This window comes from Desmodus rotundus, chromosome 2 (assembly GCF_022682495.2).
Source record: "Desmodus rotundus isolate HL8 chromosome 2, HLdesRot8A.1, whole genome shotgun sequence".
In the NCBI taxonomy this organism is placed as follows: domain Eukaryota; kingdom Metazoa; phylum Chordata; class Mammalia; order Chiroptera; family Phyllostomidae; genus Desmodus; species Desmodus rotundus.
Window position 1 is genome coordinate 180,569,265 of NC_071388.1, and position 72,089 is coordinate 180,641,353.

At 39.5% G+C, this 72,089-nt stretch overlaps 3 protein-coding genes across 5 annotated transcripts; 2 read left to right on the top strand and 1 right to left on the bottom strand.

The window, feature by feature from the left end:
* Positions 1-2,569: 2,569 nt before the first annotated feature.
* Positions 2,570-13,927, top strand: C2H2orf69 (chromosome 2 C2orf69 homolog). The gene is made up of 2 exons (XM_024563830.3): positions 2,570-3,025; positions 10,996-13,927. Exons 1-2 carry the CDS (start codon positions 2,699-2,701, stop codon positions 11,821-11,823), a joined length of 1,155 nt encoding a protein of 384 aa, XP_024419598.1. The 5' UTR covers positions 2,570-2,698; the 3' UTR covers positions 11,824-13,927.
* A 2,553-nt stretch (positions 13,928-16,480) lies between these two features.
* On the bottom strand, positions 16,481-35,614 carry TYW5 (tRNA-yW synthesizing protein 5). Its single transcript, XM_024563831.4, has 8 exons — positions 35,450-35,614; positions 29,268-29,422; positions 25,892-25,961; positions 24,216-24,260; positions 23,293-23,430; positions 21,474-21,561; positions 20,963-21,079; positions 16,481-18,608 (listed from the first exon to the last, which is right to left on the bottom strand). The coding sequence occupies exons 1-8, from the start codon at positions 35,525-35,527 to the stop codon at positions 18,352-18,354; spliced, it is 948 nt and encodes a 315-aa protein (XP_024419599.2). The 5' UTR covers positions 35,528-35,614; the 3' UTR covers positions 16,481-18,351.
* Positions 35,615-35,677: 63 nt separating this feature from the next.
* MAIP1 (matrix AAA peptidase interacting protein 1) lies at positions 35,678-44,389 on the top strand. 3 transcript variants are annotated; one of them, XR_006655988.2, is made up of 5 exons: positions 35,678-36,307; positions 40,789-40,860; positions 41,268-41,394; positions 42,598-42,741; positions 44,095-44,389. XR_006655988.2 is itself a non-coding variant. In XM_024563958.3 (5 exons), the coding sequence occupies exons 1-5, from the start codon at positions 35,855-35,857 to the stop codon at positions 44,171-44,173; spliced, it is 879 nt and encodes a 292-aa protein (XP_024419726.2). In that variant the 5' UTR covers positions 35,678-35,854; the 3' UTR covers positions 44,174-44,389. The 3 variants fall into 3 exon arrangements, 1 of the variants encoding a protein (XP_024419726.2); XR_006655989.2 differs by lacking the exon at positions 42,598-42,741 and adding an exon at positions 42,779-42,920; XM_024563958.3 differs by having other exon boundaries at positions 42,594-42,741.
* Positions 44,390-72,089: the final 27,700 nt, after the last annotated feature.

Below are 72,089 nucleotides of genomic sequence, written 5' to 3' on the forward strand. Positions count from 1 at the left end.
CTATCGATTACATATGGCCCATTTTACTTTTTATTATATAGGCCGAGCCTCTATAGATATTGGAGTCTGTGATCTTTTTTAGGTTGCCCTTTCCAATGTAAATTAGCCTTTCTTAGAATCTTTCTAATTTTGCCACTTTTTCTATTTAGTATACTGAGTAGTATAACAAGAGTTCTGAGAGCCCCACGGGATCCCTTGAGAATGGTAGAGTCCAGAGTTGAGCGGTAGCTTTTGGGTCCTATAAGCTTAATAAAATCTCCGTGGAGATCTCTGTCTGTTAGAAAAGAAGAGTGAACTTAAACAACTGGCTGCAGTAACTTTGTATATGTGAGACGTCTTGAGCGGAAAGCCCAGCTGTAAGAGAGAATAATGAGGGAAAGTGCTGGGCTGTCTGTGCCCTGCCTATAGATATTAGGAAAGTACTGATTTACAAAACTGGTCTTCCTGGAAAAAGGAAGAGGAGATGGAAAGAGAAAAACTGATATTATAGTAGTATCAACAGGGCTTATGAGAAGAAATGACAATTTCTGTGACTGAGCATAAATCAACTGATGAATTGGAACTGTTAATTTCTCTGCAAGTGGCTCTTGTAGGGTTGTGTAAATCATTGCCTGCAGGGGAAAAAACTTGTGCTTACTTCAGTCTGCTTCTTTACTCTGTCCTTTAAATCTTTATTTGTATTCCTCAAGGACCTTAGTATTATTAGAGATACTGAGACCTTTGTAGTATTTATCTTTACTACAATTAATTTTCTTTCTAAAACCTAAGAACTCCCCATTTGCTTCAATAGTGATAGATTCACTTAAAAGGTCAACCTAAAAAAAAGGCCACAAAAATCAAAAGCTGCATTTGAAGTACATGTACAAGTTTGGGCTTTAGGATTACATTTTTAGTTATCATCTACCTAATGAAAGAAAGTAACAACATATATGTTATTTGCAAAGCAGAGTGAAGGCTGGTTGCCTGAATATGGTTATATATTATCATATAACTAGCTTCTGCTTCTTTGTAACCAGTTAGTTTAGAAAGCAGATTTACTTAGTAATATCAATTAAAGGATTTTTGATTGATTACACTATTATGATGTCAGCTAGAATTCAATAATTTAGACCAGATTAGATGGCATGTTATACCTCTATGCCACTAAGTATCATTTGCTCATTTGTGTTCTTAAAGCTGTCAATACTTGATATGTGGAGCCAAGAACACAGTATGTGTGCTTAAACACACACATATATAGATTCAGGGCAGTTAACATACGAAGTGCTTAGTTTGATTCCTGGCCTATAGTACGGCCTCAATAAATATTGGCTGTAATTTTTATAATTCTCACTAATATTCTCCCCTACAAGGTTCTTTACAGTTCCTTGCCTCATGGGCCCTTGAGTTTAGAGTACTGGGTCTCCCCCCACTCCCTTCCCTGTCTTTAGCATGTACTTGGTCAAATCTTACTCCTACCCAACTGGCCATCTATGATGTCCCCACTGTTCATACTGTTTTTTGAAAACCCTAAAATAGCGAACAACAGCAAATGTATCATAAGTAATGTCTTGCCCCCATTCTTCCTGTCCCAATCAATCTATATGCTCTGCTCCCCCTACCAACCATAATAGGACAAAATCCACTTTTTCAGGCCCTCTTACCCAGAGCTAGCTGGACCCCATAAAGCATGACTGACCCTAATTGTTTTATGAACCTTTATCCTCAGGACTCGAAAATTACTGGAAGCGCCCTGAAGGTGCAGAGGCTCCAGGAACTTAGAAAACAGGCCATAGCAGACGACAGGGACAGGACCCTGCACCCCTGGAGACAAGCTGCAGCCTGTACAAGACCAACTGAAACATCCTGCTCTACAGCCACCCCAATCATGTATGAAAAGCTCAAAGTTCCCACCCTCAGGCTGGTGCTTTTCTCTAAACCTAGCCCTTTTCTCGCCCTTGGGAAAGTAAAACTAAAAATAAAAACTTTCACTCTGCACTTTCTTCTCTTTGTGAATTCTTTCACAGCCCGCGTCACCGACCACCCTAACAAATCATAGATGCATTAAAATTCATGTCTAACCATAAATTCTTGTGAACCTAGGCATCTTCATGTGCCTACAAAGAAAATTCCAGGGTATAAGAGGGAGATTCCCTTTATCCAGGATGTAGAAGACCTCCCACAGATTTCTCTCCCGGGCAGAATTATGCCACTTGTAACTTTAGCTCTACGTCCCTTTTAAGTCTCGAAAGACTAGAAAACCCTCATTGAAAGGTAAGCCTACCAAAACTGGCACAGGTATACTCAAATCCCCGTTCGCTTTTACTGGAGACCTTCAGGCCGTTCCTGCTGCTGCGCATGCGCCACAAATGCCCACTTTCTAGCAGGGTGTCTTTAGTTCATTCTTTCTTTGCTGTCCTCCGGCTTTTTCCCAGACTTCGGTTGGAACTTCCCGGCTATGGTAGAACTCACCAATCACAAACGCCCTTCCTCAGGCCACGCCCCTCCATCGTCCCCCTCCGGAAACCCGAGTCCGACTTCGCGCACACCCCTCCTTCCTTACGCACGCTGCGCGCAGACGTCTGCCTGTGACGCCGTTGCCGCCCCCGCGCTGACTCCCGCCGGGGGCGCTCCCACTGACCGTTGAGCGGCCTGTGAAATCCATCCCTAAGGACCTTCCCCTCCACCCCTCTGCCAACCGTTCTTGCGGCGGCGACTCATGTGGGGGTTCGGGCTCCTGCGGTCGCCGCCGCTGCTGCTTTTGCTGCCGCATCTCGGAATCGCCGCCTCACGCTCTCAGGCCGGAACCATGAACTTGGAAGGCAGCAGCTCTGCGAGATGCTCCCCCTCCGCCGAGGGGCGTCGGCACCAGTGCCTGCAGCTGTCCACGGTGCCGGGAGCCGATCCGCAGCGCAGCAACGAGCTGCTCCTGCTGGCGGCGGCGGCGGTGGAGGGACCAGAACGGCGGGATCTCTCTGGAGACCGGGCAGAGGAGCTGCAACCGCCGCCCCAGCATCACGTTCTCTATTTCCCCGGGGATGTGCAGGTAACCTGGGGCCTGCCTGGGCACCTGTTCCTTCCTCTTGTGCGTGTGTGCGAATTTCCGAGAGTCTGTCCTCGTAGCTGGCGCCCGGCACCTTGCGTCGCCTGAACACAACCACACGTGGTGGCTCCTCCGTTACTCCATGAAATCCCAAACCGCCCCTTTCACACCCCTGTTCCCCCTTTTTGTAGCCCCAGGGTGCAGGTGTCCTTGGAGAGTTAAGACCTCAAAGAGTTTAGGCTTCAAGGGAGTCGAATTTAAAACAGAAGGAATGAGACACATAATATCGAATATATGCTCATTCTATGACGGTTTCTCAGAGGAGCGTGTGTGTATGTGTGTGTGTTGGGCAGGAGACAGCTGGCTTTTAAATTAACTTAGCGCCTAGCGTTTCACTGGCGGTAATTAAAAAGCAAAGAAACAAACAAAACACCACGTCAAGGGAATGACACTCAGTAACCCTAAGAAAGGGAGGGTGGGTGGAGAAAAGGGACAGTACTTCCTAAGCATGTCAATATTCTGATGCCCACCTAAATTCTGTACTAACATTTTTTGTGTGATTTTTATCGTTATTATTAATTTTATAGCTGCAGACAAATAACCGTGGCTATGTTGTCCAGGAAAGCTGGGTGTCAGTCTAGATCTTAGTCCAGAACCGTTTTGTCTGATACTGCAACCATTAGTTATATGTAGCAACTTAAGTTAATTAAACATAGTTAAAAATCTAGTTCCTCAGTTTCATTAGCTGCATTTCAGGTGCTCAGCAGCAGCCAAGGTTTGCCTGTGTTGTAGTGAGTAAGACAAATACAGAGGAATGCTTCCATCGTCACAGAAAGTTCTGTTGGATAGTGTTGCTGTAAAGCTAGAGTATGGCCATTAAACAATATTAACTTACTGGTTTTGAAATTGATGCTTTCAAATGATACACTTACAGACTTTGTGCCTTGAGTCAACTGAGGATTAAGATATCTGTAGTTTTTTCTCTTGTCCTCAAAATAATTGACTGATCTAGTTTACTGAATAAACACTATGGAAAAAAAAGATTTAAGAGAAGCTTGATGTGATCAATGCCCTATTGCTCAGTTTGGGAAAATAGCGTAACATTGCTGACAGACTTCCAGTTTGTGGACCAGTTGTGTGCATCTTTAATAATGATGGTGATAGTATGACAACTAACCTTTATTGAGCACCTACTAAGTGTTTTGTTTTTTATTTAACTGTGCCAGCCAAAGTACAGTACAATTCTTCAGGTGAAATCTAAAAAATGCTAATTACACTTAGAGTAATACCTCCTTTTGTTTTGACATCATCTATTTCTTTAGGTAGCCTGGAGTTCTGTTAGCCTTTTGGACAGTGATATGCAGTTGATTTATGCATAGTATGAAGTGCTCTAAAATTCCAGGTCGGTTAGAGAAGAAATAGAGGGGAAGGCATCAAGAGGCTTTTAGGCCAAATTGCTCAGGTTTGAACCCTGAGTCAGTGCTTTTTAGCTATTACATCTCTGATCAATTGCAGCTACCTCAACTATAAAATAGGAATAATAATTTATAGGGTATCAGTGAGGGTTAAATATGTGAATACCCAATGAATTACAGTCCCTCCCATCTTTCTGATGACCTTTTTAATTATGAGGGTACCCTTGTTCTCAGTTCTTGAGCTTATTCTCTGTCTACTGTTCCTTAGTGATCTCTTTCAGTCCTGCAGCCTTACATACTACCTGTACTTATACATACAACCTTCAACATTTGTGTATCTAGCATGCACATATACTGCAGACTTTAGACTTACCATTTGTATGTGCAGTATTTTATTTTGGATAATTTAATGGATATCTCGAACCTACAATCTCTGGATCTTTGCCTCTAAACCTGTTTTTCCTGCAGTCTTCCTCATCTCAGTTAATGGAAACTTCCTTTTTAGTTGCTCAGGTTAGATATCTTGAAGTTATCTTTAAGTTTCTTTAACCTCATCTCTTAATCCACCAACAAAGTAGCTTCACTTTCTTAATGTATCTAAAAGTGATCACAATAATCATTTTAAAATGTAAGTCAAGTCATGCCACACCTCTGCTCAAAGCTCCAGTAGCTTCCCGTATCACTCAGAGTAAAAGCCAGAGACCTCTTGATGGCCTACAAGGCCTTTCACTATCTTCACCTTTTTCCCCCTTGTTGATTTTCTGATTATCTCCTTTTTTTCTTTTACTCTGGTCCAGCCACGCCAGTCTTCTCCAAATTGTTCAGGATAGGCACACTTCACCTCAAAGCTTTGAAGATACTGCCTGGAGGACCAGTCTTCATGCAGATACACGCAGGATTCGTTACCTCACCTGTTTGAAGTCTTTGCTCAAAAGTTGCCTTTACACTGAAGCATTTTCTGATCATCCTGTTTAATAATCAAACATACTAGTTATTTATTTTGTTTTTTGTCTGTCTTCTACTACTGCCATGTAAGCTTCATGTCTGTTTTCTTCACTGATGAAAGCATCACCACAGTGAAGTTTGTCTGTGATACTTAGTGATTGGCGTGTAGCAGGAGTTCAGTAGGTAACTTGTTGAATGAATGAATGAATGGAGTGTTGCCTTGAACAATGCATGAAGTGTTTGGTAAGTCTTGGCTATTATATGAAATGCTTTTATGCCAAGATTTCTTTATCCATATCTTGTACTTGATTCTTTTGAGCTTAATGTTAATCCATATGAAATTTGCCCTGTTACATAAAGGTCATCTTTCTAGTGTATTGATCCTTTTAGAACTATTATTTTGGATTGTATCACATACACATTAAGTAAGCATTCTTTTTGTATCTTTATTTATAACTTAGATAAGTATTGAGCAGAATAGAGCCAAACGGAAGTTTGCAGGGTATCATTGGAAGCTTTCCCTCAGATTCATTGTTTGGTGTTAATTGGATCTGGTTGTCCATGTGATGATTTTTTTTTTTGTCCATGTAATTTTAAACCCTAATTACATTACTTTCCTGATGTTCCTTTTGAAATCATCTTTTATTGTACAATGTATCCTCTTTATTTTATACTTTTTTATCATTTGAATTATAGGAAGGCTGCAGCCATAGTAATTCATATTTTTTTAGGTATCTCTTGATGTTTTTCTTGTCCATCAGTAATGATTTTGGAGACAGATCAGGATTCTTTTAAGTAGGCACTTTCTAATTTTCTTATCTTGCTTTTTAAAGCCTCAGGGTATAGACGTACATATCTCTTTTTTTTTTTTTAAGAGTAAGCTTACAATTTGAGGAATTTTGACAGACATTACAATTAGGTCATCAATACCACAGTCATGTTATACAACATCTCCATCACCCTAAAAAAGCATCTTGTGTCTCCTTTCCGTCAGTCTCTTTTTCCCTCAGCCCAGGCAGTCACCGATCTGCTTTCTGTCAGCTGGAAGAGCTGCAGAGGGTAAGGCATATGGGAAGGGGTACAGAGCTTCCTTGGTCTCTCTGAGAACATCACATTCCTACACTTCCACATGTTCACCCACCCAGAAGCTACCCAAATCTTTATTTTGGGGATTTTTATGGTGCCTTCATCTCATAGTCATGTTCTGTCATTAACTTCATTTCCAGCCTCTCGCTGGAGAATGGGTAGTGGGGCTGAAAGTTCCAAACTTCTGATCTTGCCTTGAGCTCATATCCAGGAGCCCACCAAGGGTTACCTCATTAAAACAAAAGACATTCCTATCACCCAGGAAATCCCACGGGTTTTAAGAGCTCTGTGCCAGGAACCAGAAGCAGAAACCTAGGGGAGGGGGGGCAAAAATAGGTTTACAGTTATTTATATGGAAATATAATACAATAATTAATAAATAATAATACAAGAATAATCTGTGTTTCACATACTCGCAATCGTAAACCTGCTTTTGTCCCACCATGTATATATTTTCTATTATTTCACACCTGGTCGTGTGCCCCTAGGGCTATGTCAGGCAGCCCTCCTCTTAGACTGGATCCTGTTATGGTCCTTCTATTTTGCTTACTGCCCCGTTTTTGATGAAAATACAGCTTGTATCCAATCTAGTTCTCTTCACTCTGCTGTAAGACTAGTCCACCTAGCTTAAATCTTTATCATGAGTGTCTACAAATTCTTGGAGACACGTGTCATGCTTTCTAAAAATTCTTTGTACCTTCACTTCACTAGCAATATGAAGTGGCCCTATAAGTTTTTACAGGTTAGCAAGCATCTGCCTGTGGAGTTTGGCACTCCTTAATCTCTCCAAGAGATTCTCTTGCCACCTGCCTCACTGGGGATGAGCAGCACAGGGGTTATTTACCGCTACAGGGAGAATAAGTGCATTACATTCCCAACTGGGATGAAAACTCAAAAGAAAACCCTCTCTTTCCAGTCTTTAGCTTTTTCTGTATATTGACACAGTCATCTGGGTTGCAGAACCAGTTTTGGCTACTTATTAGCAAGTTCTTTGAGAATGTGTGGTGTCTTTTTTCCAATAGGGGAGTACTTAGCCATTGTTCTCCAATCTGGGCTTTAACGTAACAGTAAGAATCCCATTTTTACATTTTATACTCACAGTTCCTTAGTATAAGGTTTTCCTCCCTCTGATCATGGGGGGAAATAAAACAAATAAGTTTTTAGATTTACCACCTCCTATATGGTAGAGACTCAACAGAGAATCATAAAATGATAAATAACTATACAAATAACTATAGTTTCTAGTTCAGTTTCCTTAGCTGTAGAAAGAATTTAGATAAACCCTTTCAGATATAAGCTCCTATGATACTTTTATCATACTTGTATCACAAATCTTGTGTGTAGAAGGCAATAGCATAATCCATAAAAAATTAAATGATAGGCTTTTAACATATATGACTATTAATGAGATGCAAACTATTAATGAAGGACTTTGAGCATCCTATTAAGAAAATGATCAAAGGACACGAAAAGAGAATTAACAAAGGAAAAGAATGAAAATTGTCATAAACATAGAAAATTAAATCAAAAGTAAGACATTTTATCATAGTAGGAAAGATTTTTTAAATATCAATGTCAATAGCCAGCGTGGGCCAGGATGTGGGGAAATAAGCACTCATTTATACTTCCAATGGGAGTGTAAATTGATACTAATCTTTCTGATGGGAAGTCTAAAAGATATGATGCAAATCTATATTTATTGATATGGAATCATACCTATATTTTTAAGTGAAAACTGTGGCTATAAGCTTGCTGAGGGAGAATTAAAGAATACCCTGTTATATACATACTTGTATATATGTATGTATACTAAAGAAAACGAATGCCAAACACCAAAATTTTAATAATGATTATTTTTAATTGGTGATTTCACAGAGGAGTTTTCTATTTTATGCCTTTCTATATAGACTGAATTTTTTAAGTATGACTTTTATTAGTTTTAATTTTTAATGGAAAAAATGTTCATTTTGGTACAAATGTAGTCCACTTAAGGTTGTATATTGTAAAGTTAAGTCTCCTTTCATCCCATTCCCTCTAGTCTCCCATTTCCTTTCCCCAAGGCTGTCACTGTTACCAGTTCATGTGTCCCTCCAGGAATATTCTGTGCTGATGCAAACTTGTTTTAAAAAACACAAATGGTAGCATAGCATACATGGGTTTTTTAGTCAAATATTTTACAAACCATGAGTGTTAATAGAGCTGCCCCATTCTTTTGAAGCAGAAATGTATATCATACATATTTTTATACATATACAGAACTATATCATTGAGATAAATTCCTAGAAGCACAATCACTAAACCAAAAGGGAGTTACATTTAACTGATATTTATAGTACATGACTTAAAAATAAAGAAAAATTCTATATCCAATTCATCAGCAAGTGCTGCTGATTCTATCTTTAAAATATATTCAGACTCTAACTACTACTACTTACTACCTTCAGTTCTACTACATATAGTTCAGTTCTTACTACACAGAGGTGGTTCGAGCCACGTTCTCTCATCAGGACTATACTTCAATAGCCTCTGCAACTGTTGCCCCCTCACACATACTAATCCTTTCAAAATACAGATATCATCCCTCTACTCCAAACCCTGTAAGAGCAAAAGCAAAAGTCATAATGTCTTACAAGTCATGATCAGCAAGCCTGTCCTCCCCAGCAGCTCTCTGGTTTTTGGCAATGACTCTTGCTCTTGTTCACTCCGCTGGTGCTCCTCTGGCCTCTTGGTTATGCCAAGCATGCTTCCACTTTTGCAGTCACAGTTTCCTGTGCCTGAAATACCATGATTCACTCCCTCAGTGCCTTCAGGTCTTTCTCAGTTACCACCTTGTTGGAAATCACCCTGTTTTTCCAATAATAATCTTCCACCCTCTCCAAAACTTTGTACTCCCTTTTCCCTGCTTTGTTACTCCATTGCACTCAACCACCATCTAATGCTTTGTGCTGTCCAGCCACTTGTGGCTGTTGACCACTTGAAATGTTAGCCTGATCAAGGAAATAAATTTGTAATTACATTTAACTTTAAATCTTAAACACTAATAAGTCAGGTCCTGGAAAATTGTTAAGTATATTTGAACAACTTGGTACGTGAATCTAGTTTTTCACCTGTAAGTTTTATGAAATCTAAGTTCAGATTAAGTATTTCCAATGAAAATTTAGCACCCAAATTGAGATGTGCTATAAGTGTAATGTAGACACTGGATTGCAAAGACTTAGTAAGCAAAAGAAATGTAATAATCTCTCAGTAGTACTTTTTTATATGGGTCATATGTTGAACCAGTAATACTTTGGATATATTGGACTCAAAGTATATTATTATTAAGTAATTTTTACCTGTTAACTTTTTAATTGTAGTTACTAGAAGATTTTATATGTAGCTCATGTTGCATTTCTGTTGGACAGTGTTGCTCTATTTACTAATGGAGTTGTTTATTGTGTGTCTGTGTACCTAGAATGTGAGCTGCGTGTGGACAGGAGTTTAGTCTGTTCTGATCCATACCCAGTCAGTAGGTATCCAATAAGTTTTATAGAATAAGTGAATACATTTGAATGAATTTCCCTTTTTTAAAAATTATGAAAAGAGAACAATTTACATACATGTCCTAGAATCTAAAGTTATTAATACATATAGAATACTTACAAATAAATAAGATCCAGTTTTAAAAGGGCAAAAGGTATGAACTTGCACAAGTAGAAATTCAGATGGCTAATAAATATAACAACAGAATTTCATCTTCATTCAGATTTTGAATAAATCCAAACTAGAATATCATTCTGTGCCTATGAAATTTAACAAAGATAAAAGGAAAGTTAAACATACCTCTCTGGAAGACACTATTATAGTCTATATAAACAACCTTACGTTCTAAATATTCTTTGACCTAGACTTTCCATATCTAGAAATTTAAGGATATATTCACAGATGAATAAAAAGATTTTTCTATAATGTTTATTGCAGCTTTATTTGTAAAACAAAAACTAAAATCAAACATACAGCATTAAGGTTGCTAGAGTAATCCAAATAGGAAGGGGTTCAGGATTGCAGGTTTAATTGGAAAATATTTTAAAATACTGTGTTGGTCAGAAACTCTGTCTAATAAACCAAATTTTTATTTTCAGTTAATGTGTTACAAATAATAGATTGTATACTTACTAAATAAAATTTATTAAAAATATCCATAATCCTTCAAAGTGTTTTATTATTTAAATCCGTTATTTAGCTATTATGTCTTTTTTTAATTGAATATTTTTAACATTACCATTTATCCCCCTTATCCCCTCTTCCACCTAGCTATTATTTCTTAGAATCTTGTCTTAATGGATTTGAGGCTTAAACTGAAAATATGATGTGTTCAAAATTTTATAACCAGAAAGTAATTACAGATTTATAGTTTTCATTTATGGCATATTAACCATAGGTCATAACATCTCAACTTCCTCCACAGTAAAAATAGGAAACTATTTTGTGGAAATAATTTTACATAAATGTGTATTTAATTCTTGTTTCATCTTTCTTACCTTTCAGAATTATCATGAAATTATGATTCATCATCCTGAGAATTATCAGTGGGAAAACTGGAGTCTAGAAAATGTTGCCACCATTTTAGCTCACCGGTTCCCCAATAGTTATATTTGGGTGATAAAATGTTCCCGAATGCATTTGCACAAATTCAGCTGCTATGACAATTTTGTGAAAAGTAATATGTTTGGTGCTCCAGAACACAATACTGACTTTGGAGCTTTTAAGCACCTTTATACATTATTAGTTAATGCTTTTAACTTAAGTCAGAACAGTTTGCTATCAAAGAAGAATGTGAAAGATTTGAATGAGGACTCCAAAGCATCTAATTGTAGATCTAGTTCTTCTCATACTACTAATGGTTGCCAGGGAGAAAAAGAGAGCCCCTGTGAAAACTTTGATGAGTCTGCCATGAGTTTTTATCCACCATCACTAAATGGTGCTTCTTTTACTTTGATTGGATTCAGTAAAGGTTGTGTTGTTTTGAATCAGTTACTTTTTGAATTGAAAGAAGCTAAAAAAGACAAGAACATACATGCTTTTATCGACAGCATAAGAACAATGTACTGGCTGGATGGCGGTCATTCTGGAGGAAGCAATACTTGGATTACTTATCCAGAGGTCTTGAAAGAATTTGCGCAAACAGGCATTATTGTTCACACCCATGTAACACCTTACCAAGTACGTGATCCAATGAGATCTTGGATTGGAAAGGAGCACAAGAAATTTGTTCAGATACTTGGAGACTTTGGTATGCAGGTGTCTAGCCAAATACATTTTGCAAAGGAAGCTCCTTCCATAGAGAATCATTTCAGGGTTCATGAAGTATTTTGAGACTACAGAAATATTAATGTACTTTTTCAGTGGAAGGAGCACTTTGAGTTTTATAAATTCAGATGACAACATGTAACTCACAGATAATGCATCCATTTTGGGTGGGAGGGAACACACATTCCTAAAATGTAAATGTAATGTGCAATAGTACTTCTTGCTTCTGAATGTGAACCGTGTTTAATTTAGACAGGGTTAGAGTTAGTTCATTTGGAATCTAAAAGGTGGTTTGTGATAATCCTATGAGGAGATACAAGACCCTTAATAATGAAAGTTACAATACAGTCCTTATAAAAGGTAATTAAAGTTGTTATTGTTGGAAATAGTTTATGAGTGATGTTTAAAACTAATTTTGGTGGCACAGTAATTACCAATTAAACCAATTTTGGCACTGAAAGCTTTTGAGTAGAAACACCCTATTTCTCTTCAAACAGAGCAAAGGCACACAGATACTTTACATCGTTTTGGAGTAATTGTATCTTGCCTTGATGTTCTGTACTCATGGAATCATTCTTTAGTGTGCCACCAAGTGTTTTTTCTCAGGAGTCAAAAGATATTTGTTTCCAAATATCCAAGAACATGCAGTAGTGTAAAGTTGGTTTTTAAAAACATTGCACTTAAGCACTGTGGCTAAATTTTTAATTGACAACTTTTGGCTAAGACATTTTGGAGTTTCTTAAATCTTGGCCAAAAACCAGTTCTTTTGAGAAAATTGTTTTAAAATGAACATAATTATGTAAATTGCGTAAAAATATATTACAGATTGAAAATGTTTTCATATCAGTCTCTTGAGATCAGTTTAGGTAAAATAAATATATAATATTCTATTTGTTACTGCTCTGCTGACAAGGGGACAGATTCTATAGATCTAAGTCAGCGTTTCCCCAGAAGCATGATTTTGTCTGCCAAAGCAAGCAGCTCCCTTTGGCCAGGATGCAAAAATTATATTGCTATAAGAAAAGTTATAAGGGAAAGTTTAAAGACATGATTTAATTTTGGCTCAAAAACTGAATTTGCTTAACACTGCTACATAATTTGGGTGAGGTTTCCTTCTGCCTGTTTTTCTTGACCTAGATAAATACTTTTTGAGAAACTGAGATCTAGTTAATGTCAACCAACATTGAAACATAGCTGTGTGATTAAAGTAAAAGGTGAGTGGTCACTTTTTAATTGTTTATTTATAACTAGCTTTTGCAGGACATGGAATAAAGCAGGGAAGAAGTAACATGCTGCTTTCAGACTGAAAAAAAAAAAAGGTTGAAGCTTAGTATCTTAATAACCCAGAGGACCTAAATTTATAAAACAATATAGAAAGAAAATGTTAGTTTCTTGTTTTTTCCCCAGAATTATATTTTAATGTCTATAAATGTATTCCAAATATTCAGTCTTAAGATCAAGGATTCTTAGCAAATGCTTAAAAATAACATCTTTTAATTCTATAAATCAGTAGTATCTCTTAATTTTTTTTTTTAGGACAAAGTAGTTTTATCTTTCTTCACCTTAAATACATTTCTTTTGACACCAAAAATTTGCAACAAGTCAGCCTGATTCCAGCATTTTATTACCTTAAAGCACCATAATTGGCTTCTTTCAATGTTTTATAATCCTTGGTTAAGTTCATGTGTATCTGATGTAAAATAGCTAAGTTACTGAATGTTCCCAAGGGGGGAAGGAAAAGCATTTATTTTTATATGATTAACTAAAATGGAAAAAGTAGGACTTTCAGCAGGATTCATTAAAAAAATACCTGAGATACTTAAAAATCTGGGTCCTTTAGCTATCCAGTCATGTGAATGCTTGCTTGTTATATGTTGGATAGATATTGAAAATAAGTCACTGGACACGAACTACCATAGCATCTAAATGAGACAGTGTTGGAGACTATTTCTTGAATTAAAAATATTCAAGTTTATCCATATTCAAATATTTTAATACTTCAAATTTGTTATTTCTTCATGTTTAAAACTATTGTAAATGTTAGTGTATTCTTTTGAATTGTGCCTTTGTGTTTGTGTCATGAGTCAACTGAGAGAAGTAGTCATACAAATAATGTGAAAGTTACTGCCACAGCATGAATGTACGATTGTATTAAATTTAATCCACAGAAGTCTGTTTGGATGTGCTTTATGTGATTTGTTAAAACTTCAGATCCTTTGGAAGCAAGCTATTTTCTCTCCACTTGCTAGTTTGGGTTTATATGTTCTTTTATTAACCCCTTTTTTTTTCAAATGAGTGACTTTAAACCTTTCTTATAACAATACATCTCTGTCTTATATTGCTCCACAAAAATTTGCATTATTTTCATTTTTTCAGTTGGATTCCCTAGAGAACAAAATCTCTCAAAAATAAGTTCTTGCTTTTCTGTGCTAATTATCTCAGGTATCTGTATTCCTTCAGCTCTCCTTAAAGAGACTTAGTCAGAATATAGTGTGACTTTTGCTTCCCATTTCATTTGTGTAGTATCTATGCACCCACCAAGGACAAGGAAAGGCTAATAAGCACTAAGGACATAGTACCGACAAACCAGCTCCAGCATGTGAGTATAGGAATGTGTAAGGCTTAAGAGAGAAAATATTCTTCTTAAAAGAGCTATTGTATTCCACTTTAAGAACCTTTAAGAAAAACACGCTTTAGAAGATACACATGTAGGTAGACCTTATCTGTAAATTCATGGCTTTTTACAGAGACAGAGAAGCTAGTTGCTTTAAGATGGTCATTTTAGTATCTCATTTTAAAGAACTTTAAAAAGTAGAATACAGCTTAAGTGTATTTAAGGCATTCAAACACTTCATAGCCAGTATGCTTGAAATGAGACTTTAAGGTAACACCAGAGATAAGTGGCTGGCTGCCAATCTACATTAGTTCCTCCTGACTACTGTCTTTCAGCACTGGGAGGAGTCGTCAAAGCAGTACAGTTCCAACTCCACCCAGACCTGTGTTCCAGCTCCCAGCTGCCCCCCCCCCCCCCTTCAGCTTATTAACTTCAGCTTAGATATCTGTTGGCAACTTTAGATAGGTGAGAGAAAAGCCTTGTTATTAAAAGTTCTTTCCAAATGTTCACATAGCTAGCTGCAATTCAAAAGAACAGAAAGAAACAAAATAAGCCTGGTTGACTTTGTTTCCCTTGTTTTGATCCATGGAAGTAACAAGTTAATTACTGAATAAATACATAGAATTCCAGTGTAATTATGTACCAAGACAAATACTGTTAATGTTCATGAAAAGGTAGGAATTACAACCTACACACATATTTTTAAAGTCTATTTATAATAAAGGGCAAAAACATTCAAATACACAACTGCCGATTTGCATTCCCAGCTACTTGTCTAACCTCAGAAGCAGTCACTGTTACTGGTTTCTTGAGTCTCTTTGCAGAGATAATTCTGTATATATACAAATATATGGGGGTGAGCAAAAGGTTTATAGTTGTAAATGCATGAAAGTTTATTGTTTTATTATTGTATTATAACTGTACACCTACTTTTGCTCATCCCTGCATGTTTACTGACAGCATAAATGGCAGCATACCACACCCAGTTTTGGTCCTGTTTCTTAATTACCTTGGAAAAATTCCTTGCCAGTACACGTATGTGTGTGTGTGCACACACACACACCTGCCTCATTCTTTGGCTGCATAGTATTCCATTTTTCTATTACACCGTTGTCTACCTGTCCATCATCATTTGTCTTAGTTTATATCCCTTGTCTATGTAGCAAGCAATACAATGAAAAGTTTCTGGCAGGGGAAACCATTCCTTTGTGGGTTAGGTCAAGCCCCCAAACTGTAGCCAAAGAGTAACTATGTGATATATTCGTAAGTGTCTGAGATGAGCTGCACTTACAGGAGAAAGAATGGAGAATTACTGATCTGGTCACCACAACTGTAATTCCAGTTTCTATCACCCAACTGTGTGAGTCTGGACAGTCATTTAAGCAATCTGGATTGATTAGGTGATTTCTAAAATCCCTTTCAGCAGTAAAATTCTAAGATTTGGAATTCCTGAGAAGTTAGAGCTCACAAATACCATGGGATATTCTGTACATTAAAACATCTCATTTGGTCTCAACCAGGTAGGCAAAAAAGATTAAAATAAACATCAACATTAAAAATTATAACCAGGGAGATAATTTTAAAACTTCCCGAAGTGTTCATCTCAAGGTTTCTAGATCAATTTACCTCAAATTTCTCAGCAAAGGAATATAACGGAAGCTTGCACCAATTATATGTCTACCCTTAAACTATCCCCTTGTATTTTTGTAGCAACCCTACAAAGTATAAGTTCAATTTTAAAGATGAAGAAAGTAAGTTTCATAGATTAACCTATTGAAGGTCATTCATTTTGCTTCCTAAATAAAATTGAATTGGAATATTCACTGAACAAATTATAATCTGTTTTACTTCCACACTTTCTTTGTGGCTCTGGGTATATACTTTGCACTGCTTCTCTTCTTACTGGTGAAGGAGGATTTATTAAAAAGCTGACTATAAATACTGTTCAGATTAACAGGGATTTTATCTTTTTTTCCTTCCAAAGGAAAAAGAGTCTTCTTAAAAGTTCTTTGCTTAACGTAAGTAACCACATACCAAAAATCTAGTAATTAGATCTAGCTAATAGAACAATTCCTTTTCGGATGGACTCTTCACTTTTGTTGACCTGAGTAACTTAAATATCTCTTCTCAAAGACTTCTAGGAAGTTCAGAGCAATTTTTATATATTTCTCCTTTACTATTGTAATTTTCTTTTCATACCTGAAATTAATCCAGCTATAAACACAGGATATGAGCCAGAAGGGACTGGCATGAAATATTCAAAGGGATGAAAAGCAAGGACCTACAAGACTACTGTATTTTTCAAACTATAAGATGCACATTTCCCCTCCAAATTTGGGAGGAAAATGGGGGTGTGTCTTATAGTCTGAATGTAGCTTACCTGGCTCATGGGGGGGAGCAACGGTAGAGTGGGTGCCCCCCTCCCCAAAACTTGGGTGCGTCTTATAGTCCGAAAAATACGGTACTTTACCGAGCAAGGCTATTATTTAAAATTGAAGGAGAAATAGCGAGCTTCTCAGACAAGAAAAAGCTAGGGGAGTTTGTTACCACTAAACCGGTATTACAAGCCCATTCCTCCCACCTCCAGTTCTGGCAACCACCAATCTGTTCTCTGTACAAAGAGTGAACCCTAATGTGAACTATTGACCTTTAATTAATAAAACAACAAAAAAATCAACACAGGATATGACTACATGAATTGTTTTCAATAGAGGAAATTACTTTCTCTAATTAAAATGCACCAAATACATATATTCAGATTGCTTTAGATGGGCACATTTGTCTTTAATGACAGTGCAAATAATTACTAGGTCCAAACAAAGAATGACACAGATCTACATATAATGGCTCATTGTCTGCAATGACAACATTGTTGGGATATGTCATGTATTATTAACAGTCCTTTTTAAAATATGAGAAAGGTGGAAAAGCATTTAGTGAGGAAAACTTTAATTAGGTGAAAGCTTAGCCTTAGGTATAAATTAAAACTGATTTGAATATTTTTCTGACATTTGAAAACTGCAGAAGGGGGCAGGCTTGACTTAAACGGGATGCCAAGAAAAACCAGGATCAGATTAAACATTTGTTTTGGGGGAATCTCAAAACTAGTAATCCACATTAGCATCATGTAATCCAATTGTTCTCAACCCTAATTATGGATTGAAACAACCTACAAGGTCGATCAAATACAGACACCTACCGAAGTTTATAACGTTTGGACCTAGGCATCTATTTTTAGAAACGCAAAGGTTAATGTAGTAGACATTGTTGGCTGCCCACCTTCTTTCCTTTCTTACCAAAACCCTGATGTGAACCACCACCCATTCTGCCCACATGTGCCTCAGAGGGAGAAAATTCTACTTCCAGCCCCAGTAGACCAGAGTGGGCTAAGGGTTAGTTCATACCATTTGCTACTGACTAGCTCAGGGATGGACAGGTCTAAGCCACTTCACATCAATGAGACCCAATGATTTGGTAGCAAATTTTGGGAAATCTTATATTAAAAGAGGGCCCATAGGAAGCCAGCCTGACTCCTCCACAGCATATAAATGAAGATGCACGTGGCCTGACCTGCTACTGGCAATCATTCCATGAAGGCAGCCTGCCTTAGGATGCTGCCAATGCTGCAGCTAAAAACAGGAGGAAAAAAACCCAGAGGTTCTTAACAACACAACTGATCACTAGATGAGAAACACTGAAGCCCAATTTGTCAGTAGATTTCATGTATTATAATTCAATACCTTCTCTTGTCATTTTAAGTTAAATTTTTAGGTTTTTTGCATCTGAAAGCCAAAGAATGGTCCCAGTACAGCATTCTTTGAACCATAATGATCTCTATTAAGTAGATACCACGAGAACACCCCTTTGTACTTAAACTGTAAATCTGAAATTGATTTTCCTCTTTTAACAAAGAACTCTATTTTTCTAATATTTGAGCTTAACTGTATTTAAGTTTGTATGTATTGCATTCACTTCATTATTTACTCAAAGTTTTTGCTATAGGCTTTGTCTTGAATGTGCAAGACCATTCGCCGTGCATAGAAGTCCCTGTATTCCTCTGGTAATTCAGCCAGTGTTTTCAAGGCTCTGTCCAAAATTTGTGCAGCTCTTGATGCTGCAGTAGGATCTTTGTTTCCATAGGTATCTGTTTTATCATAGCACTCAGATGGAAGGTGCTTCCAAAAGACATTCACTCCCACTCCAAACTCTTCAGAAATTACATTATGGAACCATAAAGCTGAGGAAAAAAATGTAGTAAGTTAAAAATAAAACTTACAGTTAAAGAAAAACCAAAATGTCACTGAAATATCACGAATTGCACATACCCAATGTAAGAAATAATTCTTTTAACTAGATCCCTTCGTTAGCACACTCAGCAGCTTTTAACATAATCATTTTAACTTTTATGAATTGCCAACCAATTTCAAGTGTCAATAGCACAACCCTACATTTCAAATTTTTGTAAATAGCAATCTTTCCTTTTTAACTTGAAAGACATAATAAAGTTATATTTGTTTTTTGTAGTTCTCTGATTTGGGGCTGTTTTGTTTACACTTCTGAGTCACCCAACGACATCAACAGTATTTACTTTTTGCCCTGGCTGGTATGGCTCACTGGATTGAGTGCCGGCCTACAAACCAAAGGATCGTCGGTTCGATTCCCAGTTGGCACACGCCTGGGTTACAGGCCAGGTCCCCAGTTGGGGGCACATGAGAGGCAACTGATCTATTGATGTTTCTCTCCCTCCCTTCCCCTCTCTCTAAAAATAAGTAAATAAAATCTCTTTTAAAAAGTATTTATTTTTTGTACACAGAATATTTCAATTATTTGAGGAGTACATATGACCTTTTCTGACTCAGGAGAATACTTTCATTCTCAAAGACTTCCAGTTCAAGCTGCATCTGCTTTTCTAACTTACTTAAATTTGCATTCGTTGTAGCCTCCTCAGTTTGATATTTCTAATGCAATTATAATTGTACTTCAGCTCCTTTAAAATAAGTATGTTAAACAAAAGCAAATACAGGGTGGGAAAAAGTAGGTTGATAGTTGTGAGTTTGCGAAACAATTTATTCTCATATTTTCATTTATTAATTATTGTATTATTTATTTGTATTATAATTGTAAATCTACTTTTGCTCAGCCCTGTATTTTGGTGAAGGAGAGGATTAGTAATCTTTATCCTATTATATAAATGGCTAATTAATTTTTTACTTCCACTACAAAGTGTACTTCTCTGCTTTCAATTGAGTCTCAACATTTTCAAAATATAGGTGCTACAAGAATACTAAGGCAATACCACAATATAACAAAGGGGAAATACTATCACATCAAAAAATGTTTTAAGTTTGGGAACATACTCAAAGAGTACCATAGGAAAAACAAAAGCTTAAAATATTTTGATTTGTAAAACTAGTTTTTAAACATGGTTTCAATCTTAACCACTCTTTCAGAATCTTTTTTTTTTTACATCAATGTAACAGGAAAAATGCTAACCATTTTGTTCAATTTAAATCCAAAGATGGAGCTTTGAATTTTATTTCAAAATATATGGGAAATATAATTTATATATTTATAAATATTTATAAATATATAATGTGAAATATATGTGAAATATAATTTATATATTTATAAATAAATATTTTGAAATAAAATTAAAAGCGTTTCTGGCTTTAAAAAATTTTTTTTAAATGCTGTAGACAGAATAATGGAAAACTATATAGCCCTTGACCATGCTCTAAACATGAAAATGATTTAAATAATGGCATAGATTTAAAGATTAGTGTGCTGGTTGTTTTCAGTGAATATAAGAAGACAACAATATCAAATTTTTATAGGCAATCAATTACATGAAGGACATTGTATCAGGCCCCTTGGGGCACGCAAAGATTAACAAAGCATGGTTCCTTGTCCTCAAGGAATTTATAATCTGTCCTCAAATGAGATCAACATATTTTTATTAATACTTTTTACTTAATTCTATCACCAAAAAGAGGTATTAGTGTTTGTGAATATATTAACTTAGATATGGGAAAATAACTATATATATAGAATTCGTTAATGCAACCATTTAATCTTAATTACGATTTTTATGATTTTCAGGTATTTACTTTAGAATAATTACAGATGTTTATTGTAAGAAGATGCCTATTAATTGTATAAGAAATTTACACTAATTCAGACTGTAGAAAAAATAATACAAAAGACAAGTGTTAGAGATTATAACATTTTGATATTTTATAAAATCTCTCTGTTTTGGCTTTGAAATATATTTACCACTTCTTGGAAAAAATGACATAGTCCTGAAAATACATAAATATTTTTAAATGAGTAAAAAGAACAACCTGGTATAATGTCTTCCCTGATATAAAGAATTTTGCTTTATGCCAATAAAATAACAAGAGTATAATAATATATTTATAGGTTGCCTTTGAAAAACAAGACTCCCATTTTATAAGAATTTGTCTACGCATACTTTAAACACACAAACACACAGCTATGTATAAAAGTCATCTTGTATAGGACAGGATACATATAACAAATATACTTTTTTATATTTATAAATATCAAGTCACAGAGGTCCAGAATTCTTACCAGGAATGAATAATACATCTCCAGCTTTAAGGGAACATTCATACCTTCTAGCCTTTGAAAACAGTGGATATTTCACTAAGTCTGGGTTATCTATATTCAGTACTTCTGATTTAGTACCTGAAAAGTTCCAAAAGAGGGTAATATATATTGAGCAAACTTAGCATTTTGAAAAACATAGTTACAAATATAAATTTGAAAATTTGTTTTTTTCTGTACAATCACTTACTGTACCCACACTGTGAGGACAACTACTATTCTCCTGAACCCTACATTTTTCAATGACCCACCCTTTATCTATGACCACTGACATCCATGTAATGCAATTTAAAAAATCTATAAATCTCATTCTTCCTACAGCCTATCGTTATGTGTACACACGTACACAATGGAGAACACAATACTTTTTAATTAGGAGGAAGCCATAAAATGTTTTTCTATGAGAATAGAGATTTCTCAAAAACAAGTACTGAATAAGTCAGACTTTAAAAATGAAAACTTAAAAAAAAAGTACCTGATAAATACAAATACTGGGCATCTCGAGGACTGAACAGTACAACACGCTTTTTTCCTGTCACTTGTATTAAGAAGTTATCCATTACCTAAAGACCAGAAAGAACTTAAGAATGAACAGTACCTAAAATTTACATAAATAGAACCAATGGTATTCCAAACAGTTAACTGTAAATCCTATCCTTTAATAAAACTTGACTCAGATTATCTAAAACTCTGATAGTAATGAAAACATTTGTATTCCAAACACAAATGTTCCTTTATTAGAGATATTTCTATAGCACTGCCTTAAAATGGAAAGGGTTGGCAAGCCCTTAAGGAAACTTGAAGTCAGAACTATTTGCCCTTGGACCACCATTATGACAGAGAGGGCTGTTACACCTATTTGAGGCTCACCTTGTTCGTACACTCGTGTATTACTTACCTGCCAAGGAATGCTACAGGGTCAACATTCAACGACAGATTACAAGCACTTAGAAAATTAGGTGTTGGGAAAATACAATGCAGTGTGGCAACCACTGCTCTTGTAATAACTTCTGATACATGGCCAACATAATTTGATGATAGGCATCTTGATTTCTAAATTATTTCTATAGGACTATAACCTTGCAAATTTCCTTGACATAGTTATAAATGGAGCAACCTTGACTCTTCCTGCGTATGCAAGGGTGCACTTTATAAGTGGAAAATGTGAAAAATGTTGGAAGGCAGAGCTACATTAATTCTCAACTAAGGAATTAAATACTAAAGAAAATATATTCATGATTATTTACATACCACCTCTACCTAAGGATTTCTCATTTTACCACGAACCCTTTACTTACATAAATCTTAACTATATAATAACTATATAACTAGCATTCCTTTGACTTATTTTTAATTTAAGAAAAGCTTTATAATATTCCATTATAAGTCAACATAAAAGACATACTACTTAAAAATATAGTCATAGAAATCAGTTAAAAATATTCAAGTTATCACATCATTTTCTCACCATATATACCATTTATGTAAAACTTTAAAAAAACCAGTAAGCTATGATTTTATGTCTATTTCACTTAATTATAGAGTTGCTATGTTAAAATCCTCCCAAGAGGTCCTCAGCTGGAATTTAAAACACTCGTATAAAAATATTGTTGGATTTAGAACTTTTTAAAAAATACCTTTAGAAACCCATTAGGTATTGCTTTAACTTCTTAAATTTCTCTATCCAACACCAAACCATACACAATGCTAGCTTTTTCTAAGTTTTTAAAATATATGCATATATTTAAGCAAATAAAATTATTAACACCATAGAATAAATGATCAAGATGAGTAATCTACACATCTTGCTAGTCAACAAATACAGTAGACATCTAACATCCTAAGACCTTCAGATTCCCCAAATCCTTACAATTTGAAATGGCTCTCCACAAGCTTCTGCCGCCTTTCTCCTGAATTACAGTTCCAATTAGTCATGTGTATCGTTTCAACACCCTCACACTACAACCTTCCCACCTTTTCCACTTTCTCCACTTTGCCCCTTATCTGCTGGCCATTTTCACATGTACAAAAAAACCCACTTCATAAAACTGTGTGTATGTGTGTGTAGTGATGAATCAAGAACAAAACCACAGAGAAATGCAAATCTGATAAACTAGGCTTTGGCATTAGCTAGTAATTCACTCCCACATCACTACCTTGCAAAGCACCTATTTTCAAATGTCCTGTTTCAACAAATTACATGTTGAAGATCTTCAGGGTACCCTACAGAGAGCGTTAACTCTATAAACGCTAAGATCTACAGCAGCTTTAGATTTCTCATTTATGTAGCATACGTCATAGTGGGTCCAAAGTTGTAATCCTGGGGAACTAATTCGAAAAACACTGGAAAAGAACTGCTCCTCTTTGAAGAATTTTGGAAACTTAATATCTCCTTCCAGTAAAGGAAACTGCTTTCTGATATCTGCAACATCCTGCATTGAGAGAAACACAATAAGAATTTTAATAAACACAACACTGGTGTAATACTTATTTTATCTAAGGCTGCCATCAGAGCCTATGCTATAAAGGAGGAATGGAATAAAACTGTTCACTGCTTTAGAATACTAGGATATGACCAAGGCCAACAAGTGAAGGAACACACACTGTGTTACAAGAATGCAGATTCAACAAGATCACTACTGTTAAGTTTAACGTGCTTCACTATAGTTCTTTCTACTTTAAGCAAGATTCATAGAGTTGTCATCTAATATTCAGTATTTTAAGTTTAGGAGTCAACAACTTGAATGTTACCAGCTATGTAAAGCCTGTGGTCCTATTGAGGGAGGAGAATTTAAAAAGGTAAACAACTAAATGGTGACATAAATGGAGAAAATATTATCTTAATCATTTTAGGGACCACTCCTTAACATTGCAGCCATATTAATTAGATTCCAAATGCATATCAAAGCTTATATAATGAATTATTCAGAATTTTAAAAATTATTTAAGATTCTGTTAGCTAAATTGCAATGTGTAAAATATACAGTAGGAAGAATTTAATTGTGTAGAGAGATTACACACTAAGATTCTATGGTCCTACTTAAAAATTAAGTTATCAACTTTTAATAATCATACTTATTCAAGGACATGAATCATTGAGAAAAGTATGAAAAAGGATAAAACAGGTTACATGTCAGGCAGAAGGCACAAAAATTGTAGTGCCAGTTAAAACGTATACATCCATTTAGGCTTATGTTTTCACATTCGGAATTCTTACCTTTCTAGGGTCTTCCCCAAGTGAGCGTAAGTAGTACTTCTCATCCTTAAACATCCCAAAGAAAAATAACATCAATATTCACTTAAAAATATTAGAAAGTAAAAATGAAAGGAAATGAGTTTTAAAACCTAACCCAGTTAAGTTGTTTTCGAAAAAGTTGTTTTCTTACTCTTTCTACTAATGCTCTCTGGTGGCCGTATGAAGAAATGTCTTTATATACCGTTTGAAATAATGACTGGATCCACAAAACGTAAGTAAAATAAATTCTAAAAGCAATATACACATACCATATCTGAAACCACAATGCTCAATTTAGGCTTTATACTTCAAATTATTCAGACTCTTAAAAGAATTCCCATGTGTCACATGGTCTCAAGGTACTGTTGAGTGCCAACAACAAACTTCTGTATATAATACAAATGTCCAACAGGGGATAAATAAAACATACTTTAATTATTTTTTTAAATCCAGAACATTGTATTTTATCAAGCTAAGCCTATCTCTGATTATATAAATTCTCAAGCCAAATCCTCACGTGTAAGCTCCTGTATGAATTAGAAATGTCGTTTTATAGTAGTAAATTTGATGTTTCAAACAATTATCAATTGTACTGCACCGAGTAGCTATGATAGGGAACCGTTTGAATGGTAAAACATTACTGCTGCGGGCCTCTCTGAGAAGAGAACTGAGAGAGACTGGGTGGAGCACAGGGCAAGCCAACACCGGAGTTCTGCTGCTTTTACACCCACACTGACCACTACAGCACAAACTTCAAAATACATCTTACTTACCTTAACAACATATTATAAGTCTATGGTCATAAATGTGCCATATCAGGTAAATTCTATACATTTACTGCTCGCTGAAAAGGTTTCAAAATATGTCCTTCAAAATTCGAAGTTTTCTACCAGGACTTAATAATATTTCTGGATTTAAGAAATAAGCTCATGGGGCAAATAGAGATGCACTTCTCAGACCTCTCTTTAAGAAAGAACCCACTGCTGGAGTGTGACTAACTTACAGCTGCCAGCTGTTTACTCCTTCAGGTCCACCCCAGCCTTTGAACCAAGGTCATGACCTTCTTGGGGTAACCCCAACTAATGACTGAGCAAAAGGCCTACTTGCTACGGAACATACCACTCCTCTAACAGGCAGTCTTTGCTTAGGAGTTCCATGATATTTAAGCTGAATTATTTAAAGGAGGATTATAATGTAAATAAGTAAACATTTTTGAATAAATGTTATAGCAAATCCAAAAATATCACATTAATAGTAACTAACAATAGTAAAACATAATAGCTCTCCATTAGCATTTGAACTTGGTATATCAAAGGAAGCACTTTCAAAGCACTTTCAAAGGAAGTAATACTAATAGCTAACATTTAGTGAGTAGTTTCTAGTCAGACACTGTGCTAATAATTTCTCTACAGATTTTATTTAGTTAATTGTCAAAAAACCCTATGAAATGGGTACTGTTATTCATATTTTATTGAGTATACTGAGGCACAGAAAAATAATTTGGCCAAGGTTTGAGATCTAATAAACAGCAGAACTAGTATCTGTGGCATACACAGCCAAGCCCTAAGAGTGGCTTTCAGAGAAGGACACAGCTCTTGTATATACAATATTCTCTTACAAGAAAGTAATGCTTTCTAAAAAACATTAAAACCAATTACCTCGGAAATAAAGAATTCTTTATGCTTTTCTTCAGCTGCCCTTTGAACCAACTTTTCAAAAGGTAAAGTTCTGAAATAAACACAAAAGAATCCTTGGACTTAATAATAATAAATCAATTAATACTCTAATCACTATATATTAATATATAGGAGTTTATTGAAGTTATATATGGCCTTCTGTTTTACAGTATCCTCTTTATTATAACCTGTTATGTGGAATTCTAAATTTTCAAAATTACTTAGTAGTGTGCCTATTTGACAGAGGTTGCCTGAAATTTCACTTTCAAAAATTAAAGATTTTTAAATCTATGTACAGATGAATCCTTCTTATATGTTACTATCCCCCTATTCCAAGTTACCGTTAGAAAAATGTTTCTATGGTGCCTGGTTCCCTTTGGAAATACACACTTTCAACCTCTTGCTGCTCTCTTCTCAGGTGTCCTGGCAAAACCTGTCCTGTGATGAGGGGCAAGTACTGGTGCTCCTGTGGACGAGACGGGAGGCACAGGATGGAAGGAGACCCAGTCCCTCCCTCTCACTGACCTTCCTCCCGTTTGGCATTGCCACAGAACACGGAGGCCTGGGGCACTGCTCTCATCCGCAGGCACCGCCCTGTGTCGTGATAAGGCTCCTGAAGAATACCTCAAGGTGAATTTCAGTGAAGTGCCACAGAGTTTTATTATTCTTCAATGTTTCTATCCACATGCCTGGCTCCTTCTACCAAGGTGAACAGGGCTGAACATCGTAGAATCAAAGTTTGTTTCCTTTGCCTCACATTCTTAAGCCTCAAGGGTTACTTTCTCCCCAAGTCCCATCCTGTCACTTCAATATTCTTGAATCAAAAGTACTGGCCCCTACATAAAGATGATCCCCTATCAGTTACATCAAGACAATAAAGTCTCCAAAAGCACCGGGTCAAAAGCCTCTTCCCTCCTCTAGCACTGCACCCCAGCCTCCAAACCTGATAAAAAGTTAGAATTTTTTTACTCTTATTTTCCATTTGAAATCTGTACTGGGGCAAAACCAGTACAGATTTCTCCTTCTCTGTAAGGTGAACTTAGGCTTACTTTCTCCTAGCAATGTTTTCCTAGAAACATATTGGGTTGAGGTAAGTGTGGAATGTCAACTGTGATACCACATAATATTGTTTATTGTAAAAATGGTCTTTGATCAGTGAACTATGTCTGACTAGTCTTGAACTATGTCAAGTGCATCTGACACTGGAGTATGGACTAGTGGGTCCTGTGAGCATGACTATCAACCTGAACTCAAGGACACTGCTGGTAATGTTGAGTGAGCACTGCAAGAGAGATGAAAGGAGTCTGCCATCTACTCAGACCAATCTCCTACTATAGTTTCTGGCTAATTATATCAAAAAACTTGCTTGGCATCCTCCTATTCAATGTTTCCCATCTTTGACTCCACTATACACCTTCATTCCTACCAAAGCCTCTTTGAGGAGTTGTGAATAACATGGAAGTCTACCCCTGTAATTGGTGCAGTTGCCTGGGCTTAGCTTTTTTACTAAAGAGAACCCAGAAGTGTTTTGAGGCCTTTGTAAGAACAGGGCAGATAGAGTGGTCAGTCCATAAAAGAAGAACAGGGGTGCCCCCACCACCTTTCTCCCTTAGGTAGTGGTGCCTGTCAGAGGCTCTGCATTAGCAAAGCTGAGCGGAGGGAAACTGAAGTATATGCATTGGGAAGTTCCTTGGCTTTGAGATCTTATCTATCCTACGCATGTTTCCAAAAAAAAAAAAAAAAAAAGAGCACCTACTATTGAAGTTCCACTTGTCTGGACTGGCATTCGGTCTGGGCCGGGAGGTACTGTGAAAGAGGGGTTAGGGTCATGGGTTTCCGCGGAGTCAGCAATTCTAAGGGTAAGTCATGGTCCCATCATTTTGAGCTATATGAACTTAGGTAAGTTACTCAATGTTTTTAAACCTCCGTTTGCTCATCTGTATAATTAGTATTAAACTGAAGTGGTAGTATTGGTAAATGTGTGTAGGATTTCCTACTTTCTAGTCTATGGCCCCATTAACTGCCAAAAATAACTAAATCTATTTTTTTTTCTTGCACTAAATAAATAATCTTGCAGCTCTTTAGTAGCCCTGGTGAAAGGTTTGGAGGAAGCTAGCATAAGAACTATTATATAATGTATGTGCTTCAAAAACAAGTTTTATAAAGTTTATAGGACATGACAATACATCAGGACAATTCAAGAGGAAGTTTCAATAACCATTTGCTATGGCACTGAACTCTGTGGAAAATAAACATTGTTGACTGCAGGCTGAAAACCGCTTATCATTCCGGCACTTTCTTCCACTTTATTTAATGAAAAACGAAAAGTTCTTACAACTGGAAGATTTTATAGCAATTAAATTCAATTCACTGGCCTATTAAAAACCAAAACTATAATGATGAATATTCAAAGGACCAAAAACTGAGAAATGCTTTGGCAAGCTGCTTTATGAGCTTGGAAAACTAATGAGAAAGGAATGGCCCTGGACATTAGAAGCTCTGTTTAACTCATCTCTAAACTCTGGAAGTAACAGTGAGAGCTAACTCCCTTTAAACATTAGGCTATTGTGAACTACACAGTTTTTAATAGATTGAATTTGCTGGGAACAACACATGCTCAGAATGTGAAAGTTGTTTCTTTTTTAATTTAACATTTTTAATGAAACTCATGGGAATAAATAGTATATTAAAACTGTAAGATTACAGCATTTCAAATTTAAACATCCAGCAGCTTTTAACTACATCCTAATACTTTTAGGAGATCCTGAAACAAAAAATGACAACCCTGAGGAAAATTAAAAGTATTTAAGGTTATTTTGTCAAAAGACAAAATTAAGTATGATTTCTTTAAAGTTATCTGAGTTGACAAAAGATTATACCAAATACAGCAACTACTTGCCCTACATTTCTGGAGAGGACAGAAGAAAACATGGGCTTATACTTATCTAAAAACAACCTGGATTTGAAAACATAGGTTATGAAGAAAAGCTTTAGAATTTATTACTCTAGGTAATTTTTAATACAGAAGGATCAATTAGTGAAGCACTGAATGAATACAGCACAGCCAACTTCAGATGTAATCTAACTCTAGTTAGGACAATTCTGCTGCTTCAGTGGTTCCAGAAGGTATCAGGTATATGCCCTACGTAAAAAATGGGGTTTCAAAATGTCTTTGTATAATTATGTAAACTCAGAACTCTTCTCTTTTAAACGTCATTCTTCAAAAATTAGTAAGCTATTCCATGATTTTATCAAAGTAGCCAAAAGATGATATGGCCTTTGTATAATAATGCAAAAATATTTTAAAGATTTAAAACAAGTTATGTGTATCCCCAAAGTAAACCTCAGAAGAAAATACCTATATACAAAGTTCTTACTAATGAAGTCCATCTGGGCAACGGCAGCAACGTGAATCTTCACTTCTTTCCTCCCTCCAACCTGAGTTAGGTAATCCACTGTCCATTTGCTTGTGCATGTCCCCAAATCAATTCCTTCCAACACCAGAGGTTTTCTCTGTACGTGGGGGGAAAGTACAAAAACATTTAGGGAAAATCAACAATATATCTAGAGTTTTATCTGGCAATAGAGGGACAAAAATAAAAAGAAATGATTCTTGATTCCAAGGTACTCAAACTCAAACCTTTTGACAACTCACGCTGTAACTTAAATAGAAAGAGTGTATGTGTATGCAAAGTGCTTAGAACAAAACTTTAACATTAGGAAAACAAACAAACAAAATACTGGCACCATCAATAGCTAACAGATAAAAGATGAATATTATTTAAAGCATTCTCATGCACGTTACTTATGACTAAATGATTAAAATTTGTACTACATAGTCAAATATTGTAACTCTTTATTTTGATACCATTTCAAACTTACAGAAAAGTTGCAAGAGAATTACAAAGAACTCCCATTACGCTCTATTTATTCACCAACTATTTACCTAACATTCTGCCCCATTTCCTTTGCCATTGGCTCTTATTCTCACTATGTGTATATAGAAAACATATTATTAAAAATAATTTAACTTTTTCTGAACTATTTCAGGGTAAGTCGCTGATACCATACTCCTTTATCTCTAAAAACTTGAGTATATTTTCTGTGAATAAAGACATTATCTTATATATCTTATAACAAAATTATAGTTAACACCAATATACTATTATCTAATCCACAGTCCATACCCAAACTTTGCTCACTATCCTAATGATGTCCTTGTAGTTATTTTTCCCCTTTCTGAGATGCTACATTGCATTTAGCTGCCAAGTCTCTTTTAATGTGGAACAGTTCCTCAGCCTTTTCTTCCATGACCTTGACATTTTTGAAGAGGACAGACCAGTTATTTTGTAGAAGGCCCTTCAGTTTGGGTTCATCTGATGATTCTTCATAATCAGATTCAGGTTATGCGTTTTCAGAAGGAATGTGCCACAGAAGCAATGTTGTGTCCTTCTCAGTGCAACACAGCAGGTGACACATGATATTCTGACCTATTATTTGTGCTGTTCATTTTCATCAACTGGTGCTTCCTGCCTGAGTCAAGTACTTCTAGGAGTAAAGCTGTGATTTTTAAATATTCCACCACCATCTACATGTATTAGGTGGCAATCTAATGTCAAAATGAGCTCTAACTTCTCCATTTATTTTATTCACTGGGTTATAAACTACTGATATAACTTTGATGCTGAAACTATCCCAGATTTGCTCAGTAGGAGCCCCTTCAAGCTGGCTCTTGTGACTTTTTCTCAGAGAGCTTCTTTATTTTAAGGCAAAATAGCACAATCCATCACCCTTTTATACTTTCTCTGTCTCAGCCCTACAGTCATTTCTTCAAGCTATTGTTTCTTTTAGTGGAAAATGTTATTTAGAAACCATAATGTGGGTGCTAGGTGTGTTCACTGCTATTGGGGTGACAGTACTTCTCAGTGGACAGAGCTAGGAAATATATATACATATACACACAACATAAATGCATATACCTGTATCTGTTTATCTCTCCCCATATATACTATATAAACACACACACTTAATGGATGTGTATGTATGAACCATGATAATTCAAATACTATCTTATATCACAAGATTCATTCTATTTGTCTATATATTTGTAACTCCCTTCTAATAGTGGGAAACCAGGTTCCTATCATGCAAAATGTTTAATCAACTACACAATCCCAGAATTTGCAGTAAGTACTTTCACAATTGCTGCCATACCAGTATAAAAAATAAGTCTAACTACAGTTCAGTATTTGTTTATAGTTCTTTTGTCTTTAGACTGAGAACACATATCAAAGTATTATATTCAAAACTGAATTGGGTTACTTCTCATCCTCCCTATTACTCAGATTCACTTGTTATTTTTTAATGTTCCATATTAGAGTTTTGTTTTTTAAAGATTTTATTTAATTATTTTTAGAGAGAGGGGAAAGGAAGGAAAAAGAGGGGGAGAGAAATATCAATGTGCAGTTGCCTCTCACACGCCCCCTACTGGGGACCTGGCCCACAACACAGGCATGTGACCTGACTGGGAATCAAACCAGTGACCTCTTGGTTCTCAGACCAGTGCTCAATCCACTGAGCCACACCAGCCAGGGCTAGAGGTTTGTTTTTTAAACAATCCTCATTCTTGTTAATTTTATTACTACTTTAGAATATAAAACATTAATGTGATCCCCCAAGTCAAAACTATACAAAAAGATCACCCCATCCAAATTCTTTCACTTGTACTCACTCATCCCCTACAACCAGTCTCATTAACTTCTTGCTTATGGTTCTTGTATTTCATTTCTGCTAGGTAATCAAAAACATACATACGTCCTTATTTCTCCATTTTTTTACACAAAAAGTGTCATATCACGTATTTTCTTTTGTAGCTTGTGCTTTTTTTTTTAATTTAAAACTGTATCCTGGAAATCATTGCTTAGTTCATATTATCTCCCTCATTCTTTTTCACACTTTAGTATACTGTAATATAAGTGCACAGTGTAATCAATCACTCTCCTATGCATAGGTTTTTTAGGTAATTTGCAATAATTTCCAAGTATAATTTACAAATTAATGCTATTTAGATACTTTTATATTGTAGAAGGTATATACCCAGAGTAAAGTTCTGAGTAACTGCAGATCAGAAAGTAAACACTCCAGTTTTGTTAGATATGTCAAATTCCTCTCCATAGGGTTGTACCACTTCACACAGCGTGACGGTTTCTTCAGAGCCTTACCAAGAGCACACTATTAAAGCCTTGTAATTTTTGCCAATATGATAGGTAGGAAATGGTCTCCTAGTCTAGCTTTCATTTCTCTTAAGAGGCAGAGTTGAACATCTTTTCACATGTTTAGATGGCATTTTTAGCTTTTTATTTTTTGTTAACTGCTCACTTGTAATCAGATTTTGGGCTTTCCCCACCTAATTTTTTAAAGTTTTTAACTTACATGGGCTTTCACTGCACTTTATAAAATACATGCTATGAATCCCCCCCTCCAGTTTGGATTTTATGTACTTATAATCTTTTATTACACCTGAATTCCGAGTGATAGTTAGCCCTTCTATAGACCTATATTATAGTGTTACACAGGAATTTACCCATGCTTCCTTCCAGTACTTGTTTAGGTTTTTTCTCCCCCCCCCTCTTTTAGAGCTCTGATTCATTTGGAGACTACTCTTGTGTATGATGTCAAATATAAATCTAATTTTATCATTTTTCTAAGTGACTATCCAGCTATCCCAACACCACTGATTTAAAAGTGAGTCTTTAAGATGACGGCAGAGGTAAACACAGCTTGCCTCCTCTCACAGCCATGTCAAAATCACAACTAAAATAGAGAACTACCATCACTCAGAACTATCAGAAATCAAGCTGAATGGAAGTCTGACCACTACAGAATTAAAGAAACCACATTCATCCAGACTGATAGGAGGGGCAGAGATGCAGAATGGGCTGGTCCCACATCCATGTGTGATGGATAAAAATTCGGTAGGGATATCTTGGGAGTGAAGTCTCAGCCCCACCCTAGGCCACTGAGCCCTGGGTTCTAGTGCCAGGAAAATAGTCCCCCAAACTTCTGGCTGCAAAAACCAGCAGGGATTGAGTCAGTGCAAGAAACTTCTAGAGTCCCAAGCAGTTCCCCTTAAAGAACTTACACATGGACTTACTCAGACTCACTCCCTCTGAGCTCCAGCACCAGGGTAGCAGCTTGAAAGGCACCAATGGCATAAAGGAAGGAACTGAATCATCTGGCATCAAGGCAGAAGCTGGGGGTCAGCCTTCTCCCAGACACAAAGGTGGTCAGAGGCCACCCTCCCTTTTCTGAGCCCTCCCCCCAAAAGAGCCAGACTTGGCAGGCAAGTGCCATATCTGAGTCTCCATCAACCTGGCAAACACTGTTTGCCCTGCCTGAAGATACCCTGAGACTTCATTCTACCCAACTTATAAGCCCACCCAAACTGTTAACAGTTATTTTTTCATATGAATGGCTGCTCTTGGTTTATGCTTCACAACTTCCTAAATTCTCTCAAGCAAGCAACAGCAGGCCTCACTGAGCCCCTAGCTCACGTACCTTTAGCTAAGTGGCCCAGGCCCAGTAGTAGCAGCAACTAGCCTAGATTCACAGCTTCGCTTCACCTGAAAATCTCCAGCACAAGTAGCAGCCATCTCAGATTGCTTTATAGCTCAGGCAGGGTGGCCCCACATAGAACACAGGTTGGAGAGGACCCTGGCCTGCACCACCCAGGAAACCTCAGAGCCTGTGCACCCAACAGACAGCTGCAGACCATGTTGGAGCACCAATACTCTGCCCCTGCACAGCTGATACTCCACAGGGGGCGGAGGCTGGTGATAAGTGGTCACAGCCAGTTCTTGCAATTGACTGGCCTGGGTAAATCCCTCCCATTGACCTGCCATCAGCCATGAAGGCTCAACTACAAGAAGAGAGTGTACTCAGCTAAAGTACAATATAGGAAATGGAGTAGCCAAAGAACTTATACATAGGACCATGGACATGCGCAATGTTGGGGGGATTGCCTGAGGGAGTGAGGGGTGCCGGATGGAAGGGGGAAAAGGGGAAAAATTGGGACAACTGTAATAGCATATTCAATAAAATATAATTTTTAAAAATGAAACAAAAAATAAAAGTTCACCTTTGCCCCAGCAATTTTTAAAGTGTCCAGTTCATCAATACTAAATTTCCATATGAATGAACATTTATTTCTGGATATATATATGTGGGAATATATCCAGAAGTATATATATCACCAGACTTTCTATTCTATTCCTCTGGTCTGTGTATTCATGCACCTGCGCCACAGTTATTAGAAATGTTTAGAAATCTGATAAGACTATGCCCCCTCACAGCTCTAGTGTTTCCAAGCAGAAAGGTTTGCAATTTTCTTAACTTTCAGTGTTATTACACTGTGCCTGGAGTGTTATTAGTAATTTCCCACTTTATGAAACTTAGTGGTGCTTTCTTTGTGACACTGTATGTCTTTTCTGGGAAGATTAAATTAAAAAATACCTTTTGCTATGTATCTTACATAGCACTTCCACATACACTTGACCTTCACATTACTGCACTGAAAGTATCTTACACTAACACTTCTGAGGTGCGGGTGGGGCAGACAACAACCCGTCCAGCACCAGTCCCCCAAATAAATGAGGGTTGGAATCCTCTGTAGGACTCAACTAAAAGAAAACTCCTAGAAGAAAATAAAAACTTTATCCTCACTTTTATAATACTCAGAACTGTAGCTCTATGATCACCATTATAGAGGTAAATATCAAGTAAAATTACTGGGTGTATTTTCTACCATAAGCTACAGTAACTACAACTTTAGGGATTTCTTCTCTTTAAATATCTGCTGGACCCTTTTCTCTCAGTTTTTCAGAAGTTTTGGACGCCCTCACAAAGCAATGCAAGTAAAAATACACTTTTCCCTTAATATGTTTTCTGAGGTTCGAATTACACATATGAGACCCCAACGTTTGAACTAAAACCCAGATTAGTTCGAATCCAAGCCCAAGACCAGTGTTAGTTTCCCCGGGGGGATGCCAACGGCTTCCCTTTGGGTCAGTACAGTGAAAAATTACTCCTTTAAATCCAGTAACTCGAGTGGACTGACAGTTGCTATTCGCGCCAACAGGCGGGCCTCAAAACGCAACAGGAAGGCGGGAGGGGGTGGTGGAGGTAGAGAAAACTCCGTTAATTGCCAACGTAACGGCAGAAGGCTTCGTAATAAAACGGCAAGGCTGCTCTCCGCAGCGAGCAGTGCTTATTAGGCAAAACGTTTCTCGCACTCAGCTCCTTGCCGTCCCCCGTCTCCGTCCTCTGTCTCCCCAGAAACGTGGAGCTTTTCTCTCCGGAAAATTCAATGGATGAGCCAATTGACAACCCCGTGCACCCTCTCCCTTGGCTGCAGAGCTAACCAGCCATCTTCAGCTGCCCTCTCCCCACACTCCGGGTAGCAAGAAACAAGTTCGGAGCCCCCCGAGGGGGAGGGCCTGGTACCCCTTGGCTTCCCGCCTCGACGCAGCGCCAGTGCCTCACCTGCGGATACAGGTGCCGCGTGAAGTGCTCCTGCGACACACCCTCGAGCCGGGGCACCTGCAGGCGCTCCACGGCCATGGTGGTTCGCGCTCGCCCTCTCCCACGTCTCGGAAACGTAAAATCTCTAACACGTCCTCCCAAATCCGCTCCGCCCGGAAACACGACGTGGAGAGAAAAGGGCCGGGAAGCCGCTGAACTCGCGAGAGCGGGGCGGGTCGAGTGCTAGGCTCCGGGGCTCCGTGCGTCGCGTGGCTGGAGAGCGGGGATGCCGCGGACTCACCAGAGGTGGCAGCAACTGGCCGGCTTTACTCCTCAGCCTCTCTCCGAGCCCAGCGTAGGTGGTGGTTTCCCACCGACTTTCTTTCCATTGTGCACCAGCAAGCCCAGGGGTGAAAGGTCACGAAGATGGCGCTGGCTGTTCGTCTTTTACCCCGCTTGCTCTTCTATGGGTCTCTGCCCCACGGAGCCGCCAGACCCCGGACCTCCGGAGCAGCCGACGTGAGGCCGCCGTTGGCTGGACTTTGCTGCTTCTGCCGCCGCCACCACCTGGGCTCGAGAACGGCCCCTTTTCTTTCAGTCACTTGGGTCTCGGCGGCCTCGCCGCTGCCTGCTCTGGGCCCCCAGCGTCCCCGGCTGAGCCCTCCGGGACTGGCCGCAGCCCTCCCTGCTTTCCCGGCCGGCGCTCGGCGCAGCTACAGCACTGAGGAGCAGCCCCAGCAACGCCAGAAAACCAAGATGTTCATTCTGGGCTTCTCCAACCCCATCAACTGGATTCGGACTCGAATTTACGCCTTCCTTATCTGGGCCTATTTCGACAAAGAGTTCAACATCACAGAATTCTCAGAGGGAGCGAAGCAGGTTTGTTTATTTCCCTGTACGCTTCTCGTGCATTCAGCTATTACACGCAAAAGTGTTTAGCAGTGAGGTGTCGTCACTGGCCCCAGATTATCAAACGTGGGTAGTGACCCTTCGGCCACTTCTTGACTTTAAATTTAGCGTGTGCTTCTTTTTCTATGTCGCCGAGGTCCTCCTTGTCGATGGGAGACACTAGGGTGAATTCCTCCAATTACCTTTTCCACTCTTTACAAGTTTTGAATCAGATAGAAATGGATTCAAAGCCCGTTTCTACCGCTTAAAAGTAACGTGGCTTTGTCTTTTCTGAACGTAACTTTCTGCAAAATGAAAAAGACAACGTCTGGCACATTGTAGGTGCTCCATAAATGTGTGCGAAATAAATGAATGAGTGGATGAGACTGTTTTGAAGAGTAAATTTCTAAATGAGATAACATTTCTAAAATGTATAATGTCATTTTGGGTAGAACATCAAAACTTCCTGCCAGCTATTGCCAGAGCTCCTCTGCCCTTTATTCCTCTTTCCCTCATTCCCACCTCTCCCCATCTTACTCCTAAAGAATAACCTAGGGATGAGCAGTTTTCCCCTTTCAAAGGATTTGCTGAGACAGCCCGGTCATTGATAAGTGTATAGCACCCTGAACACTGAGAAAGGGTTTTGGGTGAATCATTTCCCTGACCGTGACAGGTCTGTCCCTCTTCCTGAGTGGCTGGGAATATTCCATCTTACTTTTGCCACATGTAGGTCACTTTGGTTCCTGAGATTTGCAGATTTTGTGTATACATGCATTTTTCTAGGATAAAAGTCCATCTATAACTTCCTTGTGAACCTCTTAGAGAGTTTGTCATTCCCAAACATTTTTGAACTATTGATAAACAATAGCAGTCATGGTTTATTTTGCTGTTCATACCTCCATGTACCTTAAAATTATGTCATCAATGTAATCATTTTACAGTTGATTGTATACTGGTACTGATATATTTACTCCTAATTTATTTCAGGTTATTTCTATAAACATCCGTTTATATTATGTGACTTGTCAGTTATAAATTAAATGTTATTATCAGTGTCAATATAAATTCCTTCCCTGATTCAACAACTCTTGACTGATTTATGTCTTGATTTAAAACTTAAAAAGCAAAGAGAACTTGATTAATAGCATCATAAGGGGTAAACCTCTGCTCATGTCAGTCTCAAAATCTTTTTGTCCATGCAGAGATAAATTTGCATGATCCTGCTATTCTCCACAATGCCCGCTGATGACATGTGAACTTGTCTACCTCATGACACATACATGGCTGAGCTTATTTATGTGTTAATAAGGAATGGAAACCATCTCCCTACCATAGGCAGGAATCAGGCCCTAGTCCCTATTTCCTTTGAACACAGAAGCATGAGATGCTTGTAAGTCTCTCTGATCTTAGAAGTCCTCCAGCTCTCAGCTATTTTAGCCTCTCCCACTTTGCTATTAAGTGGCATCTCCACCCCTTCATCAGCCGGTGTGTATGCAGTTTTGTCTCTTCTAAGCCAATGTCAGTGTATTTAGCTATTCTGATATCCAAAAAGGATGTTGGGTCATCCATGGCATATGTTTGGCAGTTTCCTTAAATTACTGGTTACTAAACGTATCTTTCAGCTCAAACATATTAGTTCTTCAACCCCTAAGATTTAAAAAGACAAGGCTAAAAATCCTCCCTACTAGATGTCATAATGCAACTGTACCTTCCTTTGCATGAATGATTCGAGGGATCAGGAATAACCTGGTCTGGTGCAAAAACATTAGTGTATTTGCTCACATGGGCCCCACTTGCCCTTTCTCCTTAGGCTGACCTCCCAGCAATAAGGTGTTATCTTGGATTGTGAATATCAAGTTACCAATTAAATTGAGTTGTTACAATTTTTTGTTATTTAATTATAGGATATTGAAAATGAAAGGGCACCTTAGGGCTTATCATTCTAGTCTAATCCTCTTTCACAGATGAGAAAATCCAGTTCTAGAAAAGTGAAATGATTGACCCAAGGATGCGTAGCTAGTGACTGCTGAGGTGCACTGTCCTGTGACCACTCCACAAGCAGTCTTGGTTACCCAGAGTCACTAAAGTTGAGACGGTTAAATACAATGTGGGCAAGCATTTTATTTGTCACCTGAGCCTGGAGAATAGGTGACCCAGTGCTGTAAGTGGCTTTATTAGCTCCACAGACCATGCTCTCCATTAATATGTATATATGGCATGCTATCTTCCCTACTACTGCCATCAAACCACTTTCATCACATTTTAGCTTTTTCTGTGAAAGAGAGGGCTATTTCCTAGAAGCCTGTAGGTTAGATGCTCCTTATCAGTCCAGCTTACGACAGTTGCGACACTGCCTCCCCAGATTTAATGCAGACACCAACCCAAGTCCCAGCCTCCCATACTTTTGATCCACTACCTATAAATTGGGGGTTCTCACATGTCCCAATAGTTTGCTAGAATGGCTCACAAAACTCAGGAAAGCACTTTACGTGCTATTTCCAGTTTATTTTAAAGGAAGCACCTAATGGACGAGATGCACATGGCAAGGTATGTGGGAAGGGGTGTGGAGTTCCCATGCCCTCTCCAGGTGTGCCAGTCTTCCCGCATCTCCGAGGGTCACCAACCTGGAACCTCTCCTCCTAATCTTTTCCTTTAGGGATTTTATAGAGGTTCTATTATGTAGGCATGATTAATTAAATCATTGGCCATTGGTAACTAACTCAACCCCAGCACCACGTTCTCCCTGAAAGTCGAGGTGGGGCAGAAAATTCCAAACCTCTAATCACAGCCAGCCCCCATCTTCTAAGAGTCACCTCATTAGCCTGAACTCAGGAATGGTTGAACGGGTTAGGAGCTCTGTACCAGGAACCAGTATATATTTCTTATATCACAGTATCACACCATTGATATCTGCATATTGACAAGTGTTCCCTATTATGGCCCTCAAACCACATTAATCATTTATTCTTTGTCTTCCTGTATTTTGCTTGCACCTTTTAGCTTTTGCTTTGCCAAAGGGGGCTGTTTCCTAGAAGCCTCTTTAGGTTGGACACTCCTATATCATCAAAGCCTCCCTGTATCAGGGCAGCCTCTAAATGGTTCGTTGTTACCGTGTAGGATAATTTGCTCAGGTATAATCTTTCTTGACCACACAGACTAGAGTCTAACCGTTGGGCTTCAATATGATGGTTATAGTCTTTGGTTCTTTTTACCAAAATATTTCCCATCTTCCACACATGAAGGCTTACTATAGTGTGTAAGGGTCTCTGTACCCTGAGTGCCCCTGAGGTGTTTGCAAGGGGTCCTTGAATCCATTTGGACTTGGCGCATTTTCTCAAAATTCAGCTTCACTGTACTAGTTTGTTATGACTGCCATAACAAAATACCACAGACAGGGCAGCCTAAACCTCAGAAATTTATTTTCTCACAGTTCTGGAGGCTCGAAGTCCAAGATCGAGGGGTTGGCAGTTTGATTTCTTCTGAGGCCTCTTTCCACCGCTTACACATGCTGCACACAGTTTTTTCCCTCTGGGCACATGCGCCCCTGGTGTCTCCTTGTGCGTCCAAACTTCCCCTCTCAAGAACACCAGTTAGATTGGATTAGGGATCACCCTCATGTACTTAGTCATCCCTTTAAAGGCCCTATCTCCAAATATGATCACCTTCTGAAGTTCTAGTACTTCAAAATATGAATTTGGGGAGAACACAATTCAGCCCATAGTAATTACGTAATGTTGTCTCTCCGACATGCCTGTGTGTCCTCTTTCTCCTACCAGCTCTTCAGATTCCACCTTGGATGTTACTTCCTTTAGGAAGCCCTCTCTGGTCCTCCCAGACAGGCTTACGTACAGAGCTCTTCTGCATGCTCCCACATCAGCTTGTCCTTACCCCTGTCATAACTCTTGAACTTGTCTGTTTACTTGCCTTCTCCTGCTTACTTGAAGACAGGTCAAGTCTCATGCGCAGTTTCGTCTCTCACTGCTAGGAATGTGGAGGATTGCAAGGGGTTCCCCTCACTTTAAGGTGGCACCTCATACATCACAGTTGAAACCCCGCTCTAGTAGGCTGTACAAACTCGTTATCTTTTCTGCCACTTTCCCAAACCTGCCTTATCTAGCTTAAGGGTTCACACTACATTATTTTGAAAGGAAATGTGTAGGAGGATTTTTATTCAGGCCCCACCGTGTACTCCCTGCATTGTCTTTTGCAGGTCCTGAGAGTGGATACATAATGAGCAGTCTGCCTACTTACTACTGTATAGGTGGGGAGGCCACATGAGAAAAGGAAAGCCAGCCAACTAGGAGTTGTGCCCGACATCTATATCTTAGTGCTTGACATTGGTCATCACCTTTGTCTTAAAATAGTCTTTGTTACACTTAGCTATTTAAGTTTGAGAATTGTACACAGTATGGTATTTTGCATGGTGTTTTGAAATAATAATCACCACCCTCCCTCCACTAACTTTTTTTAAGGCTTTTGCTCACGTGTCCAAGTTGCTGTCGGAGTGTAAATTTGATTTGTTGGAAGAACTTGTGGCCAAAGAGGTAAAATACACTTTTAATTTTCCTTTGAAAATAAATGTATTATTGCCTTGCAATCAAGTGATATGTAGTACATTGTCCTTATATATGCTTAGAAATACTGTGTGCGCCATCAGCCAAAGTAGAGTCCCTGTGTCATTCCTTTTGGGTTACATAAAAGCATAGAATGACTTGCTACTAAGGCAGAAGTAAGGAAATGTGATGTCTCTCAGTTGTTCTTATATTAGACTGTTCTCGTAGAAATTACCTAGTCTAATAACTAAGTGGTTTTCAGCCTTGCTGTTGAAGCTGAGTAAATATGGTAGTAAATTTAAAAAGAGGATTAGAACTCCATGAACAATTTATTGAGCTTCTTGAAAAGCTTTCAGAAACTCAAGAGGTGAATTACAGTTTGCTTTTTCCAAACTTAGGTGCTGCATGTATTGAAAGAAAAGGTTACTTCACTACCTGACAACCATAAAAATGCCCTTGCCGCTGACCTAGATGAAATTGTATACACGTCGACAGGAGACATCTCCATTTACTACGATGAGAAAGGTAATGCTGGGCATAGGCCGCTGTAAATCACAGTTGTCCAGATAAGCTAAACTACTGAGAAATCACAAAATAGCGGGACTTTGGTGGTATAAGTGGATATTTATAGGACTTCAGAGAAAATAATACATTCTCTTTGAAGACCTAGCCCTGGGAGAGTTCAGATACAGTATAGTTTCTTATGCTCTTCTATCCAGAACTTTTCCGTACTGCTCTTTAATTCACAGGAGAGAGCATCATCACTTAAGTTGCTGAAAAGAGTCTGTCTAGGACAAGCTGCTCCTATGTCTCAAACTAAAAATATTTGCGTTTCAGATTTCCTAACTTGAAGGAAACAAATGAGCATTTTAAATGTCCAGCCATATGTTAAATAGAAGGAGTAAAGGAAGAAGTAAATAGTATCAGCCAATGACTGTTTTGAAAGTAAGATTAACTGCAAAACCCCCAAACAGGATTTACCTGCAGACAATGAAAAAAGTTGAAAGCAACTGTAGTGGTGATTGGGTTCATCTTCTTGTCCAGTGCACGCATTTTCCCGGCAGCGTTCCTGAAAATTTACTGATGGATTTATTCCTGCTCCAGATATTTGCGTGTGTACTATGTGCCAGGCATGTAGGAATTTAGCTTTCACTTACACAGGGAATTCTGATTTGAAACATTTGTAAAAGTACTTGTACATATTTTTCATAAATATTTTTCTCCCCTAATATTTTAAATTGCAGGTTAGCACCCCAATCACTACCTGATTTTTACATAAGACATCGTAATCACTAGGCATGGCAAAGTGAATTAGGATGGAACAGAAGTCTTCCTTCTTTCTGGCAGTTGGTGTTAACTACTTAGCAGCAAGGAATGTTTTTCTCCCTAAATTTTGGTTTGACAATAAGTATCTGTTATAATTTCAGAAAATTCCACAAATTGAAAAATAATGTAAGTAGTATACTTAATAAATAGTGTGTACTCACTAAATAGTAGCTGTTACTGCGATTCAGAGAAGAGAGCAAATATGTCATTTGCTCTAAGAGAATTTTCTGAAAATAAAAAGGTAGCAATATAGGTACCTTAAGTTAGACTGGAATAAACACAAAATTTGATCTGTAACAACTGTGTAACTACTGCCAATTTCTATTTCATTTTGGATGCCTGGGTGATAGATGATGGCGATTTGTATTTGTGTGTGTTTGTATGTTTTTTTCTCTAAGGCAGGAAGTTTGTTAGCATCCTGATGTGCTTCTGGTATCTAACCAGTGCCAACATCCCCAGTGAAACTTTGAGTGGAGCCAGAGTGTTCCAGGTTAAGTTGGGGGATCAGAATGTGGAAACCAAACAGCTTCTTAGTGCAAGCTATGAGTAAGTCTAACCCCATTTCATTGTTTCCTTTCTCTAGAAAATGGAAGGTAGCATGAAAGTATGGAATCGAAAGGGAGCTTTAGGAAGAAAGCATTGAAATTTGACAAGTTATTTGTGAAGAGAAAAAGTCATAATGACATACTGGCCATGAAGCAGGCGTGTTCAGAACTTAGAAGGAGGTAATATTTCTGAATGTAATTAAACAGTGTGTCAGCTGTCTGTTGGTGCATTACCAACGCTCCAAAGCTCCGTAGCTTTAAACAGCCCATATATTTTGCCTGCTATTTTACTGCTCGGGAATTTTGGGAAGACTCAGCTCTGGGGTTTTCTCTGCTTCACCTGGCATCATCCCGGGTGATGGGCTGGAGGATTCATTTCCACAATGGCTTCTTCACTGACACATGAGTCACCTTGGTGCTCCTTGGCTTCTCCACATAATGTCTCATTCTACAAGGCCTTTCTTCATGGCGTGGGCTTGTGGTAGTCTAGAGGCAGAAGACAGAAGATGCTAGACCAGTAAAGGGCTATCTGTGCCCGGGGTTGGAACAATATCATTTCTGCCATAGTTCATTTGTCAAAGCAGTCACAGGACTTGCACAGGTAAAAGGGCCGGGAGAGACTCCGCCTCTTTATAGGGCAACAGCAAGGGCACATTGCAGAAGAGCCCTGTGGGTGGGAGATATGTTTATGGCCCTTGTCGGAAAATGAAACCTGCCATAATTGGCACACGCACTGTCCACTCACTGGACATTTATTGACCATCTCCCATTTAGCAAGTACCCTAGAAGGGGTTCAAATACAAAATTAAAGGGTTCCTGCCCTTAAGGAGTACTGTATAGTAGAAGGTTAGCAAATTATTTAAAAGCAGCACTATTTTAAGATAACATTTATAATTAAAGAACACTGTAATCAATACTGACCTTTAGTTCTCCTGATATTCCCTGCTAAGACCATGAGCAGCTCGTAAACTCTGTCACGTTCAAGACTGATCTAATATATATAAACCAGATAACACTAAAATGCTGATTTCATCACCATAGTCCATGTTTCTCCTCATATTAGGCAGATGTTATAGCTAGTATTTAATGACGGATTAATACCCCAGCTTCTCACAGGATTAGCAGATGTGGGCGGTCAGGCCATTAAAAATACTCATTTTAGTTGAGATGTATAAATAATACTTTTGATTTTGTGGGAATATTTTTTGCGAAACTTCTTTTTATTTTGATTTTTATTTACCATTGACCATTAGCTTATTGCCAACAACTGCCTCTGGTATACACTTGCAAATTAGTTATCTAAAGAGTGTTTGGACTGATGTAGGATTCACATTATTTGAAATTTTTTCCCTAGATTTCACAGGGAGTTTACACAAGGAGTAAAGCCTGACTGGACTATTTCACGGATTGATCACTCCAAATTATTAGAATAATCTTTTCTTGGAAAAATCAGCTTATTGGACTTCTAGCAGTGGCTGTGAAAAACTAAGGAAGAAAAAATTTGGATCAGTTGACCTTCACTTAGTCAAGTTTGTGGATTACTTTTGTATCATTATACTCCTTGTAGTGTACTAGCGTGATACAATAAAGCATTCTCACAGATCGTTGTCGCCTTCTAATGAAAGGTCAAAATAAACTGCAACAGCCCATTGCTGGTGTCATATTCACTATCGTTGCTAATGTTACATGTATGTGTATATATATACAAACTAATTTTATAGGTAATGAAGGAGGAATTGAAAAACTACACATTTCTAAATTAATAGTCCTTAAATATTTTATTTGCAGTTAATACATTTAAACCAATAATTCAAATATGAATAAAGTTTTTTTTTAATTTTATTTATTGATTTTTTAGAGAGAGAGAAAGGGAGGGGGAGAGAGAGAAGCCTCAATTTCTTTCCATTTATTGATACATTCATTGGTTGCTTCTTGTATGTGCCCTGACTAGAGATAGAACTCCCACAACCTTGGTCTATGGGGATGATGCTCTAACCAAGTGAGCTGCCCAGCCAGGGCAAGGTTATTTTTAAACATCAGTGCTGCCCTGGCCGGGTTGCTCAGTTGGTGGGAGTGTCATCCTGTACACCAAAAGTTTCCAGGTTCAATTCCCCATCAGGGCAATACCTAGGTTGCAGGTTCCATCCCCGGTTGGGGCACATGCAGGAGGCAACCAATGTTTCTTCCTCTCTCTCTCTCTCTCTCTCCTTCCCTCCTCTCTCTCTAAAAGTATTAAAAACATCACATGAGGATTCAAAAAAAAAATCAGTGTTGCTATTTGATTACCTCTGGTCACTAGCTAGATGAGAAAGAGGAATGGATAGAATTATAGCAGATTGGTCACTGCACAGTGAATTTGAAACTTTTTAAAGTACCAAGAGAAAAAGAAATAAAACAGTCCATCAGCCTGGTAGGTAATATCATCTTATAACATACCTGAATTTGTTTGGAGTCCTAGAAATTGGGAAAGGGGAGATAAAAATAATATAAGAAATGTCAAACTTCACAATTAATTAAAACTATAAACTCACATATCTAAGAAATTCAAGCATATAAAACCTCACTGAGTACATCCTAAAGCATTGAAAACCAGAGAAAATTGTAAAAGCAGCTGGAGAAACAAAAAAACATTCTATACAGAGAATGACTGCATTTTTATTTTTCTTGAACTGCAAGTCAGAAACCTTTGCATGATGCCTTTAAAATGCTGAAAGAAAATAACCTATTGAACAACAATTCTATATTCAGCAAAACTGTCCTTCAGAAAAGGTGAGAGAAGACTTTTTCAAAGACAGTATGAATTGTTGACCTGTTTTATAACAACTGTTAAGGACCAATAGGGCAGAATAGATTCAGAAATGGACCCATACGCATTAGGCAATTGATTGTTTAAGAAATTGCTCACAAGATCATGGAGGCTGGTATGTCCAAAATCTGCAGAACAGGCCAGCCAGCTAGAGACCCAGGGGAGAGATGCAGCAGTTCAAGCTGAAGCAAGTCTGGCAGTATTCCTTCTGGGGGAATTAGTCTTTTCCCATTAAGACCTTGAACTGATTCAAAAAATTCCCAACTAACAAAAGCCCAGATGGCTTCACAGGTGAATTTTACCAAACATTCCAAGAACTAACACCCTCCTCAAACTCATAAAATTCAAGCGGGGAAAAGGCTACCAAACCCATTTTATGAGGCCAACATTATCCTAATTCCAAAACCAGATAAAGACACTACAAAGAAGGAAAATTATAGATCAATATCCACAATGAACATAGATGCTAAAATCCTCAACAAAATATCAGCAAACTGAATACAGCAATGCATCAAAAAGATCATATACCATGATCAAGTGGGATTATTCCAGGGATGCAAGGTTGGTACAACATTCACAAATCAATAAATGTGACTCAGCACATAAACAAAATGAAGGATAACAACCACATGGTCATATCCATAGATGCAGAAAAAGCTTTTGATAAAATCCAGCACCATTTAAAGGAGGGAAAGTCCAAATGATATCAATGTCTATTAATATTGTATTAAGACAACCTGACATTTAGTGCCTCCTGATAGAAGTACACGCTACCACCTGTGATTTACTTTTGTAGTGGGAGGAGGGAAGCAAGTGCATGTGGAAGAAATTAGAGATAGAGAGTGGAAACTAGTAGTCCAGAGGTATTATCACATTTAATCTGCATGTCAGCGATTTTCAACCAGTGTGCCACAAGAATTTTCAAAGCCTGCAATACCTGACTATTTAGGCTGGGGCACTGACTTCTTTTCCCTTAGAATAGCAATAGCCAACATAACAGTAGCTGTCCAGTGTGAATAAATCAAAATTATGCCTATTCTTTTTGTTGTTAAATCAGCAAAAAATATAATATATAAAAAAAAAAATCCAGCACCATTTATGATAAAAACTGTCAGCAAGGTGGGATTAGAGGGAACATACCTCAACATAATAAAGGCCATATATGACAGACCCACTGCCAGCATCATACTTAACAGGCAAAGACACAAGTGTTCCCCTTAAGACTGGGAACAAGACAAGGATGTCCACTTTCACCTCTCTTATTCAACATAGTACTGGAGGTCCTAGGCACAGCAATCAGACAAGAATAAATAAAAAGCATCCAAATTGGACAGGAAGAAGTAAACCTCTTTATTTGCATGTAACATTATACTATACATAGAGAACCCCAAAGCTTCTACCAAGAAACTATAAGAACTGATCAATGAATCCAGCAAAGTAGCAGGATACAAAATTAATATCCAGAAATCAGTTGCATTTTTGTATGCCAATTACAAACTAACATAAAGGGAAATTGAGAAACAATCGCATTCACAATTGCTTCAGAAAGAATAAAATACCTAGGAATAAACCTAACCAAGGATATAATAGACCTGTACTCAGGAAATTATAAGACATTGAAGAAACAAGAAGATACAAGTAAGTGGAAGCACATACCATCCATGTTCATGGATAGGAAAAATTAACATCATTAAAATGTCCATACTACCCAAAACAACCTATAGATTCGAGGTAATTCCTATCAAGATAACAATGACGTATTTCACAGAACTAGAACAAATATTTCAAAAATTTATATAGAACCACAAAAGGCCCTGCATAACAACAGCAATCCTGACAAAGAAGAACAAAGTTGGAGGAATCACACTACCTAATATGAAGCTACACTGCAAGGCCATAGAATTCAAAACAGCATGATACTAATGTAAAAACACATAAATCAATGGAACAGAATACAGAGCCCAGAAATAAACTCACACCTTTACAGTCAATACTCGACAGAGGAAGCAAGCACATACAATGGGCTAAAGATAGTTTATTCAATAAAATGGTGCTGGGAAAATTGGACAGATACATGCAGAAAAAATGAAACTAGACCACCTTCTTATACCACACACAAGAATAAATTCATAATGTTTTAAAGACTTAAATCTTTGACCTAAAACCATAAAAATCTTAGAAGAAAACATAGGCAGCAAAATCTTGGACATTGCTCATAGCAATATTCTATTGGATATATCTTCCATTGCAAGGGAAACAAGAGAAAAAATAAATAAATGGGACTATATCAAACTAAAAAGTTTGTGCACAACAAAGGAAACCAACAAAATAAAAAGACAACCCACAGAATGGGAGAACATATTTGCTGATACATCTGATATGGGGTTAATATGCAAAATTTATTAAAAATTTCAAAACTCAACACCAAAAAAAAAAAAAACCCAATTAAAAAATGGGCAAAGGACCTGAATAGACACTTCTCCAAAGAGGACACACAGATGGCCATTAGACACATGAAAAGATGCTCACTGTCACTAATCACCAGAGAAATGCAAATTAAAACCACAGTGACATATCATCTCACACCTGTCAGAATTGTTATCACCAATAAATCAACAAACAAGTGCTGGTGAGGATGTGGAGAAAGGGGAACACTTTTGCACTGTTGGTGGGAATGCAGACTGGTGCAGCCACTGTGGAAAGTAGTATGGAGATACCTCAAAAAATTAAAAATAGACCTGCCTTTCCACCCAGCTATCCCTCTTCTGGGAATATATCCGAAGGAACCCAAAACGCTAACTCAAAAGAACATAAGCACGCCTATGTTCATTGCAGCATTATTTATAATCGCCAAGATATGGAAGCAGCCCAAGTGTCCATCAGTAGATGAGCGGATAAAACAACTATGGGACATTTACACAATGGAATACTACTTGGCTGTAAAAAGAGAAGAAAATTTTACCCTTTGAGACAGTATGGATGGACCTGGAGAACATTATGCTAAGTGAGATGAGCCAGTCAGAGAAAGACAAATACAATATGATCTCACTTATATGTGGTATCTAATGAACAAACCAAACTAACAAGGAAAATGGGGACAGACTCATAGACGGAGAGCAGAGTGAGAGCTCAATGCGGGGAGATTAAGGGTTTGAGGGATTGAGCAAAAAGAGAAAAGGCTCATGGACATGGACAACAGTGTGGTGATTGCTGTGGGGAGGAGGGTATAAGGGGACTAAATTGTGATGGAAAAAATACAGTAAAGATCCAATTTTAGCCCTGGCTGGTGTGACTCAGTGCATGGAGTACTGCGAGCCAAGGGGTCGCTGGTTTGATTCCTAGTCAGGGTGAGTGCCTGGGTTGTGGGCCAGGTCCCCGGTGGGGCGTGCATGAGAGGCAACCACACACTGATGTGTCTCTCCCTCTCCTTCTCCCTCTCTTCCTCTCTGGCTAAAAATAAAGTGAATAAAAATCTTTAAAAATATTAAATTTAAAAAAAGAAAAGCCCTTCAACTGATTGAATGAAGTCCACTCCTATGATGGTGGGTAATCTGCTTTACTCAAAGCCTGCTGACTCAAAGGTTAATCTCACCTAAAAAGTATCTTCAGAGAAACATCTAAAATAATGTTTCACCAAATATCTGACTTCCATGACCTAGTCAAGTCGACAGATAAAATTAACTACCACAAGTATGATACACAACTATATAATCTCCCCGCAGATTCAATAAGAGTTAACATTTTGCCATATTGCTTCATCTCTACATACACACACAGAGACTAATCTGGTACTAGGTTCTAGAGCGTATGTTGAGGAGGGGTTTCCCCATAATGTCAAGCAATTCTGGGACACCACCTGGGTATCCTACAATGCAACTCAGTTCTAACACTATCTGGAGACAGCATCAGATTCACTGGTTAAAGGTTCAGTCCTACAAGATTCCCCTCTCCCTTCAGATGCCAACCACAAGTCCAGGCCATCACCTGGGCTTCTAACAACTGGCTATAGATTGCAGGTTGCCATGACCTCCCTCCTTTGGTTCCATGAATTTGCTAGAGCAGCCCATAGAACTCAGAGAAACATTCTCCTTACATATTATCCATTTATGTAAAAGGATATAACTCAGGAGCAGCCAGATGGAATAGATGCACAGGGCAAAGCTTCCATGCTCTCTGAGTGTGCCACACCCCACATCTGTGAGTGCACACCAACCTGGAAGCTCTCTGAACTTCATCCTTTTGAGGTTTATGGAAGACTCATTACATAGGTGGTTGGTTTCATTATTGGCTGTTGGCTGTTGATTTAACCATCAGCCCCACTCTCCTCCCCAGATGTCAGGGAGATGGGACTGAAAGTCCCAACACTCAAATCACACATTAGCAACCCACATCCTTAGGTGCTTTTCAAAAGTCACCAGTCACCTCAGGTGTGGTTGAAAGGGGTTGCTATGACTATCAAGACACATTTATTGGTCTTGTCACTTAGGAAGTTCCAAGGGTTTTAGTTCTGTGCCGGAAATGGGTATAAAGGCCACATGCATATTATAAATCACAATATCATACACAGTTTTTATCTAAACCATTTGAAAGTAAGTTTCAGACATACATTATTGTTTTAAGCCACTATGTTTATAGTAATTTGTTACATCAGTAACAGGAAATTACTATACAACATAATCTTTGCATAATGGTTGGCAAAATGATGATTCTCTATACACCTTCTATCTGCATTCTTCTATAAAACAGTGATATTAAAAAATGTCACTGCAAATGCCTCCATTTTAACTATCCAATGTAGTATTAAGAATAGTTGTTATTATTCCTGGGGCTTAAATAGCACCCAGTTTGGCCAGTGGGAGCCCCCACAACCTGTCTGCTTTGACAGGTTGAAGACTAACGTGACCCTGTTATCAGTCCTGAGGCTTCTGCACTTTCTGGCCTAATATATCCCAGGATCTTCTGTCCATTTCCTGCCTCAGCTGAAAAATCAGTGTTTCTCCAAGGAGTCATGATTTTTTTCAGGGCAATTGCTGTACGCTGAATGTCTGTGCCCCTCCCCAAACTCATATGTTAAAATCCTACCTCCTAATGTGATGGGAGGTGGGGCCTTTGGAAGGGACTAAGTCATGAGGGTGAAGCCCTCATGAGGGGGTCTAATGATCATACACACACACACACATACATATAAACATACACCAGAGAGCTTCCTCTCTGCTTCTGCCATGTGATGACACAGTGAGAACACAGCTAACAAGGAAGTGGACCCGCACCAGACACTGAATTTGCTGACACCTCGATGTTGGGCTTCCCAGCCTCTAAAACTATGAGAAACAAATGCTGTTTGAGTTGCCCAGTCTGCAGTGTTTTTGTTATAGCAGCCTGTATGGACTAAGACAGGGATGATGTTTAGATACCAAGATCTGGGCATCTTGAAGCATTTTGACACTTTATGTCTGCAAAAGAATGTTCACATTCATAAATATTTGAGATTTTGGATCATTTACCTAAGGGAACAATGGGAGAGCTAAATGTGGGCTGTTTGCCTTCATTTCCGTCAACCTTGTTAAAAACATCCTTCCCGCATCACTCTTTATGCTCTAACCCAGTTTTCTTTTAGTTGATGGCACAGATCTGTCTCTGTAATATATATTACTATGCAGATTTGTTCCATTACCTGGCTTTCCAACTGAAGCAGGAACTTTTTCTATCTTGGTCCTGGAGCAATATCTGGTACATAGTACAGCTCAGAAAGTATTCGTTGAATGAGAAAATAGATGAGTGAATCTCACTACTATTGAGTTTCCTGTCACATGACAGGAATTTTTCCCTCCTTGCTCTTGATGTGAAGCTCTAGCAAGCTAAACGTGCTTTCTTTTATCAAGTGCAGTCCCCCTCCCAAGAGGTGTGTGGTATTGCTGGATACATGACCTTGCTTTCATGGTCTTATGAAAAGTGTCAATTATCCTAAACACCACACGGTGGAGCTAATTGTGTACTGAATCTAAATCCCAGAATCAGCAGCTAAATTTGCTAAGGTCTCAAGTCACCAAGCAATCATGGGATTACTTTGCTGATTGACAGACTTTTGTAGATGGATGTAGGAAAATGCTCAACCACAACACAAATTTATAAACAAAAGTTGTTGATGTTAAAAGGGTTAAGGGATGGGTCAGATCAGAGGGAATTTCCCCCCACATCTCTTCTCTGATTGCTGGAACCGCAGATGGTGTTACTCAGTTTCTCTGTGATTACTCTCATCCTGAGAAGGCTTTTTCTGGGTGGTGTGGTGCACTAGTCAGGATAGTGTAGATTATTCTCCAATAACCAAGAAAAACATCCAAATCTCAATGGATGGAGGCAAAAAAAAAATACATATACTATATTTTCTGTTCACACTGAATGTCCAATAAGAGACACCTGGGGACTCTGTCGGTGGTATCATCACCCTCCCTCCTGGACACAGCAGATGGGCAGCCACTAACTGACACTATGTCAAGTGAAAAGCACAACTCTGAAGGGTCTCACATGAGTGATTATACATGCTGAACTTGGCAGTTGTACAATTCCCTGGCCAGAACACCACCCTACTCAACCGCAGAGACCCAGGAAATACAATTCAATCATGTAGTTGGAAGGCACAGAGTGAGAAACATTTGGTGAGCAGCAATAATGATTGCCACATGCAGCAAGTAACAATTTCTCTCATCGTAACCCTGGGAATGGCTGTCTTAGAGCCGCTCAGTGCATACCATTGCATCAGAGATGAGGATGCTCAGGAGAGAGAGGGATTTCCTAGAGCTTCGGGTGCTGTGTCACTATTACTGGAGATTTATCGACTACTCTGCCATAGGAGCCTGAAGGTGAGGGTCTTTCTTCCTGTACATCAATGACTGCAGTTGTCTTGAGCCAGTTTTAAATGAAAAAGGCCATAGAACACCTGAATTCCATTCTCTTCATTTAATGAATTCTGCCAAGGTGCATTAAAACTCCCCTTGGATTAATGGGGGTGCCACATGAAATAAAAATTGGTCAGCTAAGACCTCATACACTGTTAATCTTATTATAAATTATTTATTGTTTCAAAATAATAACTTTAAGAAACTTAGATAAGACTTTATGAGAGTACCTAATCTTAGTCATTCAATCTCACAATATAGACAATTATGCAAATGCTTAGTGTGTCATTTAGGATTAGTTCTGACTGCATAAAACAAAAATTTTTTAATCCTGACTTAATATGATTTCTCTTACACATAACAGAATTCCAGAGATAGGAATATTTGGGATAGTATGCCAAATCCACAATGTCTTTGGGGATCCAGGCTTTTTCTAGTCACTGTTTTTCTTTCTTTCCTTTTTTTTTTTTTGGATGTATTTTATTTATTTACTTTAGAGAGAGAGGAAGGGAAGGAGAAAGAGAGAGAAACATCAATGTGTGGTTGCCTCTCGTGCAGCCCCTACTGGGGGCCTGACCTGGCCTACAACACAGGCATGTGCCCTGACTGGGAATTGAACCAGCGACCCTTTGGTTCGCAGGCTGGCGCTTAATCTACTGAGCCACACCCGCCAGGGCACCACTGCCCTTCTTAGGATATAACACATGTCCTCATAGTACAAAATGGCTGCTAGAGCTCCAGTCACTGTATGCATATTCCAGGCAGCAGAATGAAGGAAAGGAAAAAATGGGCAAAGGGTAACACACTGTCTGTCTTTAAAGATGCTCTCCCAGAGGTCATACACTTGTCATTGGATAAGAATTAGTCAAATGGACACAAATAATATTGGAGGGGCATGGAAATATAAATATCGTCTTAGCTGGATATATTTTATTGACTCAAATATAGCTAAGAATCCTAAGCCTAAGGAGAGGAGGAGGCAACTAGCAATCTGAGCTAACTGGGTTACTTGAGTCATGAACCAGTGCAGACTCTAGTAAATACCTGGCAGACTGGCTTTGCTGGCTTCATTAACTGAGAGCTTAACTTGTAAAGACCCTGAAGTCTGCTAATAGTCCTAAGCATTGCCCTAAATGTGATAGAGCTCCTAGAAAAGGATTTTTGGTTTCAGAGTTGTTTAAACATGTTCCAAATAACTCGTCCTGACCTCTGAGAGCTCACCAGCTTTTGTTTACACCACACACATTTCTGCCTGGAGGGCCCTGGCTATAGTTTATCCCTTCTTCAAAAATAGAAACTTCCTCCTGCCTGCCCCCCCCCCCTTATAAACCAATCCGTCTACTGGTCATTCTATAAAAATTTACTTCCTTTACTTAATAAATTACAAATCTGGTTCCGTTTTGTAAGAAGTAGGCAAAGTAGCCCGTGATACTTTTTGCCTTCATGTAAAGAAATCCACCAGGAGCCGTGGAAGAATTAGATAATCAGTTCCTTTCATGAGCCTCTCTTTAGCCTCTGATGTTGTGAGTGCAGTGTAGCTACCGGCAAAGCTTCGTGAGTTTAGCAGAGCTCCCTGCCTGCTCTCCTCCTCCCTGCCCCCTACCCTGGCTTTATCGATTCTCAGAATGTTCACTGCAATATGCACCCCACTCAGGGCAGCTGAAAAGCTCCACTAGAGCAAAGTGGAACTGTGGTTTGGTCTCCCTTCCTTTTAACTTCCTTCTTAATGGCACAGTATTTGAATAGCCCCCATGCTATAGAGAACAGGAAGACAAAATATGGCTATGAAACCGGAAGCAACAAAATCCAAAATTGACTTTAGTAAACAATTCATTACTAGAAAAGAGACTTCCTGTTATTGCTTCCTAAAGAAAAAAAAACCAACTTAAAATTTATAACACATATCAAATCACACATTTTAATCATGATCAAGTACTTCGAGGCAATATTTTTTTCTAGGAAGTAAACCAAGAAGTAGCATTGTCCATACGAAGCCGTTCTGTGGGGCCTCATTGGAATTTTACTTGACTCCCTACCTCCCCTCCCACCATGACTCTCTAACCTCCCATTCTTTCTGCTCCACAGTCACATCAAGATTGTCCATACTTGGCCCTTTTGCAGGAACTATCACTTTGTCAGCTATACACTTTGCTCAGATCTCCAATGGCTGGTCCCTTCTTGTCATTCGGGTTCCAGTTTAAATGCCACCTCCTCTAAGAAGACTCCCTGGTCATCCAATGTGAAGCAGCTTGACCCTATCACTCTCTGTCTGCCACCATGTTTTATTTTTATCATAGTATTTATTGTCACCCCTTAGTTTCTTATTACTTGCTTGCTTGATTGTCTGGCTTCCCTCAGTTGGGATGGGGACTTGCAGTATCAACCTAGTACTTCATCATATCTGGCGAAATATTGTCTACCTCACTGGAGTTCAGTTTAGGGTAGAATTTCTCAATGTCGGCACGATTACAGGTAGGGCCACATTGTTCTTTGTTGTGGGAATTGGTGTTTAACAATATCTTTGGCTTCTACTCGTTAAATGCCCCCTAGTTGTGACAATCAAAACTGTCTCCAGACATTGCCCAAGGCCACGGGGGAAGGAAATCGCGAGCAGCCGAGGAGCACTGGTGTAGGCCGTTGTCCACCGGGGTGCAGCTTTGGTGTTCAGGAGGAGGCGGTATCATCTAATAGTGGTTATCGTTTCTTGAGTGCCTCTAGGTATTGGGTTTTACATTTCATCTTTACAACCACCTGAAATAGGTACTAGTTATCCTCATTTTAGAGAGAGGGAAACTGAGGCACACAGAACTATGGATCTACTTGTCTAAATTCACACCGTTAGTAAGTGGTGAAGCCCAGGATTCAAACTGGACAAACAGGCGCCAGAAACTGCTGCGCGAATCTCATCTTGCCGCCTCTGCTGCCAGAGACTGGGCATTGGATGCGGTCCACCCCCTCACCCCACCCCCCGCCCCCGGCATTCCCTTGGCGAGACCACGGGTAAGTAACAACTTTCCTCTCCAAGCCTCAGTTGCAATGATAATACTGTTCATGCAGGGTTGCTTGAGGAATGAATTGCAATAGCATATCTGAAAATACTTAGCCTGGTTTCAGGCACAAAGTAGTAGTAAGTCCTGAATTCATTTTTCCTCTCCTTCCTTTTTCTGTGGCTCCAAACTCCAAGGTTTGAAAGCAGCTCCTAAAAACCTTGGTCAGAGAAGTGCATGATAAAATCTAACCTTTAAACGATCTGCAGGGCTCTTGTGTTTCTTAACCAGGAGCGGAAGGAGAGGGGCAGCAGCCCCTGTAGAAACAGCTGGCCAGGCTGGCACCTTGTCTTCTGCTGATGACCAACCGCACAAACCTGCGGCACTTTCCCATTAAGCCAAATGAGGCTTTTAAATCTGGACTGATTAGATATCCCTGAGCCTGGCTGACAAGTAGCCTCCCCGCTCCATTTCTTGATCTGAGTCAGTGCGTTAATTGGCTGACCTATTGTTTTCTGTTTTCTAGCACAGCCGGTCGAATGAGGTTTTGGTTGAAGATCATGAGCCTTTGACCAGCAGGGGGCGTCCTCTGCTAACACAACTGACTTGGTGCTAAAGCTAGCTCTCAGAGCCCCTACTAAAAACTGGATACTTTGGAAAAGGTTGCTTAGAACAGGGTTTCTAAATTTGGGGGCCACTGAGCTCCCTGAATAAAATTCTATGAACTTCGATGAAGAAAAAACTGTATTTTCACTAACCTCCAACTGAAATTTAACAATTTCTTCCATTGTGAATGGAGGCAATGAATCACAGGTATTTGTAGATCCTACTATGGTAGCTGCAGAGATCTTAAAATATTGTTTATATCTTTCATAACTTCAAAATTACGGTAGCTACAGGACCTGCTGCTGGATCTTGTGATTTAATACATTAATAGAGAAGCACATATGGACCATATCATAAATTCGTTGTTTTAACTAATGGTATTTTGACTTAAAGAACTGTCATCTGATCATTAGTATGCTTTGTACTCTTATGTATTTTATTTCATTTTATTTAGTTTAAAATATTACTCTGAGAAGGGGCCCACGGGCTTCACCGGACTGCCGACAGTGTTTATGGCACAAAAAAAGGGTTAAGAAAATCTGGCTGAGAAGCTACGAGGCCGGTCTCCAGAGAAAACAAGTTAAGTCTTCAAGGGAATCTTTATACTTAATAACTTTTAGTCATGATTCACCTCTTGCCCTTCCATCTCTTCTGGTGACATAAAGATGTATCACACTTATATCAAAACTGTGAGCTACAATGCTTGGCAGTGTACAATTACATCAGAATGAAATTTTGGTGGATTCAGCATTGTGTTGACTAACTTGCAGAGCAGCTACGACGCCTGTCATCCTAGCCTTGGGGAGGAAGGGGCCGAGCTTTGCCAGCTGCCTTTGACTTCACATTTTTGTTATGCTTGGTTCATTGCCAGGGCTCAGGAATCTTCTAAAATCACAAGAATTTCTCTCCACACTCAGCACTGTAATTATTTACTTTTCAGCGAGAAGGCCTCAGCACACTGGGAGTGTTGCTTCCAGAATCAATTCTCCGCTCACTCTCACAAGAAAAATTCTGAAATACCTAGACCAGGGGAGGAAGAAGCAGGCACTTAAGAGAGTTTCTTTCCTTGGATTCTTCTGTTTCTTTTTTCTCAGGAAAACAAGGCCACCCCAGGGAGATAACCCCACAGGCCAGGCTGAGGGGGCCAGTGTCCATGACCAACTCTGAGAGCTTGTCCTGGGTGTGTAACTGTGTGGAGACTTTCTTTCTTTAATATGACCTTTTTTCTTTTCCTTCCATTGGATTCAAACCGGCCACGTCCAGCACCCTGACTCACCTGCCTCCTTCCCCCTTGCACATCCACTCCCTTAGTCACTTGCCTTCGGGATGACGAGGTTCTGGCCAGCATTAAACAATCTTCGGAACAAAGCCTCAGGACTACTGACCACAGAGATAGAATGTCACTCGAACTAAAGAAAACACCTACGCCTCAGTTGTCTTTCAGCTCCAGGCCCAGAAAAACCAGTAAAGCCAGATGACGCAGAGCTGTGACTGACATCAGGACCGGATGCATGGGTCAGCTACCCCCACCCTAGCGCTAGCCAGTCAGTAGGCTGCACGACCCTAACTCCCTCCATCACCATGATTAATGAATTTTCCCCTGTATAACCCATCCCTCGGAAGCCATCCGTGAGCCAGGTCCTTGAGCATTAGCTCACCTGTGACTCCAGGCATTGTGCTACTTCTTCAAGTAATAAGCCCTTACTCCTGTTCATGTCTTCTTGGGCTTTGATGCCAGTAGGAAAACAAACCCCTTTAGTCTGGAAACAGGTGCTGGCATTTGAAGGCACAGGAACCGTGGAAGCCCAATAGGTGACTGTTGCCTTAGCACTTTGTCCTCCCCGTTCTGAACCTCCTACTCTTGTTCCACTGCCCCTTCTCCTGCTGCTGCTCGGGTCTGCGCCTTCATCCCCAAATCAGACCTCTTCCTTTATCACCTCGGAAAACAATAACCCCTACACCGGCAATAATAACAACAAAATATATATAACCTCCTCTTTATTTATTGAAGACCATGATATGTAACTACTGTTTGAGACACTTCCCATTTAAACCTTTAACCAGCTATCATGGGTTGGGGGTGCCCTCTTCCCCAAATTTGTGTCCATCTGGAACCTTAGAATTTGACGTTATTTGGAAATAGGGTCTTTGCAGATGCAATTAATTGAAGAGTGAGATGAGATCATCCTGGATTAGGGTGGACTCTAGGCACGGGGCAAACACAGGCCCGCGGGCAGAATCCGGCCCTCCACCTTGTTTCTGCCCCACGGCAGTGCCGAGCTCTCACTTAACTGTTAAGGAATAGTTACATTTATACAGTCCTAAAATTACATTCGGCCCTTTGAAGGCAACTGAGAAGCTGATGTGGCCCCCAGTGAAAATGAGTTTGACACACCTGCTCTAAATGCAGTGACTGATGTCCCTGTAAAAAAAAAGAGGAGGACACAGAGACAGGGCGAAGATGGCCATATAAAGGTTAGTCAGAGATTGGACTTATGCTGCCATAAATTAAGGAACATCTGGATGAGGTAAGGAAGCATTGATTCTTCCTGAGAGCCTTTAGAGAGAACATACCCTATTGGTACCTTAACTTCAGTCTTCCAGTCTCCAGAACCACTATTTTAAGCCATCTAGCTTATGGTACTTTGTTACTACAGTCCTAGGAATTGAATACACCAGCTGATCTGTCAAATTAAGAAGCCAGCCCAGTGCTACCGGGAAGCCAGTGTTCGAGTCAGTCTGCCTGTGCACATTGGCCCAAAGAAGCGCGTGAGCAGGAGTTCGCAGCATAGAAAGAAAAAGTTTAATGTCGAATTGGCCAATCCGGAGAATGGGGAGCTAATGTTCTAAGGACCCGGCTCCCCAATGGTGTGTAGGTTACAGATTGTACAGGGCAAGATCACAAGACACTGTGGATTAGGGGGTTGGGGGCCATGCTGGGAGGTGATTGCTCAGAGGTGAGTTAAGAGTAATAAATCATTTTTTTCAGGTATTGAGGTCAGTTCGAGGTCTGCACCAGCATCTCTCCATCTGGTCTCATGGGAAAGTAGCCTGGGGGTCTTTCCACTTGAGGGCTCAGGAGCTGAAAGGTAATTTAGGTGGTGATGTTATCTTTAGCCTCCCAGAGGCCGGATCTCGTGACCACTAGTCAGGTCTGGACTGATGTCATCTGCTGCCTCAGGGTTTGATGATTATCCAAGAGAAGGGCGAGGTCTCTGAGGGGTATATATGATATGTACCCCTCATGCATGTGGGATTAGAACCCTGGGACTAGGGACCTGGGATTAGAACCCTGATTTTAGAAACCTCTGATGCCTTCCAACTTTTCCTTCAGTAATGTTGAGTTTGATTAGTTGTTGACTTTAGTAGCTGATTAAAGTACAGTCATGCGCCACTTAACGACGGGGATATATTTTGAGAAATGTGTCGTTAGGCAATTTCCCCATTGTGCAAACGTCATAGAACATACTCACACTAACCTAGGTGGTATAAACTACCCTACACACCTAGGCTATATGGCTTAGTCTCCTGTTCTGTAGGGGAGGAAAAGTAATTTTCCCTCTGCCCTTCTCTGCTCTTAGCTGAGCCATCCTTGCAATAAAGAGAGATTAACAGGAGAAAAACACACAAAAGTTTAATAACATGTATACCTTCTATATAGATGAGAGAGGCCCAGGAGAACTCTTTGAAATGGCCCAAGCTATCGCCTTAAATAACATCTCCAGCTAAAGACAAAAGAATATATTGGGGGGTGGAGAACCAGTCACTGGGAGGCTATTGGGGGGGGGGGAGCACTGTAAACCAGGGGCAGTTGTTATGCAGATTAAGTCTTTGTCTTCTGCCTTGATAAGAGTTTCCAGAGATAAGGTTATCTCCCAGTGCTGGGAGGGAAGCACCTTTACAAAAGTAAATGTCTTTTAGAAAGGGCAACTTCTACTTGGTTTTTAGACTTCATCCCTTGTCTGCTGTTTCTTAAAATTAACCAGCCTAAAACAATCCTTATGCCAAAGAGACGTATTTTGGGGTGACGAATTCTGTTGCCCTACAACTCCTAGGCTACATAAATGCTGTAGGCAACGGTAACCCAATGGTGTTTGTGTGATGCATTGCGCTTCACATTAGGATGGCTAGGACAGCACCGTGATAGGAATGTTTCCACTCCATTATCATCTTGGGGGACTACCAACGTATGTGTGGTTTGTCTTGACCTAAATGTTGTTATGAGGAACCCGACTTAATTTATTTTCAAGTTTGAGGAGAATTTCAGGCACAAGCTGTGGTAGGTGCATTATAAAGAGGAGTACAGAATTCCCAAAGGATTTCCTGCCTGTCTGGGAAGGGAAGGGGAGGAATGGGGTGGCTTTCCATCTTCCTTCTGCTTAACTATCCTTAGAGCAAATTCTATGGAACCTGCATTCCAGGTCCATTCCTTGGGAAGATTTGCTTTCCTCCCTTCACTTTCATCCCTATCCACATTATCCTAAGGGGATCTACAGGCATTCCAACAAGGAATCAAGCTCTCTCTCTGAGGCAGACCTCTTGTTCCTGCAGTGAACGCTGTACTTCCTTCCCAGCAGACTAGAGTCCGAAAGGTTATTAGTGTGGCAGGAGGTAGTCAGGAAGGAGGACACTCTGGAGGTGCCCCCGGGCTAACATAAAGGACATGGATACAGGACAGAGACCCTGTTCTCAGACTGGTTGTTCCCACTTTCTGGAAAAGCGCTGAATCGTGGTGAATCATGAATGCACCTGCGCATAAAATGCTACATGACCCCTGCTGCATTATCATAACATTATAATAAATTAACATTGTGCGACCCCCTCCCCTGCTGGCCAATCAAGGAAAATCATGGGAGACCACATGCGCAGTAACTTTAAAGTAATAGAAGTACTTGTACATGAGCAATAAAAGCACACTGACACTAGCCAGGAGCTACCTGCCCATAAGAATAGAATCCGTCCAGCCCTTGAGGTCAGCCCCTGCGCGGAGTTGGCCTGCTGCCACGTTCCGTGCAGTGCACTAGCACTTAATAAATCTGCTCCCTCTCTTTCTGGTATGAACTCTCTGTGTGGTTCAATTCTTTGTCCGCGATCACCAAGAACCTGGTTACCTGTGCCCACCTGTGACATTAGGAACTTCTTTATAAGCCTGAAATGCCACTATAAAAGTGCTGGCGAAAGTCATCTGTTTCTGAACAGAGAAGAGTTGCTTTTGCTCAGGTACACGGTTTTTTGTTTTGTTTTGTTTTGTTTTTTAGTGTAGGAACATACTAAGAAAATGGGTGTCTGTCCTTATTAAATAACTCCATTCCCTGAGGCTCTTGGAGGTTTTGCCATATTCCACATACCAGACCTTGTAATATGAAGTTTCCAGGGATGTTAGAAATCCGTGGATCCCAGATGGTGTCAGGTGGCGATGCTGCCAGTATTCAGTGGCGTCAGGTCACTTGGTTGAAGGGCTGGCAGTTGATCAATGTCCCTGTCCTCGACTTGTCAAGAGCTACCAGGTTATTCACTGACAGGAGAGTTTTTATTCAAAACATAGGATTTCTAAGACAAGACCAATTTTAGTCTTAGCAGTTCTGATACTGTCCCACTAAGTAAAACTCATCACAAGTTCAAATCCAAGCTCAGGTGGGTGTACTCAGACAAGTTCTGATGCTTTTCTGGGATCTGAATCTTTCTGTGGTAAAAATATTAACCCATATCAAAGGCATGTGGTAGACTGAAAAATTTAAAAGTCAAACAGGATATAAAAATAGATAAAAACAAATTAATAAAAAATGTGTGTTATCCCCTTCCCATGTGTGTAATCCTATAATTAAGGACTGTAGTGTGGGCACTGAGAAAAAGATTCATTTGATGGGAACCCCAAGAAGAAATATATCCCCGTGGTCAACCGAGGGCCCACATTTTATAAATGAGAGTCTAGGAGCCATTTGCTGCGAGGAGCTCCTCACGTATGGGAAGAACCATGAACTGAACCGTTGGCTTTGCATTATGCCCAGCTTGTCTATGCCACCGGAAGCAACCCCTGCAGGAAAACCCCGGTTTGTCTTTCTACCAGCAGACTGAGACCTGCACCATCTAATCTGAACTGCACAATTGGGGTACCTCATTTACATAAGACGCACCTGACTGAGACCCTGGGCAGGAACATTTACTATAAAAGACCGCCTCCCTTTTGTCCAGGTAGGAGCCAATTTAGGTTGCTACCTGCATCTGTGTCTCCCAGACTGCAACTGCTTTATGCTTAAATAAATGCTTTTTATTATTTATTGCCACCTGAAATTAATTTTGTTTTACATTAGTCAGATGTGGCCACAGAGCTATATGCCAAAACCAAAAAACCAGATTATCCCAGATAATTTTTTAAAAAGCCAGTTGATCCCTTCCTTTTATTTCCCATCTAATAGGTGATGGGGAATAATAACCTGTGTCAAGTTGGCAATTTTTGTACTTTATGTAAAAGATTGTACTAATATCAATATTTTAAAATCAGGGGGTTGGTAAATATTTAAGAGGAGTTGTTCTTTCTAGTTGTGGTTTAGCCAGGACCCTGAATCTCTTTTGTATTAAAATCTGAGTATCTTGCAGAAATAGCCTTCAAGGTCAGCTGGACTAATCTCCTCATTTGACAAACAGGGAAACACAGGCCGGAGAGTGTTGTAGCCTCTTCAGGCTTCATTTTCCTCATCGGCACAATGGGGCTGGCAGTCCTTACGTCCGAGAGTTTTTCTCTATTTTAAGGGCATAGAAAACTGCCTGGCATTTGATAAGCCTTATGTAAATATTTGAGAGGCAGCAAAGCTTGGTATTAAAGAGAAAATCTGTATATATTAGACTGCTTGGTTCATACTCCGGTTTTCCCATTACTATTTCATTACCTTGGGTGAATTAACTGAAGTCCATGTTCCTCACAGAACTGATGCAAGGAGTAAATTATTTAATATGTAAAACAATGCCTGACACATAATAAGTGCCATACAAGAATTAGCTTCTATTGTTATTTTAAAAGAGAGTATGTGGTTTATAGAAAAGATTGCCCACTTAGTGGCAGAGCCAGAAATAAAGTAAAACTTGTTGGCTCCTAACCGTGTGTCCTCTCTACCAGAACAATGTTTCTTACCAAGGAAACAAGTTACACATAAGCACAGAGTTAATCTCTAACCTCTCTGAGGCCACTTCTGACTCCACGATTATGACAGAGCCGAGTTGTTTATTTCATCCAGGATGATAGGGTTTGCAGCGTAGCTTAATCAAGAAGCTGTGGTAGGCTGAGTGGGAGAACATATTTGCCAGTGATACATCTTATAAGGGGTTAATCTCTAAAATTTATAAAGAACTCATACTACTCAACACCAAGAACACAATCTAATTAAAAAATGGGCAAACGACCTGAATAGACACTTCTCCAGAGAGGACACACAGATGGCCAATAGACATAAGAAAAGATGCTCAATAGCACTAATCACCAGAGAAATGCAAAGTAAAATCACAATGAGATATCACCTCACACCTGTCAGAATGGCTGTCATCAATAATCAACAAACAGCAAGTGCTGGTGAGGATGTGGAGAAAAGGGACCCCTAGTGCACTGTTGGTGGGAATGCAGATTGGTATAGCCACTTTGGAAAACAGTATGGAATTTCCTAAAAACAATTAAAAATAGACTGCTTTATGACCCAGCATTGCCACTTCTGGGAATATATTCGATGAAACTCGAAACATTGATTCAAAAGAACTTATGCACCCCTGTGTCCATCGCAGCATTATTTACAACAGCCAAGATAGGGAAGCAGCCCAAGTGCCCGTCAGTGGATGGGAATACTACTTGGCCTGAAAATGAGGGAAATCTTACCTTTACAACAACAGGGATGGGCCTGGAGATTGTATGCTAAATGAAACAAGCCAGTCAGAGAAAGACAAATGCCATATGATCTCACTTACATGTAGAATCTAATGAAGAAAAATAAACAAACAAAATAGAAAGAGACTCATATTCCAAGCCCTAGGAAAATAAGGTTCAATGAGCTCATTATAAGATGCTGGTGTATACTTTATCAACTAAATCCGCACCCATTTTTAAACCCTTTACCAAAAAGTACAGTGAGAGGTATTAGGGGAAAACATACAAGATATCGTTCTTGCCTTTAAATTTCTTGTGCTCTGGTTTGGGTTCCCTTCCTAGTGGCTAAACAGTACCTTATAAATATAAAGTAATCCTTGCTGGAAGAGTTCAGAACAGGAAGGATCACTTTCTTTTTTTATGTTGTTTCTTTTGGTTCTTTTTGCTTTTTCCATGTTTTTCTTTTTTAATTGCATTTTTTTTCTATTACCATTTATCCCCCTATATTCTCCTTCCCCCCATTACCACGCTATTGTCCATGTCCATGAGTCTTTTTTCCTTTTTGCTCCATCCCTACACTTCCTAACCACCCCCAACCCCGCATAGCTGTCATCCTGCTCCCCATCTATGAGTCTGTCTCTATTTCACTTGTTAGTTCAGTTTGCTCATTAGATTTCACATATGAGTAAAATCATATGGTACTTGTCTTTCTCTGACTTGTTTATTTCACTTAACATAATGTAATCCAGGTCTATCCATGCTGTCACAAAAGGTAAAATTTTCTTCTTTTTTTTTCTTTTTAAGGCCAAGTAGTATTCCATTGTGTAAATGTCCCATAGCTATTTCTGAAGAAACCCAAAACACTAATTCAAAACAACATATGCACCCCTATGTTTATTGCAGCGTTATTTACAATCACCAAGCTATGGAAGCAGCCCAAGTGCCCAGCAATAGATGAGTGGATAGAACAACTATGGGAGGAATCACTTTCAGTTGGAGAAGTCAGCAAAGACTTCACACGGGAGGCAGAATTTGGGCTGAATCTTAAAGGATGGCTTGGACTTGAAAAGCCAGAGAGAACTTTAAGACATCTGGTCTACGTGATCTAGATTCTCTATTAAGGTGAAACAAGTTACTTTCTGTGTCACAGAGCAGGATGACACAAAATCCACCATGTGGTGGGCCCAAGAAGGGAACTCTCTATACACAAACTATGTAATGAAGTGGCCCAAGAAGGAACATGTCTACTTCTCCAGTCTAGGGTGAGATGGTTCTGCATCGTCCTGTTCAACTCGCTATGAAATTGGTTTTCTCCTTTCTTTATCCTTCCACAGTTCTGACAGTTAGTCCACTGTTCCTCTTTCCCATGCAACTCCGCTCAAGGCCCCTCTCCCACCTCAAACACCCAAAACCCTCCCTCAATGTACACACAACCAGGAACAGATTTTAAAAACTTACTTTCTTATTCACCTGAATTTGCAGACCCTGGTCTTACATTCAGAGTCAAGCAGCCCTGTTGCATTATCATTTGTAATCCTTTTACATTTTTCCTTAACATCTCAAAAAAATTCTATCATAAACCTCTTCTTTGCTGACCAAGTGCTGTGCGGTTGCTGATTTTGCAAGATATGTGCTAATGTGAAGTATGTCTCCTTTGAGTCTCTTTATCACTTGGTTGCTCTCTGCTCTACCTTCTCCATATTTATGTCCTTATCAGAGCCACACACAGTATTTCAAATGAGCCTCAGTGTTCTTCCTGCCAGGCCAGAATATTGACTGTAATCCGATAGCCTATCTCAAAATTGGTTTGAGGGATTCTTTTTTCCACTGGTTAAAATAGCTTGCCTTGTAAATGCCAGAATACATTTTTGCAGATTAGGGTTTTTACAAAGAATGGTGTCAAAATCTTTCCGGAAAGGTGTTTAAGTTATTTGGAGAGGCTGCTTCAGCCATTAACATTTTTCTTTGCTGTTTAACCTCACAGGTGTGCAGAACAGCCTCCCCACTGAAAATTTGTGCTGATTTCTTTGTAATTAAACATAACTTTTTTAGTGATTCTTACATTCAAGCTGTGGTTTAGAGCTTCCAAACACTTTTACCCTGCTGTTGAAATAGGAAGTCCATGGTCTCCCAGATCCTTTCTAAAAGCCTCTCTTAACAGAGAGGAAGCTTTCACAGCTTCTGTCCTATTCAGCTGTTGTCAGTGATAATTTCAAAGACATTCGCAGACTCTGCTCTGCATTGGGCAGCTGTTATGCGGTTACTGAGTGTTTGTGGAAGAGTCTGTGGCTCTGTATCTCCTTTCAAGTTTCCACTCGCACGTAGGATTGTGTGTTTGAGAAAGGTTTTGTGCTTTCCCCCTGTGCGGCCTGTTTCCTGTTTTCCTTGGGAAGGCTCTGTACTGTAATTATTTTTCCATTCCAAGTTCCTTCTATGTTGATTTACTTAACTGTTTGCATGCCTTCTCTGCGTCTGCATTTGCGTTTCGGCAATGCAGTTGTGGCATTTATTTCCCACAGGTAATGGGTAGAGCACATTTCTCTTCTGTCTCATCCCTCTCATTGCTCTCCGCTCGGTTTATCGGTGTATATGCCACATCCTTCCAGACCTAAGACCTGAAGCCTTCGTTTTGCTTTTCAAGTGCTTGGATTGATGTCGGGATGATTTATAAAGCACTCTCATCCCACTGCCATGGGCAAATGATACCATCAGTTTAGCAGCTTCTGAGCGGCTTACCTGGGCTTGCCTACAGATTAAGGCCACTACCAAATATAGCTCGTCCCACACGTTCCATCCAGCAAGTCCTGGTTTATAAGCCAGTCGCCTACGATGAGCATCGTTTTGGTCATCATTGCACAGTGTGCCTTTGGCACTTTTTTGATTCACATTCATAGACTGCAGTCACCCGTAATTAAATCCTGTCACTGTTGCATGAATTATTTTATCTAATCATATTTAATTCACCTCCTCCTTCTTTTGGAAATCTCTAGTGAGCTCCAGGCCTCTTCCTGGAGATCTTTGTCTATTTCTGAAGCTAGAGCTAGATTGATTACACATTCTGGCCTTTGAATACTTCTTGCTGGTCCTCATGTCAAGAATAAAAAGCAACCTACTACCAACCCAGTTTTCTCCTTTCATTAGAGGGAGCCAAGTTTTAGCAGACCAACTGCAATCCACCTGACGATGGTCAGCGTTCCTCTAGACCAGAGGTTCTCAACTGAAATGATTTTATTTCCTGAGGCCATTTGGCAATTTCTGGAGACATTTTTGGTTGTTTACAACAGACGGCAGGGTGGTACTGGCATGTAGTGATGGTAGTAAAAGCCGTAAGGAGAACAAGAACCTAGGTCTCCTCATCAGAGGGGCTGGTGCCCAGTGGGCAGGCTCCAGCTTCCCTCAAAGATTAGACATCTTGGAAGACACAGTAAGCAGGGCAAAGAGTGGTCCTCCCTGCTGCTGTTCTGAAGTAGAAAGCTACAGGAACAGCAACAACCTCGTGTTTCTCCGCCTCGTGTTGGTAGTGGGACGCTATTGCCTCTATTTTTCTAGAGCACTTGGAACGTGTCTCACTCATAACCCACAGAAATGTTAGTGCAGATCATTCTATGTATAACCTCCGTACTATAAGCAAGCCAGCAGCGGGTGAGAGTACCGTCTAAAGTATAAATTCTTCTGTATTCAGAGACCAAGTTTTCTTGGTTTGAATGGTCTGGAATATACCAATTTGTACTTAGAGCAAAAGAGAACCTACTTGAATCACAGAACCCTGAGCTCTGGGGAGTCAGCCATCCTGTTCCTTGGGTAATCTAAACATGACCCTTCCAAATGTTTTCATCCAGAGAAAACGGTTTCAATCTCTTTCCCCAGTGGGACATAGTCCTTTTATTATTTTCTTTATTGTTTCTGAGATGTGTAAGGGTTCCTATGTGCTCAAAGTTGTTCTTCGGAAATAAAGTCAGACCATTCCCATTGTGTTTCATACTTTATACTCAAAGGAGGATTATTCTTCTTTTTTGGCTCCAATATTAACCGGAACCAGTGCGAGGGTCGTTAAATTCTTTCTGCAGCTCTCTCTATCGGGCTTGGTTACTTGGTCAACCTGAACCAAGGTGTAATAGGTATCTGTATGAAGGGGGAGGGTGGGGAGGCTGCAGACTAATCAAAAGGAAACTTTGCTCAGACTTCAAAGTCATGACTCTTTGAGTGTCAGCTCTCCTGGGTACTGGCTTATCACAGTTCTTCAGAAAAAACCAAATCAATTGCCCAAAATAGCTCTGCCTCTATCTCTATTACTTCCTTCTCACTCTCTATCACTATTAATGTAGGCACATACATACTTTCCTTAATTGGCGCACAGAATGCGTAGGCAAAGTGGAGTAAAAAATGTGCTTTTAAAAACTGCAACACCCTGGAGCCACTCTGCTTCTATGGGACTGGACTATTTTTGTGGGAGTAGATTGTCCTGTTATTTTGAGAGGTAAGTATCCCTCTTCTGCTCCCATTTTGCCCCTTCCCACCATCGCTCTGGTTTGAAGGAACAGGAAGAGAGCACTAAGCTGTGCTCCCAAAGAAGTGCGGGAAAAGCAGAGGGACAGGAGCAGAGGGGCCGAGCAATGTCACAGGCAGAAAATCACCACCGGCGGGGGGGGGGGCGGGGGGGGGCGTCAAAGGACTTGTAAGGGCGGGGATGTTTGATATTGAAATTTAAAGCTGTTTGTTGCTCAGTGCTGTGGTGTAAATGCTCTGTTGCTTCCCCAGCTGCTGCTTCTCCATCCCAACCACAGCCCCAATCCTGCAAGAAAATCTGCTCCATCCTCAAATGCTTGGTAGGGTGGTGTTTGGGGGCAAATGAGAGAGAGAAAGCCCAGTTTCTTATCTGGGTCACAGTGGAGCAGAAAGCTACGAAATGATGCGTGAGAACAGACATGAATGAGATGGAGACTTTACAGGAGCAGCAAATTAAAACCAGAAGTGCTCTGGAGAACATAAACACCAGGAATTCACAAATGCCCTGCGGAGGACATTGGCCTTTTGCAGGAAAGGGAGGTCCTTTCAACTATATGTAAATCTGAAAGAATGGGTACTTCAGCTGGCATCTCAGTTAGCATTCAAATGATTTCCAAGGTAAGACCAGATATCTCAAGAGGCACAGATAACTTGACAGATAAAGCCCATCTGAGTCATTCATTCACTATCAATAAGTACAGAGAAATGCTATGTGCTAGACCATGTGATGGCCAGCAGGACAGACATGGCCTCTGACTTTGTGGAGTTTACGTGTGGGAGGAGTGGGAGAAAAGGCAGGTAGAGATAATGAACATTTAAGCCAACAAACAGTCAAAATAATGATAGTTTCAATTCAATATTAATAATGTAATAGAAAATATCAAGGTGGGCTATTTCAAGTAGTCAACGACGTCTCTTCAGAAAGTGACATCTAAGTTGAAACCTAACGGTTAAGAACAGACCCTCCATACACAGCACAAAGGGAAGAACACTGCAGACTAAAGGAGCAGCAAGTAAAAAGCTCTGAGATGGAAAGAGGCAGGAAATGTGTAGGAATTCATGGAAGATCAATGACTAAAACTTAATGAGAAAGTTTTAAAAGGTTATGAAATAAGGTTGATGCCTTAGACAATGGCCTTTTAAGGCTCTGTAGGCCAACAAATTGAGTTTATATTTCTTTTTAAGCCCATTGAGAAGCCTCTGAAGGATTTTAAGCAAAGAAGTGATATCATCTGATGCTGTAAAAAAGAACAGATTGGTAAGGAGCAGAAGTGGAAGCAGCAAGACACAAAGAAAGGCTACTTCAGACATCCAGGTGAGGTGGCCATGGGATGAGGAATGACCAATGGGGAATACGGCTTGGAAGTTTAATTAATCAGATTTGCTGGTGGATTAGATGGGGAGGCATGAGAAAAACTGAGGAAGTCATCCAACAAATAAATAGAGTTCCTACTGTGTACCAGTCACTGTTCTAGTTGTGGGATACATCAACGATCGGAACAGACACAAAGATCCCATCCATTGCAGAGCTTGCATTCAACAGGGATCACTGGCTTGAGTAACTAACCAGTAGAATGGTTATTCATTTTCCTTGGTTGAGGAAGGCTGAGTAAGAAAGAGGAGTTTAAGGGAATCAAAAATTCCATTTTGGCCATTTGAAATTACCTACGAGACATCCAAAGGAGAATTCTAATAGTGAGTCAACTCAGGATTTCAGAAGAGAAGTCTGAGGAATATTTATGAATTGAGGAGTAATCAGCACATAAATGGTATTTAAAGAGCTCTACACCCATGAGAATGGCTAAGACATATCTGACCTTTGAAGGCAGAGTATAAAAAAGGAAAAAGTAAGATCCTAGCTGATCAGCAAGCAATGCCAGTATTTAGGGGTTGGATAGAAGATGGTGTGCTAGCAAAGGAGGACCACTAGTGAGTAGGGAAGAGAACAGGAGGCACTTGCTGTTGTGGACACCGATAGAGGAAAGGTTAACAGAAAGACAGTGGGGAACTGCACTGAAAGTGGATGCTAAGTCAAGTCAAATGAAGACAAAAATCATTCCCCTAGGCTGTCATTATGAAGATCATTGGAGGTCTTGGTAGCAACAGTGTCAGCAGAGAAAGGGGAAGGGAAGCCAGACTGCATTGTGTTCTGGAAGGACCAGGAGTGAGGAAGTAGGGGCAGAGGACCAACAGCCCCTACTGAGGTTCTGAGAAATGGGATAGTGATTAGAGGATGACATAGGTGAGAAGAAGGTCTCTGTTTTGTTTTGTTTGCTTATTAAATGGGAGATGACAAGATATATTCATGTGATGTTAGGAATGACCCAAGCCAGAGGAAAGTGTTGCATATGAAAAGGGGAGAGGGGCTAACTGAAGGGAAGAGAAGAAGGCCTGGGAGCCAGCAGGGGAAGGTGCAGGAGACGGAAGAAGATGAGGCAGCTGCAGTTCTCACCAAGCCTGTCTTACCGAGGAAACAAGCCAGGATCAGGACAAGTCCTTTTATTTCTGCCACTCTGAGGCCTCCTATGTTAACTGAACCCAGCGTGGCCAGGTTCCTCCAGCCCTTGCTAATGTTGCCGGCCAAGAGGCAGATGAGGAGAGAATAAGGCGGTTTGAACTACAAGCAGATCAACAGCCAAGTAGGAAATTTCCAGGGTTCCAGTCTCTCCATGTAGTCCCACATCCTGCTCTGACCCAATACAAGATTTTAGTCACTGTGGGTGTTTCAGAGGGCCTGCAGAATCAGGGAACATTCAGCCACAAGGACCACTTGTTTTCACAACTGTGGATTTCCTGACACCCTGGAGTGACCAGACCCAGGTCCTCTGGGCTGAGGTATTGCTTAGCCAACAAGCAGTTTCTTTGTAGTAGGAGAAATGAAAGATTTCTTCCATAAGTCTCTCTGGGACACGGACAACTTGATGGGGGCCAGGCAGCTGTTTAGAAATGATATTCTATGACTGGTGAGAAAAGAATTGAATGAGGATAGGGCTCAACCAGGGAGTCTGGAATAGTAAGAGAGAGGGAATCGTTGCTAGGAGCAGTAGGGGTGGGCAAGGACTATCAGACACAGAAGGTTTCCTGGGCAGGTCCTCCACATGATTCAGAATTTCCAGGAGGGGAAAAGGAAGATGGAAGGAAATTACAGCTTATGTAACTGAATGGGCCAGAACTCATCGAGGCTTCTATGCATTCTATCTTACTTAAGCCTCAGCAATCCTGTGAGGTATCTCCCCCTCCTCTTCACTTTGCAGGTGGGTCAGAAAATTATGATGTTTAAGACTACATAACTAGCAAATAGCAGATCTTGAATTTTAAACAGAAACACGTGGCTCCAAATCCCATGCACTTGCCAGATGGTGCTCTGCCATCCCGGGCCTTCAGTGAGTGGTCACTGGTGGAAAGGAAAGATGAAGGAATTGTTATGCTAAAGAGTCACAGGTGAGTCAAGTTAATGCTAGGTAGGGTTCGGCCTGAGTGGCCGCTTTGCGTGTGCTCCATGGGATTTGCGTCACTGTCTTTGCTTCCCTAGACTTGCTGTGTGGCAGTGTCTGGAAGACTTGTTGACAACTCTGAGGGACAATCAGGAGGGAAGAGGACAGACTCTCACGGGGAGGACTCATCTATGAAAAACAGATCCTGCGCTCCCGACTCGTTTTCCTCTTTCCCCCATATCAACCCCCTCTCCCTCCCCAGCTC

Coding starts and splice junctions, on each gene's coding strand:
- C2H2orf69 (XM_024563830.3), top strand. CDS start 2,699: ATGTGGGGGTTCGGGCTCCTGCGGTCGCCGCCGCTGCTGCTTTTGCTG. Junction 3,026..10,995: donor ATTTCCCCGGGGATGTGCAG/GTAACCTGGGGC, acceptor CTTACCTTTCAG/AATTATCATGAAATTATGAT.
- TYW5 (XM_024563831.4), bottom strand. CDS start 35,527: ATGGCCGTGGAGCGCCTGCAGGTGCCCCGGCTCGAGGGTGTGTCGCAG. Junction 24,261..25,891: donor AAGAATTCTTTATTTCCGAG/GTAATTGGTTTT, acceptor GGGATGTTTAAG/GATGAGAAGTACTACTTACG. Junction 21,080..21,473: donor CCAGTATTTGTATTTATCAG/GTACTTTTTTTT, acceptor GGAACTTTTCAG/GTACTAAATCAGAAGTACTG.
- MAIP1 (XM_024563958.3), top strand. CDS start 35,855: ATGGCGCTGGCTGTTCGTCTTTTACCCCGCTTGCTCTTCTATGGGTCT. Junction 36,308..40,788: donor TCTCAGAGGGAGCGAAGCAG/GTTTGTTTATTT, acceptor ACTTTTTTTAAG/GCTTTTGCTCACGTGTCCAA. Junction 42,742..44,094: donor CTTCTTAGTGCAAGCTATGA/GTAAGTCTAACC, acceptor TTTTTTCCCTAG/ATTTCACAGGGAGTTTACAC.